This window comes from Barbus barbus, assembly GCF_936440315.1.
Source record: "Barbus barbus genome assembly, chromosome: 41".
Lineage (NCBI taxonomy): Eukaryota > Metazoa > Chordata > Actinopteri > Cypriniformes > Cyprinidae > Barbus > Barbus barbus.
The window spans coordinates 8,784,819-8,851,400 of NC_136719.1; the positions used below are offsets into that span (position 1 = coordinate 8,784,819).

General features: G+C 37.2%; 2 protein-coding genes across 2 annotated transcripts; one reads left to right on the forward strand and one right to left on the reverse strand.

Annotated features, from left to right (window-relative positions):
- The first annotated feature begins 14,244 nt into the window (after positions 1 to 14,244).
- On the forward strand, positions 14,245 to 19,093 carry krt5 (keratin 5). Its single transcript, XM_079402866.1, has 9 exons — positions 14,245 to 15,008; positions 16,325 to 16,533; positions 16,638 to 16,698; positions 16,808 to 16,903; positions 16,989 to 17,153; positions 17,244 to 17,369; positions 17,580 to 17,800; positions 17,879 to 17,940; positions 18,050 to 19,093. The coding sequence occupies exons 1-9, from the start codon at positions 14,472 to 14,474 to the stop codon at positions 18,307 to 18,309; spliced, it is 1,737 nt and encodes a 578-aa protein (XP_079258992.1). The 5' UTR covers positions 14,245 to 14,471; the 3' UTR covers positions 18,310 to 19,093.
- A 1,138-nt stretch (positions 19,094 to 20,231) lies between these two features.
- Positions 20,232 to 29,101, reverse strand: LOC306860195 (mitogen-activated protein kinase 14A). The gene is made up of 12 exons (XM_079401765.1): positions 28,744 to 29,101; positions 27,377 to 27,506; positions 26,545 to 26,603; positions 26,135 to 26,246; positions 25,962 to 25,991; positions 25,515 to 25,562; positions 25,237 to 25,351; positions 25,068 to 25,139; positions 24,912 to 24,991; positions 24,740 to 24,818; positions 20,796 to 20,969; positions 20,232 to 20,625 (listed from the first exon to the last, which is right to left on the reverse strand). Exons 1-12 carry the CDS (start codon positions 28,860 to 28,862, stop codon positions 20,564 to 20,566), a joined length of 1,080 nt encoding a protein of 359 aa, XP_079257891.1. The 5' UTR covers positions 28,863 to 29,101; the 3' UTR covers positions 20,232 to 20,563.
- Positions 29,102 to 66,582: the final 37,481 nt, after the last annotated feature.

A 66,582-nucleotide genomic window follows, 5' to 3' on the forward strand; every position in this document is an offset into this window, starting at 1 on the left:
GGCCTATTGTTCCAGCAAAAATCATTTATCTTCCTAAGTGAAGTCTTCATGGTTCAAACACCCAGAAAGTTTCAACAGAAAAAAAAAAGAAAAAGATTTTGCTTAGCTTTGCATGACCGATTGTGCACTGTGGCAGTTACTGAGGTGATTCGAATATTAACCAAAAGCATAACTTAAAGGGATAGTTCACCCAAAAATGAAAATTCTGTCATTAATTAAGCCTCATGTCGTTTCCGAACCCGTAAGACCTTGGTTCATCTTCGGAACAGAAATTAAGATATTTTTGATTAAATCTGAGAGCTCTCTGACCCTCCATAGACAGCAAGAATAATACCATGATCAATGCACAGAAACATAGCAAGGACATCACTAAAATAGTCCAAGTGACATCAGGGATTCAACCGTAATTTCACAAAACTACGAGAATCCTTTTTTTGCATATACACTGAAACAGTATGGATATTAACAGCATCTCAAACAAGGAAGTTACATTTTGTACAGTTACAATTTTATAGTGCATTTGTCTTTTTGGCTGTTGATCCTTAGAACAAACAAAATATGAATTATATGGTTAAGCAATGATCAAATGATAACAGAATTTGTATTTATTTTTAACATTTTAACCTTTCAGTAGTGATAATAAAATCTGATATACAATGTATAAAACTCAAAGGTGTAAATGAAACAAAGATTATTGCTGTTATTTTAAAAGAAAATATTTCTGCTTCCAAATTTCCTATTTCATTTAATGTGTTACTTGTTTCTTTGCAATTGTTTGTGAAATTTACTAGTAATTTCTGAAAATATTACTGAAGATTTTAAATATCTACACCAATTTTTTTCAGCAACAATCAGATCAAATGCGATACACTGATTTACAAATATATATATATATATGAACTGAAAAGGTAAACATTTGTACATTTGTTCATATGTCAAATGCTGGTGTTTTAGATGCTGCCGGTAATAATGTACATATCAGTATCTACACAAATGCATGAAAATGTGCATGTACTGTAAACCACTTTTTACATGGTTTTACCAATGAGATCATGTTGCTTTCTCACTTGCACCCATATGCTGAGATGTTTAACTGTGAAACTGCTGCTAGGGCAGCAAGCATCAGTGCTCATGTCACTGCATCGCAGAAGCTCGTGGGAAAAGTACAGCATTTATATAACAACCCAGCTGTTGCACATGTTCAGTCATGCACACCAACCTTAAGATGAAACTATTTCACTTCCTATCTTTTTTTTTAACATTTTTTTTTGTATTGAACATAGAGACATTTACAAAGTGATATGATTAATGTGAGATGCACAAAAAATATATACAAGATGTTAGCTTCATTTCTGTGGCGTTTTGCTGCAGTTTATGTGGTATTTTGATGAGTTTGTACATGCCTTTTGGAGATCTGCCTGTCACTTTTTTCTCCTTAGAAAAAATGACTTGTCAAGACTATCGAGAGTTACAGGTTTTTGTTTTTCCTTCATTACTTTTTATTGCATTTTAACAATACACATGTACATATAAATTTCCATGTAACAGAGAAAACACACCAAAGAAAGAAAAAGCTTCTCAGTATTTTACATTAATATACATTATCACCTTTTTTTTTTAGTCTTCTATCAACACATTTCCAACTCCACCCCATTTTAAAAACAATTTGAAAGGTCCCCAAACTCCATCAAAAATTATGTATCTCTTAATATGTAAGTTATCTTTCCCATTAACATATTTGTTACCATTTCTTTTAGCCATCGTCCTATATTTGGTGCATATATACTTTTCCAATTTAAAGAAATAAGTCGTTTCGCTTGAAGAATACATATATTTATAAATATATCTCCTTGGGATATAAATTAAATAAAAAGATTAAAGGTGACAGTGGTATGTTAACATCAAGGATCTATTTCTTTCACATCTTTCCAAAAATTCCTAGCTTCTTCACACTCCCATATACAGTGATATAGCGTTCCTTTAAAGACGCTGCATCTTAAGCAAGTATCTGGGATATTTTCATTATTTATGCAATATAACTGGAGTTATATAAATCCTCATCAACCATTTATATTGTAGCAGTTTCAGTCGCGTGTTCATTGTTAGGGATTGAGCTTCCTTGCATGCTTCCATGCAGTCCTCCATCTGAATATCGTCCTTAAGATCCGATCTCCAAGCTTCCAATTTACTGTTTGAAGAGTCCTTTGAACCTGACACCAGCATATTATACAATGAAGAAATTAAACCTTTACTAAAACAATTTCTTGTCACTTCTTTTTCCAAAATAGACAATGGTGGCATATCGAGGGAATTTTGTGATTTGAGGATAAAATTTCTTATTTGTAAATACTTAAAGAAATGTTTTGTAGGAATATTGTATGTATTAACTATTTCCTCAGATGACATAAGAGTATTGTTAACATAGATTTGCTATCTTTCGAACGCCCTTGTCATGTCACGGTCCTGCTGGTGTGCCCTGGTTGGCCACCAGATGTCACTGTGTGTTTGTTTGAGCACATGGCTTGTTGTTTGTGGTTTTTGCCATGTGCTCTCCTGTCTATTGTCTGACCCCGCCCTCCTTGTTATCTCATTATTGTTTCAGTAACTTCACCTGTGTCCTCCTCATTTGTCTCCCTATTTATTCTCCTGGTGTCTGCAGTCCTGTTCTGGTTCTTTGTTTAATATTAAGTGTTTTCGACATTATCATTGTACTGTTTGTTTCTAGTGTTTGCTCTGGGCTGGGATACACGCACCTCGTTGCCGCTTTTGTATCCCAGTCCTTTTCTGTTTAGTTTTTTGTGCCGTGTTGGCCTTTTTGTTTTTTGAAATTAAAGAGCAACTTCCCTGCACTTGGACCCTGACCTCATCTTTCCACGGTGCTTTTCAAGGCGTCCCGTGACAGAACGAACCAGCCCGACATGGGCCCAGCAGGGAGGTTGCTCAATATCCGCCAGGGAGACCGGAGCATGGAGGAGTACGCCAGGGATTTTATTGGAGTGGCTTGGCAGGTGGATATGGAGAAGACCTGCCTCATGGGGTTTTTTTTACGGAGGCCTGGCCGAGCCCTTCAAGTCCCTGGTGCCATATTGGGACCCCGAGGAGTCGCTGGAGGACTATATTGACCTGGCTCTGCAGGTGAGCGGCTCAGCCCTCAGGGTGGAGTTAGCTGCGGAGCCCGTTCACAGTTCTCCCGAGGCGACGATCCGGGGGGCGGCAGAGGCGTCGGCGGCCGCGCCCAGCGCTCACAAGACTCCAGATCCCTCTCCAGAACATTCCACAACAGTCCCGATTTCCCCAGTAGCGTCCATACTACTGCGTTTGACCCCCACCCCTTACACTCCGTATATGGCGCTAATTGGTCCACACACCCGTGAGGAACTATCATGTACTTCTGCGTCTATATTTATCATCACAACCCTATTTGTAACATTACTCTCACCAATTATATTAAATTATGAACCCATTTTTTCACACAATAATACCTGAACATTATTTTACAAATTGGTCTCGATACACTATCGAGTCCCCACAACAAAAGGGATAGTTTATGGTGTATAATCGGAGTTATTGTAACCCTACATTCAGGTTTTTAATAGTCCAGATGGACTGAGCCCACCTTTATTCTGTGTCTAATTCTTCAATGAAGCTTTCGACCGCCTCCGGTGTGTCAAACACCCTTGATTTCTCCTGGTAAGAAGTAGACGAGTGGGATATATGATCCTGTGTTTACCGATTCTTCTCTCTCGCAGCTTCTGTCTCACTCCATCATAAGCTCTTTGTTTCCTGTGAACTTCAGCCGAAACATCTGGATGAAAGCGAAGAGTGTGTTCCTTGTATGAAATCGCCCCCTTGAACCTGGCCACTCTAAGCACCTGCTTTTTTTGTTTGAAGTTTAAGAACTTAATTATTAGCGTTCTTGGTGTACTGGCATCTCGTCTTGTGTTCCGAACATCCTTGTTTCGTTGTGGGCCCACTCTATGTGCGCGCTCCAAAACTAATAATGTGCTCGAGTCCATTTCCAATATTTCTGGAATCCAGGCCTCTAAAAACGCACATGCATCGCTTCCATCTTTTTCCGGCAAACCCACCAGCCTCAGGTTGTTCCGTCTGTTTCTGTTTTCCATGTCGTCAACCTTTTCTGTCAGTTTTTGAACTTGGGATTCAAGGGAGATTGCACGATCACTAATTTGAACAATTTCATCTTCCGCTCCAGAAATGCGTTCCTCGGCCTCTTTCACGCGTTCTTTTACCTTTTTGATGGCTGACATCACATCGTCAATTTTACTCGTAACTCATTTGTCCATTTCTTTAATGGCTTGTAACACATCTGCATTGCAGGGGTTCAACTCTTTTCCTTTAGTAGATTCGCTGTCGTCATCTTCCTCTACCTCTTTTAGTTCGTCTGCATAGTCAGAATCCTGCGAATCTCTTGAGCCTCGTTATTCACTTTTTCTTGAGTTCTGTTCTTCTTTTTCGGTGCCATTTCGGTTGTTAGACTTTTGTGCATTAAATAAAAAAGAATATAAAAATTTTAAGTGAGCTTGAAGGATTTATATTCAAAATTATAGGAGGGTCGTTAACTCTCGTCTTCTCAGTACCACTCCATAACCGGAAGTCGAGAGTTACAGGTTTGAATGCTTTCTGAATCCTGATACCAGCACAGAAAAGATGCACGCCACCACGCCTCAGGGCCAATATGACCCAAGGGTTTTCAGGATCTCAGATGTCCATTCTCAGTCTTACCCAAAGGAATTAATAATGAAGAATTAGAACAATGTCACAGATCATCCTGACCACACCTATTGAGAAGCAATGCTGGTTCACAACAAGTTTCAAGCCCATCCACTCCAATTTATAATAATTCACACATTCTCTGAATTTGTTCAATGTAATTGGCTATTTAATTTGTACATCACTTTCCACAATACATATTGTTCAATGAGTAACTAGTGCCAGTGAACAACTAAAAAAAACACTCTTTAATAAAAGGTCCCAAAAAGTGGTTTTGTAGTGACGCCATAGAACAGTGATCCTCAAATCTGGCTCGCGAGTTTAGCTCCAAACCTGATCAAACTCACCTACCTGTGATTTTCTAATGATCCTGAAGACATTGAATAGCCATTGAATTGAAAAGACATTGAATTCTCGCGAGCCATATTTGAGTATCCCTGCCATAGAAAAAAACATTTTGGGTTTCCCAAAGAACCATTTAGTGAACAGTTAAAGTTTTTTCCCATTATTTTGCAAGGGAAAGATTCCACGGATGTAAAACATTCTTCATAGAACCAAAGATGCCAATAAAGTACCTTTATTTTTAAGAGTCTATGTTAGCACAGACATAGTGAACCAGAGAATAGTCAAGAATGATCTGTTGAGACATGACAAGATCCACAAGACGGTCTTTTGTAGCATTAACTACATCAACAACATTATTTATAGACTAAAGCTCTTTCTGTGAATAAAATATTTTAGTAGATTCTCTTACACTTACAATAAAAAGGCAACATGTTCACACAGTGCACCGACAGCAAACATACTCAAACGCCATGGTGGTAGAGGTGTGTCCAACATGTCTTCCTAATAAAGTCATTGTAGTACTATGAGTACTAAATGTGCTGCAGGGTGGAAAGCGTTTCACAGTCAAATGTGCAAAACACAGCAGTTTTACGACATTGCGCTACTGTGAAACTCAAACTAAACTAAACTGTAATACTTTACAATAAAGTTGTCAACATTAATTAAAACAATAGCTCACATGCACTAACAATGAATCATTTACAATGGAAATCCATTTTTGCCACAAAACAAAAAATAAAGGTAATTGCGACTTTTTTCCCCTCAGAATTGTGAGATATAAAATCAGAATTCCAAAATATAAACTCAGAATTCTGACTTTTTTTCTTGCAATCGTATTCAGAGTTTATATCTAGCAATTCAGAGTTTGTTAAATGTTAATTTCTACATAAACTAATACTCATTCATCCATCTGTCAATTTTCCAAACTGCTAAAGGTTGTGGGGGTGCTGTATTCTATCTCAGCAATTAACAAGTTTAATTAATTAATAAATATTAATTTAGGAGATAAATACTGTAATAATTACTGTTTTGTTTGTTCATGGTACCTAAAGCATAAAGCTAGCCCACTCATTAACTTAATAAATAATATATTAGCTAACTAGCAATTTTATGCATGCACTTATACTTTGTGAGTTATGTGGTGATGTCAGTGACACTTCATACACCAATAGCTAGAAGCAACAACAGATTTACAGTCAAAATAGATCATAATACAAACAATTCATTTATGACTCAGTGAAGGCAAGTCTGAACTGTGAGCTAATTGACACTCTCACTGTGGATGTTTTGTGAGTCGTACGGTGCTCTGGCCAAATGTATGATTCAGAAAAGTGAAAAGAGGCCTCCCTTGTTAGTTTAGCATTTTTCACTACAAGCTGGCTCATGCCAGTTCGATATGGTCTCAAGAGGCAAAAGGCATTGTTGGGACATTGCCCCTAAAAAAGTGTTTATGGTAATTATCAAAGGCAAGTTATGATCCGTGTCAAGATAACATGAGTTATCTTAGGTGCCATGCCACATATGTGTTGCAGTGGTCCCTTTTTTTAAGTTAAATACAGGTACATCTCAAAAAATTTGAATATCATGAAAAAGGGCAATATTTTTTGTCACTCATTTCAGAAAGTGAAACCCATATATTATATAGATTCATTACACATAGAGTGTAATATTTCAATCCTTTATTTCTTGAATTTTGATGATTGTCTTACAGATAATGAAAACCCAAAATTCAGTGTCTCAGAAAATTAGAATATTACATAAGATCAATAAAAAAAAGAATATTTTAAACAGAAATGTCAGGTTTCTGAAAAGTATGTTCATTTCTATGCACTCAATACTTAGTTGGGTTTCATTCTGCATGAATTACTGCATCAATGTGGCGTGGCGTGGAGGCAATCGGCCTGTGGCACTGCTCAGGTTTAATGGAAGCCCAGGTTGCTTTGATAGCAGCCTTAAGGTCATCTGCATTGTTGGGTCTGGTGTCTCTCATCTTCCTCTTGACAATACCATAGATTGAACCAGATTCTCTATGGGGTTCAGGTCAGGCGAGTTTGCTGGCCAATCAAGCACAGTAACACCATGGTCATTGAACCAGCTTTTGGTACCTTTGGCAGTGTGGGCAGGTGTCAAGTCCTGCTGGAAAATGAAATCAGCATCTCCATAAAGCTTGTCAGCAGAAGGAAGCATGAAGTGCTCTAAAATTTCCTTGTAGACGGCTGCATTGACTTTGGACTTCAGAAAACACAGTGGACCAACGCCAGCAGATGACATGGCAGCCCAAATCATCACTGACTGTGGAAACTGGACTTCAAGCAACATGTATTCTGTGCCTCTCCACTCTTCCTCCAGACTGTGGGACCTTGATTTCCAAATGAAATGCAAAACTTACTTTCATCTGAAAAGAGGACTTTGGACCACTGAGCAACAGTCCAGTTCTTTTTCTCCACAGCCCAGGTAAGACGCTTCTGACGTTGTCTCTGGTTCAGAAGTGGCTTGGTAGCCCTTTTCCTGAAGACGTCTGTGCGTGGTGACTCTTGATGCACTGACTCCAGCTTCAGTCCACTCCTTGTGAAGCTCTCACAAGTGTTTGAATCAGCTTTGCTTGACAGTATTCTCAAGCTTGCGGTCATCCCTGTTGCTTGTGCACCTTTTCCTACCCAAATTCTTCCTTCCAGTCAACTTTGCATTTAATATGCTTTGATACAGCACTCTGTGAACAGCCACACCTTTCAGTAAAGACCCTCTGTGACTTGCCCTCTTTGTGGAGGGTGTCAATGATAGTCTTCTGGACCATTGCCAAGTCAGCAGTGTTCCCCATTATTGTGGTTTCAAAGAACAAGAGATACCCGGAATTTATACTGTAGGGATGGTCATTAATTGAAACTCAAATGTAAATATTCAAATATTTTGAGATACAGATTTTGACTTTCATGAGCTGTAAGTTCTAATCATCAAAATTAAAACAAAAAAACTTTTGAAATGTTTTACTTTACATGTAATGAATCTAAAATATAGCACCGTTTATAAAAATGTTTTCAGTTTCAGGCCACATTTTCTAAGGACACAAGAGGATCCATTTAATCCACTGAGAAACCTCACTCAGGACCTTGTTCCTTTCTCCATATAGACAATACGTTTTGGAGCCAACTCTCACTGATAACTTTAAAGTCCTGTGGGTTCTCATTTGGAAAATGACGAGTTGGCTCAGGCTGTCAGAGCACAGATTGTTGTATTCAGAGGTTGTGGGTTTGAATCCCACCCGAGTTGGTGTGTTCAGAGCTGCTGTTCCTAAGACCATGAACAGAAATTTATATCACACCACAGACAATGCAGGAGTCCAGATGAGTGAAGGAAGAGAAAGATGTGTGTCCTTCATCAAATAACTCCTGACAGGTTTCCATGCTATGCTAAAAGATTTGCTTATGAGTAGTATATTTTTCCACTGTTTTTATTGACATGCCTACAGTATGTCTTCATTGTTCCTTTGCATTGGTCAATTCTGTTAAACTGTACAAATTATTTGAATAATAGTAGCAGATCTGTCAGTACACTAAACCAAGCATGCATTGCACACCCAAAGTATAATCTTTCTGAAGCCAAGGGTTATGCTAAATGCGTAGTATTAACAACAGTAAGCAAGATCTGTCAAAATATACAGGTAGTAATTGAGAGCAACTTGAAACTGGAGTTCACTAATTGAACAAAACTAAATATAAAACAAGTGAAATTTACACTTCAAAACAGAATGTGTTATATTTCTATTTAAACACAGATATCTTAAATGCCTTATAGCAGGTATGTGAAAGGGTATGCTTAAGTTCAATTGGAGCTTCCTGCATGTGCAGCTGTAGACTTTTGAAATGCAAAAGTCATGAATATCGCTTAACATCACAGAGAAATCAAATGAAACCCAAGCAATTCTAGACTTTGACAAGTCATTTACACCAATTCCCATGGGTATTCACATTTATTGTAGACGCCCATCACCACACCTGGTTGGTCCTGGTTAAGTCGGGTTTATGAAAGAAAAGGGGCCTCAATCACACCTTTTCTCAGAGCTTGTTGGCCCAGCCCTTTGACTCAGCCTGGAGACTCTATGATAGAACAGGACGTTTCAGTTATCATCCGAATAATTAAAGGCACTCCTTGGGGAAAACTCTTTCCAAACGAGTTGTATGTGAGGGGCTCCTTCAGTCAAAAGATGAGCAGCACACATAGCCACACCTACCCATTCAAACTTATGTGAACGCAGAGGCACACTTAGTTTGGTTATCTTATAGGAAAACATCAAAAATATTGCACATTAAACAGAAATGTCTAATTAATGGTGTTATCATGAACCTTTTACTGTGCAAGGATTTTTGCAGATATCTGAAGCATTCCTCAGCCTGTGCTGACAAGTATCGTTGAATGTTTCTGCAGAGTTTCAGTAATTAAAAGCTTGAAGGCAAAGCCAGAAGCAATTATAACAGTCAGTTAGAAGGTGAACGTTTCAAATAGTCGTTCTCAATATTGAAACACTCATGTATGTCAATATGATTATTTTTACATTTTAGGTGCATAAATAACAGTTAAACTGTGTCTCTACCCAATGATAACATGAAGTCAACAATAGTAAAGTTACATTAATGCACTGACATGCTTTTAATTCATAACTCATCCTTTGATTTGAAGGTTTAATCTTTTTTTCAAATTTGTTTAATTGTACTTGCACAAAGTTTTGTACTCTGGTGTGTTTTGACAGAAAAACAAATGTTCTTGCTGCTCTTTTCATGTACAGTATACACTTCTCTGAAACTTGAATAAGCACATACTGAAGCAGCTCTTCTTCTTCCTTTCATTATTATCTTCTTTCATTCATTCTTTTAAAATGCAAGTCAAGTCAAGTCTGCTTTATTGTCAATTCTTCCACATGTTAGGCGCATACATACAGAGAATTGAAATTGCGTTACTCTCAGACCCTTGGTGCATACAGTTAACATTAAACACGTTCAAATACAGATAATACAGTTTAAACATATGTACATCCAACTATACAGCTATACAAATGAGGACACTGTAGAAAAATAAAGAAATAGATAAAGTGGCATAAGGCGCATGGCAGAATAGATAGAGTGCAAACCAGTTAAATAAAAACAAAACTGTGCAGATATATTTGTAGTGCAAAAAGAGCTTATCAATCTGAGGACATTGTAGAAAAATAAAAAAAAGAGATAAAGTGGCATAAGGCACATGGCAGAATAGTGTGAGTGAATAATCAAAGGCACACCTATAAGAAAACTCCTTCCATAAGTGATTATTTAGCAACGATTAATGTAGCAAACGCTAATCTACACAAAAACAACTGATGGGTGCACAGTTCATTCTTCTTATGTACAAGATTGATATTAGTGCACATAGATTTGTACTGAAGTGTACAAAGTGTATGTTGATGCATTTTATAAACACAGGACATTTTCCTCTCAATTATTCCCATTATTTAATACAAACTGAGAAATTAAGAATCAATTGCAGAATCCGTTTAATGTAGGAGTTGAATCAATGCAGAAACTTCACTCCACCCAGTAGTAAATGTTATTTTATTTCATGAAGACAATGATTAGTTCATAAGGCCATGTTCTTGTGAATGGTTGTAACCATATTTGGAAATTAATCTCAAAGGCTTGGGTGTGGACAAGAAAAAGAGGTGTGGTCTGTAAAGGTGGGACCCATCTTACTCATTAATGATTGGTGGGCTTTCATGAAAAAGATAATATCCCTTGTTTCAGCATGACAAATACGACTGTCTGAGCAAGCACGCAACTCTCAGATTTCAGCCTAAGAGCTGTCTGCCTTTGAATGCCATCATAAACCATGAAAGAGATATTATAATAGATTAAAGCTGTGAAAAATGTGGCTTCCATTTTTCACTGTAGACAAATTTCACTGATTCTTTTGTAAAATGCACACAGTATAAAATGCTTCTTCAGTATATACTGGAAGTATGATGTAGAGAGTGTAATCCTGTTTAAGATTTTACAAGTTTGTTGCCATAAATGTCTCTTTTTACCATTGCCAACAAAAATTCTGTGAGAACAGAGATACATTTAGAACAGAACAGTCAAAAACTCAACACATGGAAGCTGTGTAATAAATCGCAGACAAATTATCATTTAAAAGTATGAAACAAGTTTACAATCCAGTGTACAAGACAAAAAGTCGCTCTAGTGGATATGTGCATAAATAAATCAGGATTTGGACCAATTTCAAGCATTGCGTTATTGGCAATGTTGGGCCCCACCTAATGTGTAGAACAAAGTAACAGCTTTCATGTCCAGACAATCTAAAACACAGTATGACTAACCAACCAACGATTCACTTTTCTTTGTTGCACTGTGGTAATGCCACTCAAAGCCTGAATTAAACAGAGTCCACATTGTGCCATTTCTATGATTCATCATGACTGTTGCTTGCTGGACTGTACAATATTATATCAATCAGATTTTGGGTAAAAACAAAAGGCACAAGCCATGAAAAGTGGCATAAAACAGTAACTACTCATTTAGAACTTGATCTTTAGAGAAATATCTTAAAATGTATAAAACAATGTCTATTGCTGGGATGAAGACAGTGGACAAAAAATAGTTGTGGCTAATAAGGTTGGGCTGACTTCATTGAGGCCTTACTAAGGTAGACGCTGCCAAATAAGCTTACCGCTAACTGAATGTCAACTGTCAATTCAATCAATAGAAACTCTTTTGATGATTTTATTCACCCCTTCTCTTTCCTACAGCAGGCAATGTGGATTAAAATCAGGTTTCATCCCTTTTCACCATCAATGAGTCCTTTGTTGCAATTGGGAGATCAAGGACGTGGATAAATTGGAAGCTAAACACCATTCAATAGGGTATGATACAACTGAAGCCCTATGTAATGTTACAAATGTGCCAATCTAGTTTTATGTACCATTTTCTTGGCTATTTGTAGGAAGGACTGTGGTTTGTTATTGTAAAAACATGGTGCAATATCCAAGACATTGTTGCTGCTGCACAATTTAAATTGTGTTTTGCCATGTTGACGTGTTTTTCCTATTGTTATAGGTCAGTAAAGTACAAATCAATACTATTTCATCTAAGGAGCTGGTGCAAATAAAAACAGAGAAAATTATTTTAAACGCTATCAAAAGAAATTAATCATAATAAAATTATAATGTTGTTCAGTATGAAAAATTCTCAAAATATTTATTGAGATTATATTTAACAGCGTTATTGTTTTTAAAGATGAACTGTAAGTAAGCGTTAGACAATCTTAATATAAAAATTGAGGAAATTAGCATTCATAATTAATACAAACTTATATGTTTATACATATAGATAGATAGATAGATAGATAGATAGATAGATAGATAGATAGATAGATAGATAGATAGATAGATAGATAGATAGATAGATAGATAGATAGATAGCATATTGAATGATACATATATAAGAAGAAATAGGTAAAAAAAAAACACTAATACTAGTTTTACTTCTTAACCCTAAACTGGAGTTGACCGTCTATACTTTTATATTTCAGTAATGAAGTCATTGGCATTACTGTATACTTACAATATGTATTGATAACACCAATTAGCTCCACATTAGATATTTCGACCATTATGGATACTGTTAATATGATTTATTATATTACTTTATATTATGCCTGCTGTACAGTATGCATATATGTATATATAACTGGCTGCTAGCTATATATTACTTTTTTCAGTTTAGTAGTTCAAATAACTAAACTGAATAACCAAAACTGTTTTGGTTATTAAACAAATGTTCTCATTCGTCGACATGGCCAAGCTAAATGCACATCTGTGGAAAATGTTAAATTCATGTGTTTTTCTCTAATCACATAAAAATGAAATTCACATGACTTCTATAGGGGATGCTTCAAGACATCTTTGATCTCACAATCCAATCTGCCACATTGTATAACTTGTATCACCTGACAGATTGCACTGTATGCATTCAAAAAAATGCTGGGGTGAAATTCCACCAAAACCCCCTCAACATCTGACAAAGACTTGACAGTATCACTGTTCAGATCAATGGATTGACAATAGGCTATACCATTTTAAGAAAAATGCACTGGGGATCAAATACCACGTAAAACTATGTTTGTTAATAAAGTGACACCTCCTGAATTTCTACAGACAAATATGCTTACTTTTCCTCTCAGTGACAAGCGGCTATGTTTATAGAGGTCCCTGTTAATGTGCTAGCGTTCTCATGTTAATAAACCTGACAGACTGACTCTTTTCCTGCTGTACACTTCACTTTATCTGATGAATACTTACAAGATTTCTAAATTAATCTTTCAGTCTTGTACACTTCACAAGTCTGCAGAACTACACTGACTGTTTGAACATGATAGGGGCGATACTGACATGCTAACAAAAGCAGCACACGTTGCTAAATAATGCCACCTAAGGACAGCTACAAAAATAACCACACTGCTCTTGCAGCCACCATGCACTGTTCTGAGTTCTGATACTCACCTGTAACTCTCCAAACTAAAGTAAAAATCTAGTACGCTAATGAAAACAAAGCTGTTAACATTCCCTAAAGTCTGTGCCATGTGTTTTAATATGAGGTAACATAAAAATCTACTTTGCATGCAACTGCGTCAACCCTCTGGGAACCACAGAACAAGGTGGTGAAGTAGTGTCCGTGACAGAGGCATTGAGGCGAGAGAACAGAAGCTTGATTGTTTGATTGGAAAGAGGAGCCAGCGGGTCACAATGGCTTCCAGGACAAGCGCCAAGCTTCAACATTTAAGCCCTTCATCAAATATTCCCCTATTTAATACTCCTGCATGGAACTGAAAGCAAACAGAGAGCCCTGAACCTCCCAAAATCATGAAATATTCATGGAGTTGTATAGTTTGCCGTGCATTAAGTTTATAGAATGCCATCTGGTTACTTAACTAAGGTGCATTGGGTTACAGAACACTACTAAAATATAAAGGTTTTGTAGTACATGCAAAAAGAGAAGGTGTGTTGAATTCTGGTAGTTTAACCTTGTTTTTCTACTCCCTGTTCCTCTCCTAATTTCTCCACTTTACGTGAGAGAGTGTGCATCAGGGTGTGGCCAGGCCTTCTCTGCTGAAAGTGCTCTCATACCAGCTCAGCAAGTTGGGTGTATGTATCACTTGGACAGAGGCGAAAGGCAGGACAGGAGCCTGAGGCCGAAAGGGGAGTGGTCAGGTGAGCCCCTCCCGTTGCATGAGAGGTATAAAAGCTGCTGCACTCCTTGAAGAAGGCACTTGAAGAGGGATTTAACTCTCCTCTTAGTGAGTCTCCTGCTCTGGATCTCTGTCTCATCCTCTTTCTCTCTCTGAACATCACCCTTTCATAGACGACAGCAGCCATGTCTTCGATCAAAACCACTACCTACAGCGTCAGCGGTGGAAGCTCGAGCGGCGGCTTTGGTGGAGGTATGAGGAAGGGCTTCTCTAGCATGTCTGCCAGTGCAGCACCCATTGGCAGCAGGATGAGCTCTGTGTCATTCCGTCGCTCCGGCGGTGGTGGCGGTGGCGGCTTTGGCGGAGGATCTGGAGGAAGCTACAGCTACAGCAGCGGTGGCGGTGGCGGTGGCTATGGAGGAGGTCTCGGAGGAGGTTACGGAGGAGGTGCAGGATTCGGAGGTGGTTCAGGATTCGGAGGTGGTGCAGGATTCGGAGGTGGTGCAGGATTCGGCGGTGGTTCAGGATTCGGTGGTGGTGCAGGATATGGTATGGGTGGAGGTTTCCCTGGTGGTATGGCACCCATCACAGCTGTCACATTCAACCAGAGCCTCCTTGCCCCACTGAACCTAGAAATCGACCCCAACATCCAAGTTGTCCGCACCCAGGAGAAAGATCAGATCAAAAACCTCAACAACCGCTTTGCTTCCTTCATTGACAAGGTTAGTCTTCTCTTTGCAAGCATACACAGTTGTACAACACAATCTCATTGGGCACCTCTAACATTTTGACTTTTCATCTGAATGTTGGGTTTTCATGCACTTATTTCAAGGGCCTTCATAAGAGCTGGTTTCTTCTCATTAAATATTTCACAGCCAGTCACTTGCACCAGGAAATCCACCTAGTGCTAGATTCTGTATAACGGTAAGCACACAGGAGACAGGCCATATTTTGCATCATTATCACTACATTTCAGTCAAGCAGTCAAAATCTTTATCTTAGCAGAGGCTTGAGTTTTTTGGGGTTTTTTTCTTGTATGTAATTGTTCTCATAGAGTGAGGGTGAGTTTGGAAACCCAAGCCAGGTGAGATCCAATGACTACGCCAATCCAAATAAGGGCATGGATCAAGTTTGCCATTTATCCCAATGGCAACAATGCAGATGTGTGTGTGTGTGTGTGTGTGTGTGTGTGTGTAACAGATGAGCATCATCTTTAACTCTTTCAATGTCATGCCTGCCATACCGGTCATAAAAATTGCCCTAAAATCTCATAAGGGTAACTTTATGTAGGTCCTAGTAATCATGTTAATTTATCCTAAAATACAAGTTTCCTGTTTTGATTCTCTAAAACCTTTGGGGAATTCAACATGTAACCACACCTTGAAAAGTTCACCCCCTTACCAAGGTGCTACGCCCATTTGTATGATTCTGGCAAGAGATATGATCAGCAATCATATAGCTCACATAACTCTACTGATGTCATTGATGCTTTGCTCTTTTTATGTGAATCCTGAAAGTTCAAAGTCATTGTGAGATTTTGCACTAAATTAATTGCAGGGCATAAATCTGCAGGAGGGTGGGAACAGTTAGTACCTGAGGGTAAGGTGTGCCATATCATCTCTGTTAAGACCTGCTGCTTGGCACAGATCTCCTAGGAGCCTCGCCTTAATGCCAGGAGGGAAATATTGTTTTGGGAGCATAAATTGGAGCATAGAGAGTCTGAACATGTTGTGGTGTCACTTGAGGTTAGCATTCCATTATCTCCAAAGGGGAGTGTGCATAGTAAGAGGACAGTTACTCCACACTGTGCTGGCCAACAAGGCATGACACATATGCTAATAAATTCCTCTAAAGGTGCCAAAGGTGTGTCACTGCAAGTCCTGATATGCAATAAGAGGTGTGCTTAATAATTACTGTAAAAGACATTTCTTGTGGCATGAGTAATGGCAGGTCAAAGATCCTTGATGTCATCCTTTCCTAATAAAGCCATTTTTTATTTAATTTCAAATAATTTACTATTGGTTTATCTCCAATACAGGTGCGCTTCCTGGAACAGCAGAACAAAGTACTTGAGACAAAATGGAGTTTACTGCAGGACCAGACTACCAGCCGCTCCAACATCGACGCCATGTTCGAGGCCTACATCGCCAACCTACGAAGACAGCTTGACGGACTTGGTAATGAGAAGATGAAGCTAGAAGGAGAGCTGAAGAACATGCAGAACTTGGTAGAGGACTTCAAGAACAAGTAAGTAGCTGTGCAATAGCAGGTTTATAGTCAATGAATTACACTTTGTGGGCATGGTAAAATTTGACAAGCAATGTGCTAAAGTGGAAAACTTATCTTTGCAGATATGAGGATGAAATCAACAAGCGTGCCTCAGTGGAAAATGAATTTGTCCTACTCAAGAAGGTAAAACACTTGGCAGCTGTCTTGATTCTCTAGTTATATTTTACATTTCTTTTCATTGTACATCTGTAAAGGCCACGTACTATATTGAGCTCTGTACATGTCTTCATAGGATGTTGATGCCGCCTACATGAACAAGGTTGAGCTTGAGGCCAAGGTTGATTCACTTCAAGATGAAATCAACTTCCTCAGGGCCATCTTTGAGGAGGTGAGAGTTTTATGAAACTATATTACCACTAAGACGCTAGTTTTCAATGTTAGGCGTATCTCAAACCTTCACCTTGCAATTTTAGGAGCTGCGTGAACTCCAGGGACAGATCAAAGACACATCAGTCATTGTGGAAATGGACAACAGTCGCAGCCTGGACATGGATTCCATCGTTGCTGAGGTCCGTGCACAGTATGAGGACATCGCCAACCGCAGCCGCGCTGAGGCTGAATCGTGGTACAAACAGAAGGTGAGAAAAGAGATTCAAGCATCAAACCAACACTATTTTGAAGCAACCAACTAACAGATCCTAATCACAATGACTCTTTTCACCTTCTAGTACGAGGAGATGCAGTCATCTGCTGGCAAATACGGAGATGACGTTCGCAACACCAAGGCTGAGATTGCTGAGCTCAATCGCATGATTAGCAGACTTCAGAATGAAATTGAATCTGTCAAGGGACAAGTAAGAATTTTGTTAGTTATTGGATTCGTTTGGATGAGGTTTACACCTGAATTAGATTGCCAACCAATTTGTACTTTCAATGATCAAAATTTGTGTTATGTTGAAAATAACGTGATGTAAAGGAGCCCCTGAGGAAAGAAAAGGACAGGAATCATGTAAAAGTGTTGCTAAAATAACCTAAAGTCATAATATCTTCTTTGAACTGCTCAGCGTGCCAACCTGGAAGCTCAGATCGCTGAGGCTGAAGAGCGTGGAGAAATGGCAGTGAAAGATGCCAAGCTTCGCATTAAGGAATTGGAAGAAGCCCTGCAAAGAGCAAAGCAGGATATGGCACGCCAGGTGCGTGAGTACCAGGAGCTTATGAATGTCAAACTGGCCTTGGACATTGAAATTGCCACCTACAGGAAACTTCTGGAAGGAGAGGAGAGCAGGTCAGTCTCTTTGCTATTTTTAAATTATAATTTTCTGTTAAAATTTGTCTATATATTGACGTTTATTTGCTTTGTCAGGATTAATTCTGGCGGTGGCTCTGCAACCATCCACATCCAGCAGTCAAGCAGCGGTGGCAGCAGTAAGCTTATTGTCTTTTACAATTTTTGTCTTGCTGTAAATGCTGTAAAGTGCTGTAAATACTGCATTGGTGTTCAGTAAAACTAATGTCTCTGTTTGATGGTTCACAGGTGGTGGCGGCGGCGGCGGCGGCTTCGGATACGGTGGTGGTTCTGGATTCAGTGGTGGCTCTGGATACGGCGGTGGTTCTGGATTCGGCGGTGGTTCTGGATTCGGCGGTGGTGCCGGATATGGTGGTGGCTTCAGCAGTGGCAGCGGCAGCGGCTTTGGATATGGCGGTGGCTCAGGGATGTCCATCGGTGGCGGTGGCGGCAGCAGCCAAGTCTCAGTTTCCCGCTCTGTGGTGCAGAGCCAGAAGCGCCGCTTGTAAACCAAAAACGTCCACCCAGTTCCCTTCTCCCAAATATCATCTACCACCTGGGCAACTCCTATCTTTTTCACTCCACATTTCAAAGCTTCATTCCTTTTTGATGAGTTTAACCCCCAAAAACCACTGTGACCCAAAGAGACTTTCATGTCAAAGTGTTATATCAGAATGGCTTTTCACACTCACTTTGTTGTCTTCAAGTTTATTTTTTCTCTTGTCATCGCTCCTCATCCAGAGTACAAATTGAGCTTAAGGGGATGCACAATGAGAAAGGAGCTAATGAGACACACAAAGCATGGAGCTCAAGTACTTCTTCAGGGTGAATAGCTTTTGTTGCTCTATGTCACAACATGCAAGTATTAAACACACAAAATGAATTTTTTTCAGCTTATTTAGAATTCTGTGTCACTACAACCAGCCTGGTTAATGCTTCTGCTGCATTCTCATGGTGCAACAAAATCTATTCATTTGAGATTGTACTGCCCCCAGAGAGGGGTAACTGTGAGACAAGTCTCAGTTATTACCCAACTTTTACTCTGATTTTGATTTTGGATGATGGGCTGATGAGCTGTTCTTATGTCAAAATTGTTGTATTCATCGAGCCATGTACCACTTGGAAACACCATTAAATCAGGGTTACACAAAATCATCTGTCTTCAGCTGTTATTTCTTCAACCTTTCTTTTTTTACACAACATAGAAATACACTGCTTTCATTAATGACCCTAAAAATGCAATGTAATAATATATTTGACTTACACCTTAAATATATGTGAGTGTACACATCTTAATCATTACCTTCAAAAGGATTTTAAAATATTTTGTATGGTATGTGCTGTTTTCCCCATCTCTTCCTGATAATTTTTAACCCATATTTTGAATTCATACTAGCAAACATAATATTCATATTGAAGAAATATTAGCTAGCATCCATTTTGAATGGATCACCACTAACAAAAAGTAAAACATTCAACATATCTACCATGGTAATACCACAGGACTCTTTTGGTTTCTGTAATTTACAAACCTGTAAGGCCAGTAATTATTAATCAAATTAATTAAGAATAAGCATAAAATAATATTACATTGGGAAACAAGGACATTTATCTTATAGCCTACCTAAGATCCATGTAAATGTTTGAGATTGTGGGAAACAAATGTAAAAAGGTTTAAAACTGAAAAATGAAAAACTCATATTGATCCACTACTGTTCCTAATATTGACTACACTGTTAGGACAGGAAGTTGGTGAGGAAAAACACTTATTGTGATGTTCACCTCAAGATTAGAAAGGCCAAAAGGCGCAGAACACTGGGTAAAACATGAGGGTAATAAAACTTCCAAACTCTTCAGAGACTTAAATAACGCTGTTAAATGTGCACTACACATTAAACATTTGTTGGCTAAACAGATAAAAAAAAACCTACCCAACCACTATTCAAACGCGTTCCCATAGGACCTTAAAACCACACCTGACCAGGCAGTGCCAAAATATCGGCTTACAACAGGCAAACTAAGCTTCCATTCAATAAGGATTTAGCTGGCAGGTCAGTTAGTTTTACTCATATACTCCTCAAAGGACAATTCTGTTGTTGTTTAAGTGGATGAACCTTATAGCAATTGTCCTGTGAGAGATAACACCCTCTGTCGAAAGCACTGCAGATGATGGATTTATCAGGTCAAATGTGACAAACCAATACAAAGTACCTGATACAGCTTTTTGGTACACTGTCATGAAGCAGATCCGAAATATATTCCTTTAACGGTGAAGGCAGGAAGCTTCAAAGCAGATTGGCATGTTTGAACAGAGGTTTGAGGTAACTTGTGTACTAACTTTACCTACGAAAATACCGCCCCCTAATGGTAAATTAATATTTTACGTCTAACTAACATCCAATTGTTTGCTATAAAATACTATAAATAATATAATAGTTAATATTAAACATCAATTTAATATAATTAAGAACAAAGGCATCCACAAATTTTTTTTTCACTTTTATCTTTCCTCACTTCATTATCTTAAAATACTTGAGTTCTTAAAAGTTCTGTAAATGTTGGTTTACACACTTAGACATAGTCAATATCTATTTAGTTAACATTGTTTGATAACAAAAAAGGATGATATCTATTGAACTGTGCTTGATAACATGTTTTAAAGATATCTAGCCAATGGCATTTGACAAAAAAACTAAAAAAACAATAGTTTATCAGTGTCTGTAATTCTTTTGAGGGCTGTTCTCTCGATGTGAATATGAGGTATTATGTTGCTGTCACTCTGGGGTTGTCTGGGTCAAATGTCATGATCTCCATGTGGATAAGACCTGTGAGACATGAAAAGGCAGAACAGCATTAAAAAATAGCAATGATGTCAATGCCAACATAAGAATTTAGAAATGTTCCAGAGCAGATTAAACAGAATGGCAGAGTACAGAAGGCATTTTAAATGTTAAATAAGATGGAGCTTTGTGTGGATTTATGTATATTCTCTCACTCTTCCATTCGCTGACAGCCAGATCCAGACTCTCAAAGGAATCATCATATGCTGGAGACACAGGCTCATTTTCAGGGTCATGGAACTCAGAAAGATATGGATGCAAAAGACCGTTTTTTGCTGTAAGTCTGACCTCCGGGTCTAAAACCAGCATGCCTTCCAACAGGTCGATAGCTGTAGATAGAACACTCATTAAATCAAGGTGAATAACAGTAAAAAATGCATCAGATGAGAAACCTTGTCAAGACAAACATTATTATCAGCTTTACAAAGCCTTGTTTGAGAGTTTAGAATATTATAAATGCTTAAAGGGTTACTCCACCCCAAAATGAAAATTTTGTCATTAATCACTTACCCCCATGTCGTTCCAAACCTGTAAAAGCTTCGCTCGTCTTTGGAACACAATTTAAGATATTTTAGATGAAAACACTTGAAAGTTCAAGTTGAGCTTTAATGTCATTCTGCTACATGTGGGGACATACAGTGGAATGAAATGCCGTGCCTCGCAGGACCACGGTGCTACATAAATACAGACGTACAACAATGAAGTAAAAAAAAACACTTTAAACCTATAAACCTATAAAAAACACTATAAACCTATACACAACTAACCTACTGACAGATTTTAACTATAAGTATACTATATATAAATATTTACCCCAACCTAAAAAAAATAAAAGATAAAAAATGCTTCACATAAATACTGTACATGTGCAAAGAGAATCATTTTGAGTCAAGCAGCTGGTTGGGGAACAGTGCAGGATGATTATAGTGCATGAGCATGTAAACATACATATATTGCTGAGTCTTTTGTGGGATTGTGTACACGCGTACCGTTGTGTACCGTCTTCCTGATGGTAGGAGCTGGAAGAGACTGTGGGAGGGATGGGTGGAGTCCTTCAGAATGCTGTTGGTTTTGCTGGAGCATCGTGTAAGGAAAATATCCAGGATGGAGGGGAGAGGGGCACCGATGATCTTTGCAGCTGTGTTCACTGTCCGCTGGAGGGTCTTGCGGTCAGCAGCACTGCAGTTCCCATCACCTGACAGTGATGCAGCTGGTCAGCACACTCTCAATGGTGACTCTGTAGAATGTGGTGAGGATGGGTGGAGGGACACTTGCTCTTTTCAGCCGGCGGAGAAAGTGTAGGCGCTGTTGTGCCTTTTTGGAGAGTGACATGGTGTGAATTGAGACATGTGGGGATGACTGCCTGGCTCAGCGAGGTGTTGAAGATATCTGTAAGCACATCTGTCAGCTGTGCAGCACAGTCTCTCAGAACACAGCCAGGTATGTTGTCAGGACCCGCAGCCTTGCATGGGTTAATCCTAGATAGGATCTTCCTTACGTCGGCTGGAGACAGACAGAGCGCCTGGTCGTTGGGAGGTGTGGGCAGTTTTTGTGCAGGTGTATCATTCTGCATTTCAAACCGTGAATAAAAGTGGTTGAGTGCATCGGGGAGGGATGTGTCATCATCACAGGCCTGTGGCGGGGGCTTGTAGTCAGGCTTGCCACAGGCTCTGTGTGTCTCTGCTGTTTGTGAAGTGATTGTTGATTTTTTGAGCATATGACCGTTTTGCATTTTTAATGCCACAGGACAGATTGTCTCTTCCTGTTTTGAGGGCTGCTTTATCTCCTGATCTGAATGCTTCATCTCTGGTCTTTAGCAGCCCACGAACCTCTGCTGTCATCCATGGCTTCTGGTTTGCACGTGTGGTGATGGTCTTGGTGACTGTCACATCATCAGTGCACTTTTTGATGTAAGCATTCACAGTTTCAGTGTACTCATGCAGGTCTGTATGGTTGTTGTAGGTGGCTGCCTCTTTAAACATGTTCCAGTCTGAGCACTGAAAGCAGTCCTGTAGTGTTGAGGCAGCATTATCTGGCCATACTGTGAACCGGTTTGGCGAGTTTGAGAAGTGGTCTGTATGCTGGGATTAGCATAACAGTGATGTGGTCCGAGAACCCGAGGTGGGGGCGGGGTACAGCTTTGTAAGAGTTCTTTACTGTTGTGTAAACAAAGTCCAGTGTGTTGTTTCCCCTTGTTGCAAAGTTCACATGTTGGTAGAACTTTGGCAAAACTCTCTTTAAGTTTGCATGGTTGAAGTCACCGGCTATGATGAAAAAGCCATCGGGGTTATTTGTTTGTTGTTTACTGGTGGCGCTATACAGTTCACCTTAGCGTTTGCACACGGGGTATGTAAAGTGATGAATCTCTATCCGCTCGGTAGCTGGTTAGCCCGTGCTGCTGAATGGCGGAGTCCGGGATGTTGTCATTTAGCCATGTTTCGGTGAAAACAAGCACACAACAATCCCTTGCCTCATGCTGTGTAGACCGACTGAGTTGAATTAAGTCCAGTTTGTTTTCCAGAGAGCGAACGTTTGAGAGCATGAGTGTTGGAAAAGCAGGTCTTGTGGGCATAGCTCTTAGCCTAGCTCGTATACCACCGCTTGCGACGGTGCCTTGTGCGGGTAGCATCAGTAGGCGAGGCTGTGGTCTCAAGGTCCGGCTCCAGCAGTAAACAAAGGCCTTGTAGCTTCTCAGTAGCCACCGGCGAGAGTTGTTGTTTGTACGCGTTGCCGATATCCAAAAGGCTTTGGCGATCATATATGTGTTTTGGATTGATTTCCTTGTGAGTAATTTTATACTACTTGGAGACGAGCAGACGACATTAAAAGACATAAAAGCACCATCTTTGGGACCCGGAGCAGCCGCTGCGTCTGACCGCGCCGCCATCTTGGATCAGTATCCCTGGACCAGACATTACATTGTCAAGGTCCAGAAAAGTATGAAAAACATTGTCAGAATACTCCATCTGCCATCAATGGTTCAACCGTAACGTTATACACGAGAACACGGATAAGCATACGCATTTTGTGTCCAGCGATACGCTCCAAAATGGCACTACGGTGATGATACAGTGACCTTACGGTGCCGAATTGTTGAATAAAGTCGTTATTTTTGTTTAATTTCCGTACAAAAAGTATTCTCGTCGCTTCATAACGTTACGGTTGAACCACTGATGGCAGATGGAGTATTCTGACGATGCTTTTCATACTTTTCTGGGCCTTGACAGTGTCTATTACTTGGCAGTCAATGGGACAGTCACAAGCCCCCCGGTTTTCATCGAAAATATCTTAAATTGTGTTCCGAAGACGAACGAAGCTTTTACAGGTTTGGAACGATATGGGGGTAAGTGATTAATGACAAAATTGTCATCCCTTTAAAGCTTTGTCAAGCTATAATAATGACGACTATCATAGTAATATAGTAGCTAATGTAGTAGTCTACCACTAGAGGGTGACATTTCCTCATTCAAAATCAATGCAATATCACACAAATTTGTGACAAAGGGGAACAGTTCACCTAAAATAAATGAAAATGACCTCTGCACTAAATGGGTGCCATCAGAATGAGAGACCGAACAGCTGATAAACACATCACAGTAATCCACAAGTAATCCACACGACTCCAATAGATCAGTTAATGTCTTGTGAAGTGAAAAGCTCTGTGTTTGTAAAAAAACAAACAAACATTTAAGTTTCAAATGGACTGTACTGTTTTCGCTTGTAAATGGCTCTTAATCTGTACATATTTCTCCTTTTTTACTGGAGAAAGCAATGGTAGAGCACTCGTATTTTAAACTAAAGCAATGGTTTGAAGTTAAAAATGTCTTAATAATGGATTTGTTCATTAAAAACATGCAGCATTTGCCATCACAAGATGTTAATTAATGGACTGGAGTGGTGTGGATTACTTGTGGATAACTGTGATGTTTTTATCAGCGGTTTGGACTCTCATTCTGACGGCACCCATTCACTGCAGATGATCCATTGGTGAGCAAGTGATGCAATGCTAAATTTGTCCAAATCTGTTCCAATGAAGAAACAAAATATCTACTTCTTGGATGGCCTAAGGGTGAAATTGATCTGGGAGTTGTGGACATACCATTAGGATCCATACAAGAAAAGACCTCTTTGAAGGCCTTTTTCTTTTGTACTGGAAGTGAGCGGACATATGATTGTGCCTGCAAACACATCAAAACAATATTGAAAAACAGATTTAAGAATCACATGTTCTTAAAATAGGCAGTAAGAGTTGTCTGATGGTATTTTCCTACATCTTTGCTTTGCATTTTCTGAACAAGCGTTGAGCTTGGTGTGCCTGTCATGTTGAGGATCTTCTTCAGCTGGTCAATACCTTAACATGGCGTTAAAGAATAAGCACTCCTTTGGTCGACAGATTTTTTTTAAAAGCCAGGAAAGAGAAAGGATACTGTCACTGCCTGGGAAAAGCACCTCTCCTGTTATCATCTCAGCCAGGATGCAGCCAGCAGACCAAACATCAACTAAGAACAGAAGAACAGAACTGAGTGACAAAAGACTAGATACAACAGAACAGAATATGACCCGTCCACAAAAGTTACAATATAAAAAAAAGGTCACCTGTTTGAGTATAATGCATCCAGTTGAAAATGACTTCAGGGGCTCTGTACCAACGTGTCACCACATATCCCGTCATCTCAGTTTCAGTATGTCTCGCCAGTCCAAAGTCCAGGATCTAACAAAGCGTGTCAGAAAGCAGGCCACATAGAAAATGACAAAAGGTTTCAAGAGTGAAACAACTGATCATTTATTCATAGTAGGCTATTATTTGTAATGTTGTAAAATTATTTTGCTGGTCATTAATTCTATCATCATTTACTTTAACTTTTCTATGTTACCTTTAATTCACAGTTTTCATCCACTGCAAGGTTACTAGGCTTAAGATCCTGAAACAAGACATCAGTGATCTCCGTCATTTCATCATGTACAGTATATCATCAAATGTGTTTACATGCACAGGAATATTCCAATAGGGATATTAATCAGATTTTGGCCATATTGTGAAGTAAATACATGAAATTAACATTTTATTTACATTTTTAAAAATATAAAAAGAAACATCATGGCCTGCGTTTGTAGTAATCTCATATTAAAAGTGACAGTAAAGACAGTAAAGTTTAAATGAGGGTGCAAAAAAATCTAAATATTGAGAAAATCGAGGCTCCAGGGTCACATATTATTGATCTTAGTTTTGAACATGATAGACATTTTTCATAAACATTAAAAAATCTTACAGACCCCAAACATTTGAACACTAGTACTTAAATTAGATTTATTCTACATACCCGATGTATGATCCCAGCAGAATGGATATACTAAGGAAAAAAGTATCAGTTACTAATTAGATGCAAAATCATTCGATATTCAATATCATCAACAGGTGGTATTCAAGGAACTTGGTGTATGACATCCATCAAAAAGAAGAATGAAAGTTGCAATGAATAGAATGAAGGCAGACCTTGAGTCCTCGCAGTAGCTGATAGAACAGGTATGTGATGACTTTGCTGGTTAACTGTTTCCTTTTCATTATGTGCCCAAGATCCTGAGCGACAAATGGCATCACCATATAGCTGGGCAAAAGCATTAGAAAATGTAAGCATTTCAATATTGCTAATGTTTGTATTTTTCACTGTTTTTCTATTCTGTTTAGTGAAACTGGGATTTAAAAAAAATATCTTAACATTGAAAAATCACTCACATCAACAAAATAGTACAAAAAAAAAAAAAAAACTCTGCATAGAGCACATAGTCTCAATCACACACAAATACATCCACACATATATGCATGCATGCTCTGCATCCTTCAGCCTGTCATGACAAGCGTACGATTTTTGCACAGGAATGCATTCTCTTCATCTTGACACTCACAAAGTATCAAATTTCTCCATTGTGGAATCAGGGGTGAAGACATTAAGGAGGCAGATCACCTACAGCAAGAAGAATATATTTGCGTTCAGGGTTGGTCTCTGCATTGCAAAGATTTGTTCATTTCACAATTATTCAGTTTTTCACAATTATTCAGTTTATGCCAAAAAATGCAAGAATGGCACATATAGGCACATTTGTGGAAGTAAATGGTAGTCCATAGAACTTCAGGTTTAGAGTTGTCAGTAGCAGATTGACTAGGTGACAGTGTCACTGGCCAAAGCGCAAAAAAGTAACTTTGGAATATCTTACCCTGATGTCATATTTATTTGCTGCTTGCAGCAATATGTTTATTTGTTGTTGCTTAAAAATCATCAAAGCAAACTTTGCCCTGGAAAACTCAATGCCTCTAAAAAGTAATTATGAATTTGAAATGCCAGTGACTTAACTGGGCTTGGATTTGAAAAGAGGATAAATTATTGCATTAATTATTCTTGATCCTCTTGCTATAACCTGAAGTCCATATTAAACAAGCAGCAGCGTGAGGTCAGGTATAAAGTTTACTAAGCACAGAAACCGGTTTGAGAAGATCAAGGGGGGCTTTCACAACAATAGTATCCTGAAATCTTTTCATTTTCTTTCAGATTGACAGAAGGATTATGAAACAACGTGCATACATAAAGCTCTGGTCTAAATGATAAATGAAAGTTCATAAATATAAGTCTGTCAAGAAGACAGTAAGAAAGTAACAATGTAAATAATACAGAAACATACAATATTCAGAGAAAAGTCTACTCTATGTTTATTTTCTTCCTCTTGGGAATTTGAGACTTACATTGTCGTGCTGGATGTGACGGAGCAGCCGGAGTTCTCTGTAAGCACGTTTAGCATGGATCAGAGACTGGAATGGTCTGTACAGCTTTTTAATGGCCACCTTTTCCTTTGTCTTCTTGTCAGTTGCAGAACTGCACACAAGTTATCATTAGAAACCTCATCACAATTTTGATATAAAGAAATGTTACAGAACTTATAGTTAAACTTCCCTTTTTCTGGAAATTTTTTTCCCCCTGGTGTTATCACATGAGAAATTATGTATAATGTTCTTGTAAATTATGTGCATTTTATAGGTACATTTTAGATCATGCATACTGAAATAATAATAAAAATAATATAGTACCATTTTTTTGCAATGTAGCATTTTAGAAGAAAATTACATGCAAGAGGACTTTTATACTGAACTGCATTTAGCTCTACTGTACCCCATTACAGAGAACAGTATGTGGGAACTGAAAATCTTAGAGCATGTCTTATATTTTGGGTCAAATTTTTTTATAAGATAAAGATCTATTTAACACTGTATAACATGCTTAAAAGATCAAGGCCATGGTTTGTTCAAATGTGGGTCAAATCTGACCTGTAGAGTCGGGAAAACACGTTTTATATTAAAACATCTGCTCTTATTGTGTTTAAACGTATTATAATATAATTCCAATACCAAAACAAATGTAGCATCTTCCTTACATACAAAGGGTAAAATATAAAATAAAAATAATACATAACCATATAACAAACAACACATAACCCTTTTCATTTTATTTGTATAATTCATTATCAGCTGTGACAAATGGCATATATCTAAAAGACTTTGCCCATGACAGAAGAAAGCTATTGATCGAGATAGTATTTTGGGGAAATTTCTGTGTTATCAGCAAACGTGCTGAAACCTGTCCCTCAGGTATGTGAGTTCACATCTGTTTATTTCACCCAAGCCTCACTGAGTCTCAGATCTATGCATATAGCATATCATGTTGCTAATATTACATGTGCATAATAAACATAAGCAACAGTAAAGGGTAGCACTGGATTTTTAGTAAAAAACTAATACAATTAAGCATATTCAATACATAGAATAAATACATCTATACCACTGTTTAAAGTAGGTATCACAAATAAATATGCATTATTCAGCCACTGCATTTTCCAAATCAGTTCCATAATCTGGCAAATAACATATAAATCCCATTTATTATAGCCTATAAACCTCAACATATAGATAGACCTATATATAGGCTATTTTTCAGTCTCTCAACAAATTTGCCTATACCATATATAAACCCCCCCTTAGATGTACAGCATAAACCTCCATTAACATATGTGATTCTCTTTCTACATAATAATAATTCACCGTAACAGCCCCCTTACCACACTGTCCCATAGGCTCCAGAGCCAACGGGCTTGAGTGAGGTGTATCGGTCAGGAACATCCCATGTAGTTTTCTGGATTTCCAGTCTGTGGAATCCCGCTTTCAGAGGTGAAGCCATGAATACCTCCACCTTGTTCTGCGTGTCCACGTCCGTCAAAGCGCTCTGCTCGACCACTCGGATTGTTCACAGTGACCCAGGTGAGCGCCAGTCAGTCTCGCGAGGACACGCCCACCTCCACGCACCTTCACCGTCACGTGATTAAGGTGAGGGTCCTTGTTCTCTGCTCATCCAAAACAACAACAATTATGATTTTTAATAGTTGCTATTTGTCTTTTGCGCACAGCTGATTGCTGTCTGTCTTTGCTCCTCAACAGAAACGATAAGTTTTGTTGAACTTCCAGGAAGTTGAGGATTTTATTGACTACTACCATAAAAATTAATAAACTAACAGGAAGAATCGTAAAGCTCTTTGAGAGAGATCCAGTTTCATTCTTTAAGGTTTTATAATAACCATATTAACCATTATTTTTGGTAAAAACAATGATATCAAATATTAGAAAGATATTAGAAAATAAAGATATTGAACTATAATATAGACCTAATATGCTGCATTTTCTGGTATAATCTTATGTTTCTGATATAATATGTCACGAATCTGGTCCGTGCAATTCCATTCATTCACCACCTGAGGTCACTCGTTCACCATAATGACTTTTACACCACAGTACTGTTACCATTCTCTGTCGAACTGCATTTCCCATCAGCCACTGTCATGACACAGCTGTTCACACTGATCACGCCCACACCTGAGAACCATTTCACAATCACCATCACCCAATCACACACTATGGCTGTGTCCAAATTCAGGGTCTGCATCCTCCTTAGGATCCTTCCTACCCGGTTGAAGGAGGAGGGATCCTCCGACGTCCGCAAAACCCGGAAGTCGGTGTTTGTGAATTTGGACAGCCTACCCTTCTTTCAGTTCCCTCCCTTACCCATTGCTCATATCCTGTCGCCTAGCAACCGTGACAGCGCCAAGCAAGAAGCGGGAAAATGGACAAACAAAGAGTTATTCTCCTCATTTTAATTCTTTTGGAAGAAATAAAGCAATTAAATAAATTAAATACTTTCTTTGCTCGTTGTCGGAAAGTTTTTTATATCAGACTACAAGACAGTCACATCCAGGTAAGCCATTATAGCCTATTTTTATTTGTTTTTAAGTATTCTACTAATTTCTCCTACAAATTCATTGAGCCGAAGCATAAACTTTAGCTTGTTTTGTCAGAGAAACTCCTCTCCCACTCCGCTACCGCTCGCTTCGTCCGCCATTACGCTCTGCCGAAAAGAATTATGGGATAGGTAGGACGGGAAAGGATCCACCACACCCATCCTTCCAATTCGGGGAAAAGGAGGACGTATTTGTGGGCCGCATTTGAAGGATCCTACGAATTTGGAAAGCCTTCGTCGCGGCGCTGTGACGTAACATCCTTCAAATGAGTACTCCGAAGGATGCAGACCCTGAATTTGGACACAGCTTATATAAACCTGGGACTTCCATTCAGATAACGCCGAGTATTGTTTAGCCTTGCTACCTTACAGAGCGGTCACAGTATATCTAGTTTGATTTCCTGTGTTTTGATTCCTGCCCGTGTTCCTGGATTATTCTCTCTGCCTTGCCCTGTTTGGATACTGTTCGACCCACGCTTGCTCTAGGATTGCTCTTGTGTCTCGCCTATGCCATACCTGTTTGCTCCTATTGACCCTGCCTGTATTACGACCATGTTTTCTAATAAAGCCTTGCAAATGGATCCGCACGTCTCATGTCTCATCGACATAATAATTATCTTATTAATATATTTATAATGTATAAAAACATCTACTTCAGCCCATAAGTGCAGTGGGGCATGTTGTCACACTGTCACATGTGGGAAGTTGTCAGAATGCAACCTCCTTTTAAACATTTTATAGACAAAATGCATAGTTTAATGCAAATCTACACTACCATTCAAATGTTAGAGGTCAAATTTTTTAAATATCTTTTTTTGAAAGGAATGAATAAAGAAATGAATACTTAATTCAGCATAAGTATGCAGACTTTTACGTTGTAACAAATGATGAATCCTGAATTCTACAAAAAAAAATATGGCAAAGTTTCTACAAAAATGCTGTTTTCAGCTTTGATAATACTAAACGTGTCTTCATCTTAAAATCAGTATATTATAAGGATTTCTGAAGGATCATGTGACACTGAAGCCTGGAGTAATGATGCTGAAAATTCAGCTTTGCATCATATGAATAAATTACATTTGAAAACATGTTTAAATAGAAAAAGTTGTTATAGATTTTAATAATATTTTACATTATTACTGCTTTTACTATATTTTTATTACAGTCTCAAACCAAACTGAATGTAGATTTGATGTCACTAACCTTGCAAAACTTTGATCTTCAAAAACGATTATTTCATCTTCAACAGTGCATGCTGTATTAGGAAACACATCTTTATTTCCAGACGGACTGATAAAAAATGCCTTGTGCTTTTACTCTCTGATAACAATCAGATCGCTCATAACATCAAGAAGTGTTTTCCAGTTTTGTGTGCATTGTTATGGATCAGATGGTTTGTACATGGACTTTGGGTGGGCTGTGTGACATTTGAGGCTGAGTAATGTATGACATCCAGTATAACCATAGAGCAAAGTGTGAGCAAATGAGCAGAAGAAAAGACATGAAGAGATGACACTGATTGCTGTCATAGTTTGCCATGATGATTCCAGATAATTCACATAGGCCTACGTTGACATTGCCGCGGATAATATGACTCATTATTATTTGTCACAGGGTCATGAGGCTCTGGGAAACACTAGTATGAGTTGCATGTACAAAAAATGGTGAATTAAATGGATAGTTCACTCAAAAAAATGTAATTATATTGTCAATTACATACCTATATATCATTCCAAACCTGCAAAACACAAATGTCCAGACAACATTGGACCTACTGTAACTGACTTTCATTGTATGGGCACTAAATAAATAAATACATACATACACATTTGACAAGATCTAATGTTTGTCAGACAGCATTTGTCAAGGAAGGATTGGTCAGAAATGTTTTAAGGCGGTGTTTAGTAAAGGGTCAATTCAGAGGTGGCTCAGTTACATGTGTTTTCCACATACAGGGGTTACATCAAATAGAAGCAGTGTTTGCAGATTCCACTTCTTTTGGCTTCGGTGTGTAAGAAAACACTGGATTGCAGAGGAATAAATAGACGCTCTCACAGAAGGTCAGAGGTCAGTCAGTTCCTCAAGGCAGAGAACTTTCTACACATTCAAACAGCAAAAAAAAAACATATTTTTCTAGTAGCTGGAATTTTTATTTATTTATCTTAACGTGTTTTAAATGTATTGTTTTTAATTTTTAATTTTATGTATGTACTGTATTAATGTGAGTGAGTGTTTGTGTGTGTATAAACATATTTTGATATTATATATAAACATATTTTGATATTTCCGTGTGTCACCTTTTTCAGTTTTTACTGCTTTACTGACTGTTTTGTGCTTCAAAAAGGTATTTACAATACACTGTAGGTTTCCATTATCATAACTTACATATGCCGTAAATTATTATAATAATGTAATGTAACTACATTGTGTAGTCAACATCTGTGGCAAATTTCCCCATTAATGTAAAATGTCTTTTTTTCCTAGCCAAAACTGAGGAAAATTTAAACTTAATATAGGGTTATAACATTTAAATTCAAATCTAAAATTTTAGAATTGAAATTTTCTACTTAATTTAATGCACCTACCCTAAATGTTCACTGCAGTAAAAAGAGGCAACTATCCAAGTCTTCCCTATGCAGTCTATGTAGACAAAGAAATAGTGAATACCCTTTCTTTTACCCTACCTCTTTTTTAAAAATCATAAATTTAATATTTTGTCAACAGCGGCCTCTTCGGTTAGTAGGCAGCATTACAAGTCTTAGGTGAAATTAATCTCTTTTTTCTCTCTCTCTCTCTCTTTATGCGTTTTGACTGTGCTCTTGACCATTTAATTTATCTCAGTTCGGTTATGCTTAAATAAATGCCATCTTAAGGAGGTTTGTAAAGAGTATATTGGTGTGCTTGTGTGTGTGTGTATAAGAAAATTAATCTTGGCTTCGGGTCTCTTTGTCACCTTTGATTATGTACTCAGAAAGAGTCCATAACTGCAACACACGTATTCAAAATATACTCCTTTACACTGTGATTTTCAAAGCAATGAAACCGTTCTTTTAAGGTCAAATAAACATGATGTGTTTGTGGAAAAGAGTAAGGCCTTGATGTCGGTTTACTTTGAAGGTGTGGAGGAGACTGCCCATGGGACATACACAGAGGTGACAGGAGATTGGTTGTATTTTTATGATGCCCACTGTGAGGTGAAGAGGGATTGGTCACATGACGGTCATGCTGGATGAGAGGTGTGGCAACATTGGGTGTGTTTTCATGAATGTGTTTGTGTGTTCTTTCTTTGGCACACTGTGAAATCCCACCGCACAGACACACCCACTCAAACAAACACCTACTCAACACACCCACCATCTGTGTGACCATGAGCATATACTCTCTCTCTGTCTGTCACACACATAGAAATACGGCCAAAGTAGAATATTTAAAACTATATTAAATCAGAGGAGAAAAATTATTAAATTTCCCAAATAAATCAACTGATTTAAAATATCCTGCCATTTTTGTTTCATATTCTGCATTTCTTCACAGTTTCGCGATTTGTTTGGATAGATCGCCCAAACAAGACCTTTGACCCTACATTTATGCATTTAGCAGACGCGACTTACATTGCATTCAAGTTACAGTTTTTACATTCTTATCAGCTCTTGCTTTCGCTGGGAATCGAACCCATGACCTTGGCGTTGCTAGCGCCATGCTCTACTATTTGAGCTACAGGAAAGCTACCTTATCATGCCCTCTATAAAGCTGAAACTGAATGAGGCGTCCATTTTACATTGTGTTAAGTTCTAAATTAGCAATGATTTATGGTTTAAGTGAATGTGAAATAAACAAAAATAATTAGATAGACAGACAGACAGACAGACAGACAGACAGATATATAGATAGATGGATGGATGGATGGATGGATGGATGGATGGATAGACGGATAGACAGGCAGACAGATAGATATATGGATGTATGGATGGATGGATGGATGGACGGACAGACGGACAGATATATAGATATATGCATGGATGGATGGATGGATGGATGGATAGATGGATAGACGGATAGACGGACAGACATATAGATATAGATGGATGGATGGATGGATGGATAGATGGACAGACAGGCAGACAGGCAGACAGATAGATAGATGATAGATAGATAGATAGATAGATAGATAGATAGATAGATAGATAGATAGATATTCACAAAAACACAGTCTTTATTTATTTATAGGCTATGAATTATGATTTATTTACAGTCCATATTTATTTATATATATTTAGCCTATTTATTTATTCATTCATTCGTTCATACATTCTTTTTTTTTCAAAGGTCTTTCAAAAGAAAATCATGATCATCTGTCTTTTAGGGTTTAATGGTTTTTGTTTCTTTGTTTTTCTCTCTTAGAACCAAAATTTACTGAAAGAAGACGAACAAACAAACAAACAAACAAATGCAGGCTACACTGTTTTAACAAACAAGTTACAAAATAATGTTTTCTTTTAACAAACAAATAAATAGTTTACATTTTTCTTATTATGACAAACAAAAACGTTTTTGTTTAGATGTTATGCTTACAAACAAATGTTTGTTTTTGTTGTTTTTAACAAACAAACCGCAGGCAGTGAATCTCTGAAAGCGTTCAGATGAATAAGCATGGCTGTTTTTGTCTCTTGTGCATGGACTAGGCGATGTCTGAAGCCCAGCCCTTTTCCATCAGCGGCCGCCGGGTCGCACTCGCTACTGTGACCCGACGCTCGCCTCCCGTTATTCCTCACCAAATACACACGGAGCCGCGGATCACAGACAAGAGACGGGCTTCCCGGAGTCTGCGCGGCTAAAAATACACAGGCACACATTTCCCTCACTAGTTTTTAGGAAATCCTTCTTTGCGCGGAGACAGACAGCAGCGCTCCCGGTGAAGTTCACAGACAGAGTCCCTCTCTCCTGCGGATTAATCGGATTCAAATCACTGCGAGTTACTCTGCGGGAGGCGAAGCGTCGCGGGTTTGCTCCAAAGAAGAGTTCAACGCTTTAAATGCAGGTAAGGAAATAACAACAACTCTTGATTTTAAAAACTGCTATGGGTTTCATATACTTTCTGTTGTTGCGTGCTAGGTTTAACCTGTTATTTATTGCGAACGCCGGAGTTAGCAGCAGTGCACTTTAAACTCTGTGGAAGCTAGTTGCTGATGAATTACCCCAATAAAATGGGCACAGATTAAAAAAAAAAAAGTTTAGAAGCCAAATGCCTAGGTGTCTTTTGTAGTAAAATTGTGGATTTCACGTAAATGTTCACATTTGTGTGTATTCTATATATATATATGATTATAACAACAACAACTGTCTCAAAATTAGGCAGAATTATCATCAGTCACTGTTAATTGTGTCATTGCTCTGTATTGTCATGTTGATGTATAGTTGCTTTATTTAGCTCATTCAGTCTCTGAGGTTGCAGCTGGAAAGCGATTGTTTGGGCTGCCATGTTTGAATTCTGTTTATATATAGGCTATATATATATATATATATATATATATATATATATATATATATATATATACTGGTATATATATATATATACTGGTATATATCGAATTACATTAAATTTGTGATCCAGTGTTTCAGGTTAAATATCATTTTTTTGTAGATTAAAATGTTTTACACACACTCAAACATACAAAAGTCAATAAAATAAATAAATCAAATAAAGACACTTATTAAAAACAATTTTAATGATTTATAAGAAGATGATGTTTTATTTTACATGTTGCGGGCCACCCATTCATTCAATAGGTGCCGGTGTTGTGCCTATTTTCGACTTCCTGCCAAATTATTACCCCCCTCGTTGAAATCGCTACCTGATTGCCTATTCCCCCACCCCTAATCATAACCCCTCCCCCACACCTAACCCTAAACCTAACAATACTAGGGGGGTAATAATCTGGCGGGGGTCAGAATTCGGCACTACACCGGTGTTCTGAAATATTCGGTGACGCTGGGCGGAGCTTACATGAATATTCATGAGTCTCCTGTTTCACGTTAAAGCCCACTGAAAATATTGACTGTTTTCAGAAAAAGAAATGCTTCAAAGTGTGATGAAGTTCAGCAGGTATTCAGGCTACTCTTAATTTAGGCACACTAGTTTGTAGATGTATGTTATGTTTAATTATTACAGCTATTAATTTGTTGATGTGCCTGAGGATACACTTACTGAGCCAACAACCATTTTTGTTTATGCACCTAATTTATTTTGACAATCTTTAAAACGGTTAATAACTGATATAAATTTATCTTTGCTGTTGTTGACATAATAAAGTTTCAGTTGTGATCATTCTGTGGTGTTTGCTCAGTTGGTAGCTTATATAATAACATCGACACCACTTTAGTAATAAATTCATGTTTTTGTAATATATTTAAATTGTAATATAAACAGTGTTCCAAATGGTTAGTGTGATGATAAATCATTATGTGGCTATTTAGCATTTATGAATACAATAAAGACAGCAGGTTATTTTGCTTATTATTATTTATATTATTATATAGAAACACTACAGTGTATTTTAAAGTTGCACTACCATATTCATTCATGTGTTGTAAATCGTATATTGTTTAGATTGCATGTGACTCTTGCTACGGCTGGTACCACTGGGACTGCATAAACAGGCCAAGTTTGGAGGTTTTGTCAAGGCCCTATTTAAAGTGTTTAACTTTATATGTCTTGTCCACATACACATTTGTACATAAAACTTAACACCAAATCATTTGATGTCTTTAATGTATTCAGCATTATAACTTCATTTCTTTATAGTAGTAACTGTGCAAATTAATACGTGGTATGTTACTTTAGCTACTTAAATCATGTGAAATGATACTACAATCTGTTATTTACCAGCTGAACAAGCAAAACTAAATATTGTATCAGATCTTTATGCTACCTTAGATATTTGTATACAAGTTATCAAACTAAATTTCAAAAGATCCTGGAAAGGGTTTATAACACATGTTAAAGGCATCACCTAATGACAGGCAGGCAAATTAATTGCTGAAATCAAACATAACATATGCAATCTACAAACTATTGTGCTCATATGAACAAAACTTCAAAAGCTAAAAAAGGCTAAATGAGCTAGATTGACACTGTCGCTGAAACATAATTACATTACGTAAAACTTTATGTGCGGTGATGATCCTAGAGTGCACTGATATTTTCAGCGGCGCTTTAACGCGAAACAGGAAACTCATGAATATTCATGTATGCTCCGCCCAGCGTCACCGAAAATCTCAGACACTGAATATTTCAGAAAACCGCCATGCTGACTTCACCTCAGCAGCCATGCTTAATACTACTATTACTACTACGTTTACTTTATATAGAGCTTTTGGCTAGTACTTTACAAATCCTCTAAGTGACAGTGACTAAATAAGTGTTTCAATGTAAAGCGGCAGCAGTTAGTAAATCTTAATACATCCAGGCCAGTTGATGACAGTAAACAAAAAGTTACTGAGTGCACTTTTAACAGTAAAAGCTTTTAAACAGTTCTCTGATACATAACCTCCGTGTGCATAACTGGATTAGTTGTCTTTTACGTGCACTTTAAAGTGGTCATGACATGGATTTTTTATTATTTTAATATGTTCTTTGAGGTTTACTTAAAGTTTTTTTGTGCAAAAAACAAAAACACAAAAAACAAACAAATGTGGAAAAATGATTATTTTTAACCCTCATTCTGAACCTCTCTCTCAAATGGCCTGTTTTTAAGGGGCGTGTCTTTTAAGGCGTCTCCATTATCGGCCACTGTTATGATTGGCTAACGTCCTTACATAGGAAACAGTATCAACGCCCCCTCGCTATTGCATATGTGTTTTGACAACATTATCAAAATAAAATGGTAATTTCCAGACAAAGCATTATTAAATAATTTACTTACGGTTTGTGGTGCAGCTGCAGTTATATATATCTTTCAAAAGCTATTCGAAGTATAGACAAGATAGCGGCAGTGATTGTAATTTCTATTTGCTTTTTGCCAATATGCTAAAAGATCAAGGCAAATTTGATTTGTCATGTCATGACCCCTTTAAATGTTTGATTTCAGTTGGATTAAAGTAAGAATCCATCTTTTTAAAATATATAAATGCTTTATTCTGACTGAAATCGGACCAGTCTGGTTTTCGTTAAGTCACACTAACAGACCGTGATATTGCAATTCTAGCTCGGCTTCATCCAGCATGTATCCAACTGTAGCATAAATACACAAAAACCTGCTGTAGCTTGGTTAAAAGGTGATCAGAGAAGAAGGCGTGAGGTACAAGCGTTGTTAATGAGCGTGTATTTTAGGAGGTCATGAATCTGCCTCCCAGCATCTGTTGCCTCATGGTGCATTCTTTGGCTATGTATACGTTTCGTTGTGGCAGATCTTTAGATGCCTTTCAACCATAATGCACTGAACTTGACATTTTAGTGATCTGCACTGTTTCATGCTTTAGCCAAGAAACACAAAGCAGCCTCATATTTATTGTGGAGTGTTGTGATATCATAATATTTTCATATTGGAATGAGTTTAGATTATGCAGGGGAATTTTAAATAAGAGAACAAGATTTACTCTAATTCTTTTAATAATTATCTAATCTAATTCTAATTCCCGTTTACCACAATTGATCAATTTGATGATGTTGGATCTGACTGAAATCAGTCTGGTTTTGTGCAGTCAAACAGATCTTCACTGTAAGTTTTTTTTTTTTTTTGCCCAAAAATTAACAATAACAAATACAGTGGCAAAGTATGAGGTTTTACTGGGTGGCATATTGATTCCTTTATATTTTACAACTTACAATTATTTCATCAAGTGATATAAAGCTAATTTACCAACCTACTTGAAGTAGCTTAAAAATGTACTAATAACCACCAAAATAATGTAGGAGATAAAATAGAAACCACATGATTAAACCGGTATGATGGTCTGTCCAAAAGTGGTCTGTCCAAAAAATGCCCAGTACTTGTATATAGACAGTTTACAGGGGTTATACAAAGGAAAAAGACCATCATGGTTTTTGTTTTTGTAAAAATTGCAAACAGCTTGGCTGTAAACTGTAGCTTGGTTGAGTCTTGATTTGTAGTTTTAGAAAACACATTGTAGCATGATTATAACTGACTCTGCATGTACATATTTAATGTGTGGCTGATGGCATCACCCTTCCCCCCCATTCGGAAAAAAAAATGTAATGAGGAAGTTCAAATACTCCCACACTCTCACATCCAGCAAATGTTATTTTGTTGCCGGATCTCACAGATGGATACGTTGTGGGAAAGACCATGATGGACTTTCATCTGACTGTCTATTGCGCTTTTCATACTCTGTAAAGGCTTTCTATCTTCATCTGTATTTGGCCAACAAAGTAAACATTAGTGTATATTTTTTCCAGGTCATAATGACGAAACGTTGCATATTATTCAATAATATCTCATAAATTTGATAAAATGGTTCAGTTTACCTTGCATGTGCATTTGCACTGTTTTATCTTCTTCATTATCTGCACAAAGATGCGAGCGTCAAGCCAAAAATGTTGCGGTCTAAGTCAAAAATGCTTCTCTTGTTTCCATCTCTGGCTTTCTTGTATTAGCAGAAACCTTGCTCAAAGATGGCCATCTGCTCACCGCTTTGTAGTTTCCTTCAGCACAATATCAGATTAACCCCTCACCTCATGTTCTATGGGAGTGTGTTGTGGAGCAGAACGGGACGGTTGTAGCGTGAAACCACTGGTCTGGAGGGTGTTGGCAAGGGTTAACAGGTGGTAGCAGACATAGATCCTGAAGGGTTGGCCCTCTCATTTAAATGCATAACCTTAAATACTAGTCTCTGTGTTCTTGGTATGTAATTTAAAGGTGTTTTGTGATATTATGTCAGTTTTGTTTTAGCGATTTGATCAGCACTGTGTCATCAACTTATTTGTGTCACTGAGCAAAAACTTGCATAGTGCATTCTAGTTTTTGGTCTGTTGCTTCAGCTTTGTTAATGCTCAGTTAAATAGTGTTCAGAGAGGAAAGTGTGAGGTACAATTTTTAATGACCGTGTGTATTTTAGGAGGTCATGAATCTGCCTCTCAGCATCTGTTGCTTTGTGGCAGAAGAGCTTCAGATGACTTTTAACCATAAGGCACTGAACTTGACATTTTAGTGATCCTTTACATCGGCACTATTTTTATACATCCAAGAAACACAAAGAAACCTCATAGTTATTGTACAGTGTTGTGAAATCATAATATTTTCACCTTAAAATTAGTTTAAATTATGCAGTGGATATGTGGATTTATTCTACTTCAGTTCGTACATGTTAACGGTTGCATCAATTTGTTTGCGAAAGTCGTTTGGTTTGAACTAGATGACGTCAGGCTTTTCTTTACACGCACAGACTTGTGTTTCTATACAAATACCAGGGATCATGAAACCTTGACATATTAGGTCATTAAAAATAGTTGTTTCCAGGCCAGGACAAGCCATAGAAATGAATGAATTCTTATAAAGGCATGTAAAAGAGTGAACATGAATTTTGCGAGTTTTGTTCAGCTCTCAAATATTTCAAGCAATGAAATCCCTATAACATTATTAAAAAAAAAAACTGGGAAGTTATGGAAAGTATGTGTAAAACCTTAAACAGGCATTCTCCTTTTCCAATATTCTGTTTTATTTCCTTACATTTTTAACGTTTTTGGTCATTGTTTTTCTTAACCAGAGTTATGATTTACAAGCCCACGCACAGAAGGTTACACACCCCAGAACTTAGATAAATAATATTTAGTGTTTACAAGGATGTGTGGAAATGTGGAAAGAGCCTTGAGGAATGAAATGAAAGAACATGATAAATCTTTATGGATTCTAATGTCATGCCAGTGCTGCCAAGGCAAGGTCAGTTTCCTCTAAGCGGTGGGTCTTACCACAAGTAATCTGAGGATGGGTTAGAAGATCAGATGCTCACTAATAAGTCTGGCAAACAGATGAAAGCTTTAAAAGAGTTTTGAAATTGACTTGCTCTTTTTATTGTTGTAGTTCAGGTCAGCATGACCCACTGTATACCAGAATAGAGCAGCTCTTAAAACCTTTAAAAGTATATTATGACCACCATTATTATTTTAAAAGCGAAGCTGCTATATGGCTTAGTGTGATAATCAAATTGCAAAGAATGTGTTTTAATTAAATATATGTGCTGCGTGTTTCAGAATGTTTTCATTTACACGCGCACAGCTCATGATCCAGTGTTTTCAGTGTCTCGTTTCAAAGTAAATGCTGTTTAACGTGAACTCATCTCTGCATGTGTTCTGAGTTTGGGACATTTGGAAATGCAACATGCCCCAAACATCTTCTCAAGCTTTTAATGAGAACTTTTAAATCACCTCTTGTCAATAAAAAAATTTGGGAAAATTACAAAACAAATATTTACATCGTAATTTCTTAAAGGGATAGTTCACCCAAAAAAGGAAAATTCTGTCATTAATTACTCACCCTCATGTTGTTCTTAACCTGTGAGCTTCGTTCATCTTTGGAACATGAATATATTTTTGATAATCTGTGACCTTGCATAGACAGCAATGGAACTGAAATGTTTCCAGACCCAGAAATGTAGTAAGAACATCATTAAAATATTCCATGTCGTAAAATATTATATGTCGTGGTACTCTCGTGAACGGCGGTGAACGTGAGAGAGAAGAATTGTTGAACTAAGTCGTTATTTTTGTTTTCTGTGCACACAGAAAGTAGAGAAGGATTGTTGGATTGAAAAATATTCTCGTAGCTTCGTAAAATTACGGCTGAACCACTAATGTCACATGGACTGTTTTAATAATGTCCTTACTACATTTCTGTGCGTTGCTGTCAATGGAGGGTCAGAAAGTTCTCGGATTTCATGAAAAATATAAAAATTTGTGTTCTGAAGATGAACGAAGCTCTTACAGGTTTGTAACGACATGAGGGTAATTAATGAATTTTCATTTTTGGATTAACTTTCCCTTTCATTTTCTGCTACAATCAAAGCATAATGGTCGGAAATGTTTTGAAAAAGAAATGACCATATAAATATTTGTTTTGTAATTTTACAGGTGTGCAACAAAATAAAATTTTACAATATTGTTTATTATCATTTTTTATTTTATAGTGAACTATTAAAATATTATAGTTCATTATATTATCTAATATTTAATATTAATCAATATTATAGTATTGTTTCTGCAAATTGTTCAGCCATACAACAAGTACAGCAAACCTGGGGAAATGACCCAGAATGCCCTAGCATTGTGACATAGAGTTTTGCACTAGAAAATGTACTTTAGAATTCACTACCTTTCACATATTTCCCCCAGTTAGAATTGTATATTGAAGACTGAAATAATGTTGTTGCCTTTGTGAAACCATGCCAGTGTTGTCTTTGTGTATGTGTAATAACAGAAAGCCCACCCGGGACTTCTCATTAGTTCTGGTCACATGTTTAAAAGCCTTGCATTCCTCTCCTTTCTTCCTATTGGGTACACTTTTGGCGCTTTTCCATTGCTTGGTACTACTCTGCACAGCACGGCTCAGTTTGGCTCAGTTTGTGTTTCCGCTGCAGTTTAGTACAGCTTTAGAGTGTGTGGGATTATTCAAGTCGTTATAGTTGCGCCGCCTCTACTGCCGTGACTCCTGAAAAACGTTTTCATTCTGCGTCGCTCTATCAAGCTCTCGCTGGATCCGCTCCTCAGGTATCAACGAGAGGTACTACTGTACTTCTGTACTTCCTCAACCAACAACGAAACAGCCGTTTTTTGGTTGTTAAAAGAAAGGTGTGCTCATTCAAAACAGTTGCGTTCGATCCTTCGCTGGCTGTGCTGATTTAAATCTAGCGGGTCTGTTGTGTCTTGTGCCACAAGTTCAATGACGCAGGCAGTGACGATTTTCTCCGGCCAATCAGTGATCAGCAGAGTTTACACGTCACGTTTTGGTAACGGTACAGTTCGCTTGGAGCCTCGGCCGAGGTGGTACTAAAAAAAGTACCAGGTACTGTACCCAGTGGAAAACCCCCCAAAAGTGAACCGTACCAGGCCGTACCATGCAGTGGAAAAGCGCCATTTTACACTTAACAACCCTCAGATTAGCTTCCATACACCAGCTTTCTCCAATTTCCTCTACTATTTTAAGCCAATAAAACCACACTCGTTGTAATATTTACTATAATTATAAATTTGTACTTCTTTCTTTAAGAGAGATGATCTTGTGAATATATATTTTGTGACTGTATACACGTCTGTAATCAATGCCCTGCTGAGAAGCTAAACCTCAAATGCTAGGCTAGTGTGCCAACATCCATCCTAGCTGTGCCCTGACCATAAATAACCCTTTTTATTAGTGCACGGTTGTGTGTTTACTTTGCCAGAGTGAGCTTTTCCTGTATTTTTAATCTAGACTGGGGCCAGACAGAGGCCCTTACAGGGCCAGAGATTAAGAAGCGTGTGGAGGTGTTGCCTGTGCTAACAGGCGAGGACAGTTGTGGCTAGCATGATCTCTTTGGGGTGGGTGATTGCTTATTCTCAGTTTATTTGAGTAAGTGTTGAATGTGTGAGAACACTTTCGCTGTCTCCCACTCACACATACTTGTCAGTTTGTCTCCCACCGACCCACACACACACACACTGAGGTTCCTCTCCATGATAGCAAGTGTGGCAAGTTGTTGAGCTAAAAATATTCAGTGGTGCATATGTGCCGTGACATATGCACGCTTTCTTGTGGAGGCCATGTATGGAGATTTTACGTGAGGTTTTGGTGAATCTGGAGAGCACAACTTCTAAAAAAAATAATTTCTCTGTTCTAACACCAGACTAAACTTTTCATTCTGTTTATATTTTTTTTCTTGTGTCTACTATCAAGTTGTCCAGGTTCTTTGCCTGTAATATATTTCATCTTTTGTTTTATTTATCTTTTCCTGCAACATTTTACTCTGTAAAAGAATAGTTTATCTTATTTCCTCACCCTCATGCTGTTCCAAACTTCTTTTTTTTTATTTTATTTTTTACGTGGAACAGAAATTTATGTTTTGAAGAATCTTTTGAAGAGTTGGTGAATTTCATAAGCAAACCATACTAATTCGTAAGCACATAAATCATTTAGACTGTTTTTTGAGCCAATTCAACCAGTTCATTTTAAAAGAACTTGTTCAAAAGAATAAAAATAACTGTTTATTCAGTTCTTAGGTTCAACTCACGGACTCATTTACATTTTTTAAGTAACAGCTCACTGGAAGGGAATATTATCACTGAGTAATGACTTGAATTTAGCTTTTTCTATCAAATATTTTAGAACATAGTGTATAAATTATATAGATGATTTTTAAGTTAAAGGGGTCATGAACTGCCTTTTTTATTATTTTGTACTGTTCTCTGAGGTCTAGCTACTCAGTGTTGTCAAGTGTAATGTTATCAATATAATAATGTGATTTTTACATCAAAAAACATCACCATTTAGAAATAACAGGCTATTTTCTGTCCTGTTTTGACCCCCCCCTAATCAGAACGCCCCAAATAGGTGTGGAGGATTTGTAGATTTGGAAGTAAACGTCCACTGCTATGATTGGCTAACAGTTGTGTATTTTTGACAGCCTATGTCCTTCACAGATGGACGCAGCTAGGATTTAGGTTAAAACACACACAAATACTCAGTATCATATGATCTAAAAACAGACAAAGCAATAGTGACCATGTAATATTGTGTGGTGCAACATTATTAGTCGGCACAGCATCGTCTTTTAGCTTCAATCTTTCTGAAAATCCCACGTCGGAATTGTGCCTTGTTTGTAAATGAATCCGGGGTAAAATTAAGTGAACAAAGGAACAAGTTCTTACTGACGTGGTCTGGAAGTTCATTAAAAATAAAGTTTGTCCAATAAAGTTTATCGTGGCAGCGATGTAGAAGCAGGTGTTGATCTTCGTCATAAAGTGGCACATTCCACAAGCTGTCATTTTGGCAGATTGGCTTCAGTATAAGCTGTTTTTAGACTTATGAGAAAGATTTGATTTATGAAAATTACAGGATGTTTTTATACACGCTAAAAACACTGGGATAAAAACAACCTAATTTGGGTTGTTATTAACCCAAGGGCTGGGTAAATGTAGGACAGAACCCATCTTGGGTTAAATTTACCTAGCAAATTGGGTTGTTTATTTAACCCAGCATAATGGGTTGATTTAACCCAGCTAATAGATTTATACATTTTTACTATATTACTAGCTTATTTTTTACGCATTAAATAATGTTTACAGATTAACTTAAAATTTAAAACTTTTACTTAATGTACTCCACACAACCACTGGTTTGCATGACAACTTCCTTTATTTTCCTTTATTTATCATTTACAGCATTGTTTATATCGTTATCCTATATTTAAACTCATTTAACAAACATTAGAAGAAAAATTCAACATTAAACAGAAGTAATTCACGTGTAATCGACCAGTCTGTTATTCGGTTTCCACCGTAACCGCGCTGGTTCTCGTGCCCGAGCTGGAGTCGTGTTCAGCGGGGAGCTGCTAACGGACCGCCGCCCTGCGTTTCACTCATAGCCGAAACATGCTGTGACTCCATAACCTGCCCATAAACAAACAGTAAACAGCTCTGAGGACATTTTTTAACATCCAAAGTATTATATTCTGTATCTTTATGAATAAACATTTTTATTTTATGCAAAGCATCAGGCTTTTCCATCACGCGAAAAGGCTGCGACACTCGTTAAATGTGATTGACACCACGCGCTTGTATGTTGCTCTGCATAAAATTCAACGATATACAGCACATTAATGATTTTATAGATAAAATAAAATGTACACAAACCTGTATTTTATCGAAAAATGCATCAATTCGCTTAGAACTGCTCACTCTTGAAGAGAAGATGCAAAATCCCCACGATAAATAACTCAACTGCTGGGTTACGTCTGACCCAGGATCTGAGTAACACAAAATCTACCCAAACATTGGGTTGTTATGTCTGACCCAGGAGCTGCAAAACAACCTAAACACTGGGTTGTTACATTTGACCCAGGAGCTGGGTAACACAAAAACTACCCAAACACTGAAATAATTACCCCAAAAAATGGCTCAACCCAGCATTTGGGTTAAAAAAATAACCCAGGATTTTTTAGAGTGTAGTACGGTGAAGAAAAAAATAAACTATGTGGCTTTTGTCATAAGCTTGAAGAAAATAATGACAGAATTCTCATTTTTGGATGAACTATGTGGCGATTTGACATATGCCACTTGCCTTTGTCCTCTGCAAAGCTTTGCCAGCCATACGAAATATGGCACCTGATAAGTACAGTAAGCCGGGGTTGTGTCACAGACAGGCAGCCTGACATGACAGCTGCATGTGCTCTCATTTTGCCTAATCCATTAGCTGAAATGTTACAAGCCACTGGAGGGGGTTTGACCTGGGGTCCTTTTGACAATATATTGGCTTTATCTGTGGACATCCGCACAGTGACTCACATATTTGTTTGGGTGAGAGGATATTAGCTGTGACTACTGAAGCAAAGCAATTGCACCAGAGATGGACAACGACCTTTTGCTGGGCAGCAGCCTGAAGGGGGAGAAGAGGCAGTTATTGGGACAGTTGCAAATAATGTATTATTATGTATATTTGTATGTACATCTCTTGCTGAAATATACTGTAATTTGATTATTAGAGTTTAGTTTTGAGTCAGTGAAAATCATGCAAAAAAGTTGTTGTTACGACTATGTCATGGATCAGCGGTATAGTTCATTATCTGTTTACCTCTGCTAGTTAGTTAATTGCTCACAGACCCCAGTGCAGATGGTAACAGCTAGCCCATCTGTGCAGCTAGCTTCACCCTATTATTGTAATTGCATGTCTTACTGAAAGTAAAGGTTTTGAAGCATTAAAGTTGAAGTGACATGCATTAAGCAGGATAATATAGCATAGTATATCCACAACAATTTAGATTTTTGAAAAAGGTGACTGCATATGCTTTGTATAGGCCTCCTGCTGTTTCAACAACAAAAACTCTATATTGTATTTTATCAGTGCATTATCCGAAACACTCCCCTGTCTTCCCTTGTTCAACCAAACAGATAGGTAGTCCCACCTCAAATGCATGCAGTTGGTTGAGCCTGAAGATGATATGTCAGACTGCTCAAACATACAACGTTGAAAGCGCCACAGTGCACTTTTAGAAAAAAGACTGCCACTGAAAAGCTACATCTTTGTGCCTTATTTACTGCTAAAAGGTGCATTTTAGTACCTTAAAGGTACAGATTTCCGCCACAGCGACAGCTTTTCTTAATTTTTTCAGAGAGTATTATGAATAATTTTTCATTACACATTTATTCAAAAGTACGTTAAGTTAAAATCTAATAAATTTGTAGGGCTCTGGACCGGTTCAAGGAACGAAAACGAAAACTGGAAACGAACGAAATTTTGACTGGAACAGAACCGGAAACAGAAACTAAATCAAGTTTTATAGTTCCGAACAGAATCGAAAATTTGAAATGGCCATTAACCGGCTAATAACGTTATTTTATCGTTCCATTTAATATTTGAAATTGGCTGTCAACCAATCAGGAATTCAAGTAGTACAGACTATGCAAATGTGATGCTGACGCATCCAGCGAGTGAAATGCCCGCTCGCGCTCAGCTGTGAACTCTAGTCGCAATGGCAATGAATACCATCTGTTTTAATGGGAGGTAGCACAATCTGACAGGGTAGCACAGATCGTCAGAACACTGGCGTTAGTTTATCCGACGACAGTGTAAGATGGATTCAACAGATCTTACGCACCTGCGGCGCTTCTGTGAAAGGAGAAAACACAATAAAACTATAGGCTTACATACAAAGGAATATATATGCCTATACACTAAATATATTTCACGTAAATCATTGACAGATTAACAAAACAAAAGAAAAAAAATATATGCTGAGTTAGGCCTACGGTTCATTGTGACGCATTCCAACGTTCTCGGAAAGGAAAACGAGACGGCAGAAAGCAGTTTTATTTATTTTGCAATAGCTTGACAGTTTTGAATGATGTCTTGCATCGGTATAACCAACCAGTGTTGGTATGACCATATCGCGCTGGCGCCTCACGCGCACAAAGACACATATTTTTGCGACATTGCAGCCAGTTTATTATCAAAATAAAATACAGTTAAAGGAACGTGTAAAAAGTTACAGTTCTCCGTTGTCCGATCTGTTACGTTCAGCGTGACCACCGCCTCACTGCTGTTATTGCCGAAGTGAAGGATGATGGTTTACATCGATGAAAGTAATAAATAAATATTTTAGTATACGTCGAGAATATGGAAACATTTGGATTCGTGCCGAGTGAGAGAGGTAGGCATCAGTTTCACCTTTAATTTATTTTTGGATTGACGTTTTTATAGCAGCCTTAAGTTTAGAGGATTTGTTGTGGAGAGAAACTAATAACTGTGTTTATAATGTTTGTAAACATTTTTGATTTACCGGCATTTTAGCCTACATCATTTCTGAATAATAGCCTAATAAAATGCGACGCGGCTTAGCCTTTGTTTTTTGTTTGTCCTCAAAACGCAATTTTATACAAGTAGCGTTTTTTTTTTACAATTTGCAGCAAACATTTTTAAATATCTTAAAGAAATACTTTAATGTCTTTAAAGCATTAATAGATTTTTTCTTTTGTTTAGTAGCCTACATTTAGAAGTTTTAAAATCTAGAAAAGATGATGCTGTATTTGCTGTGACTAAGCGCAGCAGGTTAAGATACCAACTCTTTCGGTATTTTTTAAATTTTTATTTTTGTGTAAAGAAAACACTGTACTTTATTATTATTATTATTATTATTATTATTATAGGCAAAGACAATTTAAAAAATAACGGTATTAACCGTTATTGTTTCTACTCGAATCGGTTTCGGAACGGTAATAATACAGAGGAACGCAGGAACGGAAACGTTAAAATATCGATTCTGCTCGGAGTGAACCGATTGACTTTTTTTCCGTTTTCAAGCCCTGTATGTAACACAGTGCATATTTAAAGGTGCCATAGAATGGAAAACTGTATTTACCTTGGCATAGTTGAATAATAAGTGTTCTGTACATACCGTGAGCCTCAAACACCATTGTTTCCTCCTCCTTATGTAAATTTCGTGCAAGCAAACCACTGAAAAATAGGCGAATCAGATCATAACACAGACTGTGACATTACAGTCAGGATCACTAATCGTTACGCCCCCAACATTTGCATATACCCGCCCATGTTCTAGGCCAGCCGCCAGCCGAACATCAGAAGTTGTGAAGAAACAAGCGAGGAAATGACGAAAATGGCAGATCATGGAAAAAATGTTATGTTCCAGGCTGTGCAGGGGATGTGAAGTGCAGGGATGGGTTACAAATAACGCCTTCTAAAAAAATAATGCGAGCCACTAAAGGGACATGGTTAGCTCCTTGCTAGTGGTAGCCTGTTACATTACAGTACATAAGATTTCACTTACCACATAAACAGAGTTAGGAAAGATGACTGAGGATGATGGCGAATGATTTACAGATCCTGAGCACCACAGACAAGCATCTGATCTTGTAAAATGTGTGATAAGTACTGCCGCTGTAGTTTACATAGAGCACATGCGATCACAAATCTCGAAAATGAAAGTAAGTGATCGTGCATTCGAAAGTAGTTTCAATGCCCCGCATTAATAACATTAATATTAATAGCGGCTCCCTGATGCCCACATTTTATATACAGTATAATTACCCAACGATATAACAGCGAGAGAAAGTATTGAAATATATATTTCCCTGATTCTGCTATGTGAGCAACTGAAATGAGCCGCACTGTGAAACAGCCAATCAGAGCAGAGCTCAACATTATTATTCATGACCCTTCCAAATAAGGTGATAACAAACCATTGCATTCTACGTTTGTAAATGGACATGCAAAACCATTTCTGGAGAATTTTTGCCCTTACCTAAGCCACATACCTTCTATGTAGATATCAGAGAACAATTAAAAATATTGTATTAATGCATTCTGTGGCACCTTTAATAAAATGCTCCTCTCTTGAGGGAATTTTTTTCTAGATACCTAATCAACAATGAACATTGAATGGCTTTCCTGAGGTAAATGTATGTTGTTGTGAACAAAAAATCAATAATGTCAGTATTGTTGTAGCCTATACACTAATTAAACATCACCATATTGGTCAATTACTTCAGACCTCCAAATAATTTTTGCAAATATTTTCAGTTGCTGAAATTTCGTTGCATCACTAGTGACTATTGACTCATGAGATGTATGTATTGACTCATGAGATGTAAGCTTTTAATGTATTTTTAAATAAATGAATAGACCTGAGCAAAAAAAAGAAAAAAGTGTCATGTCATTTGATCCTTACACTTTGGTGCTTTCAAAATTGCTGTGTATTAGAGGGGTCAAATGTCAACTTCTGACTCAACCAGTAGAGTTCAGGGTGTTTGAAACCCTAATGGCAAACACTTCATCTTCCAATGCATAAACTCAAAATGCATGCAAAAGTGCAAATTGTCATTATTCCACATGCATGAGTGAATTACTCGTAAGGAAATAGCAGTGCTATTTAACACAGTCTTCCTCGCCTATAATGGCTTTAAATGTGGTTAGTTTGCTCTCAGTTCCACTTGCAGGCACCGCTGTACAGTAATACAAGCTGGCTGAGTTAACCTTATTTGGCAGGAAGCTGTAAAAGATCTATGCCATGGCTAAAATCAATGAGGCCAAACCATAGCATGGGTAACAAGCCTCTTTCAAGTGTCCATCCCGAGCATCTGCCTCTCACTTCAATCACACCCTCAGAGAGAAAGGAGGATTACACCTCTCAATGCATCACCCCCTTCTTTCCCCAAATCTCAAATGATCGGGATAATGAAGAGAGAGGGGGGAAGAAAGAGATGGTGGGAAGCCAGGCTGACTCAACACGCCCCTCCCCTCTGGTTATGCCTGCTCAATAATCCCTTAATCCGATTGGATCTGGGAATAATTCTGTTTGATCAACCAACCAATTTATAACTGCCACTTCATCCGTGTTTCACATAGCTGAGGACAGAGCATTTAAGGAATGTGAATACTGCTGGAGCTCGCCAATAGTGACAGACACCGTTACCTAGTCATCAAAAAGCTAGTTACTAGGCCTTATTATGCCATTTTTAAGGTTCCTAATATTATTTTGGGAGTCTCCTACATTAGGTTTAAAGCATGCAAGGTCAAACAACGCTTTAGTTTTCTCAAAATATGCATTTAATATCACCTCATTTTCCAACAATTCGTTCAAAACAGTTCTAATATTCAGTCTCTCTAAACCCCTCCTTTCTATGAGCCTACTCTGCTCTGATTGGTCAGATGGGCCAGTCTGTTATGATTGGTCTATCACACAAAGCGCATGTCGGAAACGACACATCTATTGCTATAGTTCCATATTTTGAATGCTCGATAGAAAATATGAACATCTATTATTTATCACACTTACAGGTTGTGATTTAGTGGAGCCAGCTTTGGAGTCGTCTTTTAAGATCAAGCGTTTTGTAAATTTTGCATTAAACTCCCCGGGATTAGAGAAGCAGTTGATAGTAAAATGACAGGAACACAAAAAAAAGATTGGGGTTGTAGTTTGCAGCCTCATCATTTGGAAGTGAAAATAAAATGAATTTACTTTCACAGCGTAGGACGCAGCATCTTTACAACTTTGCAGATTGTTTATATTTACATACATCTCCATTACACACTGTATGAAAGGCAATATTCGAAATGGCATAATAGGGGAACTTTAAAAGCATTTCAAAACTTCTATCCAAGTTTAATGTGCAGAGACAGTTTAATGGTATTTGATGAACCGATAATTCTAGATTGTCTAGATTGTTGTTTTAAAAATGTAATTTAGTTTAATAATGTATTTTAAAACTTTTATTTAATATAATGTGTAAGATCTGTGATGTGTAAGATCTGTACTTTACTTTTTGGACTGCATTAGTTTTCTTTCTTACAGTAGCACTATATGACATTTTCATGTGTCAATAAAGTGATACTACAACCAATCATTTTAATTCTCACTCTCATAATTTTAATGCTATTCAAGATGTATATAACTTTCTTACTTTGAATGACCACAAATGGATTTTTTTTTGTTTAATCCACCTCTGTGAGTCCATAATGCATGTCCTAGACACTGCCAAAACCACACTAAACAATGATGATGATAATCCATACAAATTAATTCATTCTTCTGAAGCAAAATGATTGGCGTGTGTAAGAAAAATACTAATATTTAAAAGTTTTTTTCTTGAAACTCACACAAGAAGTGGTGGTCCTGATATCACTTCTTCCTTGAGTTTCAGTTGAGTTTTGTGTGGTTCAAAAGCATCAAAGTTGAGGGATATTTGAGGGAAGCTGATGCTTCAAAAACCATGCAAAACAAACACAACGGTGAACCATACAACCCCAACAGCATTGTGAAACTCAAACGAGAATTGATGCAGAAGCATAGAGGACCGACACTTCTCGTGGGAGTTTCACACAAACTGGTTTTGCTTCAGAAGAATGGACAGATTTGTATGGATTATTGCCATGTTTTTTGTGATTTTGCAGTCACAGCTTTGAGGGACCTATCCACTTGCATTATGTGAGCTCACAGAGATCATTCTTAAATATTTGTTTTCATATGAAGAAAGTGAGTGAATGATGACAGAAAAATTATTATTTTTGGGTGGAACATCCCTTTAAATTTAAATCTTAAATTGTAAAATGGTTTGTTTTTTAAAACCATATGAATCAAACTTGAATACAAAGAACGTGTTAGAAGAACTAGTATAAGGACTAGTATAAGGCTAAACAAAACAAAAAAAAAAATGTTTTTGTTCTTTATCATGGACACTCTTTATTTGTCACTTTTCTCAGTCTCTGCGCATTGAATGTATAAAAGAAAATATTTTAGCGTCAAATTGCCTACTTCACTTGAGTATAAAAAAATAAAAGTATGTTAAGCTTGATGGAGGCCATGGGTTTGCTTATGTAACAAGTTTCATTAAGTATACAGTTGAATTTAGTGCTGAATGAAGGGAATGTGTTCTTGGATTTGGAGTTGGTTCAAAGGCATTTTTTGCTGAGAGGATGTTCCAGCACTTGTCTTATCTCTAATGCTGTGCTCAAAGTCACATCATGGGGTAAAATACTTTCACAAAGCCTCCAGCATATATCTGATTTGATTCTGTTTTCATTGAAAAATTCTTAGACTAATCTCTGCCTGCCTGAGTTTCAAAGTAAGCAAAGTAACAGTTCAGCTGGTTGTAAAACAAATCATTTGTTTAATTGTTTTGTTCAGGATCCTCCAAAAATTCATAAAAAGGAGATAAAAGAACATATGATGAAGAAGATCTTGCAATCATGTCGCTAATGTTTGGCTTGTGTCAGCCTTGGCTAAAGATTCATTCCTTGTCTTGAGAGTGTTACTGTTTCTACTTTATTGCAGAATTAGCTGACTCCCACACAGACGGGTGAAAAAGTTAATGGATTTCCTGACAAGAAATTAAACTAAACATACTCATAAATGAAGAAATGATGCGTTCCTACGCCAGGCCTGTGCCTTCAGGGCAAATGGCATGACGTGGTTTTGTAAGCATCTCCCATGGTCCTCATGAATCTGCTGGGTGTCATTATTATGGGATAGTAACAGCAGTGTTCAGCTGATAGAATTAGAGTGAATTTCTGCTGTCTGTCATCATGGCTGTATACTCTTTCATTTGATTTTGCCGCAGTCACATTTTCTTGAATGTCTGCTCATGAAAATGGAAAAATGGTTGTGCGATTATCTCTTCTAAATAAACCTCATAAAAATCTTCTAATCTAATTCAGCTTCTGTGTTTCGTGTTCTGCTAACCATAACAGTAGAGCAAGGCCATGCACACACTGCTTCTCACTTATCTTCTCAGTGCCGAATCCTTGTTATAAAGTTTGTTTTTAGGGGACTTTTACTATTTAAATAATGATGAACTTGATAATAAAAAGTAATGTTGTATATTGTTACCATATCAATTGTTGGCTGGTAATGAATTTTTATTTAAATTTTACTTTTAATTAAAAAATTAATTTTGAATGCATTTGAATGTTTTTTTTAATATTCAATGAGTATTATTAACAATTTAAAGCTGCTTCCGTAAGTTTTGCCTCTTTGTCGCCATCTCTGTTTGAAACCTGCAATTGCAGTTACTTGTGGAATTATCTTCCGTGCGTGGGTTGTGCTTCGGCACGGTTCCAGCGCGGATGAATCTAATGTTTTGAGGATTATGTGTGGCTGTCAGTCACCGCATCTGTGCGGATACCGTACTTAGGAATCCCAGATTCTAGCCTATGTCTTGGAATATATGACCCAAATAAGAATTTTCACTGATATTGTCAACAAAACACGTAAAGAACAAGTCTGACACGTTTGTTCTGTCCAGCTGAGGAAAAAAAGCATTACAATAAATTGCGCTACCAATAATGATTATTATTATTATTATTATTTAATCTTATGATTATTATTATTGTTATACTTTGTTCTCAAATTATTAATGTTAACAACATTAGCATTGCGTGACTATATGTATGTAGTGTATATTACTGTGTAGATTTCAATTTCTGTACAGTCTCATCTCTAATTGTCATACCATTTGAATTTCATATTAAGAAATTCTTTTAACCCAAAAGGCTAATTATTCTTCCTTCAAACTGGTTTTCTTTAAAATACAAATCCTGTGTAATCCCAGGCTATCTGTAATCAGATGCACATTTAAAATGGGAATAATTGAATTTCAGTCACTTGTTTCATAAACACAGAAGCTGGGACAACTTCTTTGTTTACAGACGTGATGTAATGACGCAGCAGCATGCTCGAATTTCCCACGAAAACCTACCCGTACCACTCAAATTAGAAAACATTATTATAAGCTTACCGTTGTGAATCGGGCTAAAGTAAGGCGATAGTTTTGAACAACATCTGGTTATGTACTTGCTCAAATATTGATTATGGATAATTTTTAACCAGAAAAAATTATGAACTTCAGCTTTAATTGTGAATGCTCATTTCCCCTATTTTTACATTTAGAATATTTTTGCAGTTATCTATCAAATTAAATCTAAAACGGTGAACAATTCAATAATAATAATTTAATGTTAAATGTAATCTTTTGTAACTCTCAAAATGGATATCCATTTTTCATACTGTACAATACAATGTTGTGATGTTTAAATTCAGCATTTAAAATGATTGATTTTAGTTGGGCTGCAACAACTAATCAATAATTTTGATAATAATTGATCAACAGCAAATTTGATTGATTATTCACATCTACACACTATCATTTTTAAATTATTGATTGTAACTTCTACTTTAAAAATGCAAGTAGTTTATAATTTTAATCTTTTTTTGCACATAAAAAGATTATATTATGCTTTCACTGTGGTTACATTGCTAAATTAATATTTTATAATATAATAATGAATTAATAGATAATAATATGTAAGTTAATACAATTTATATTTTTTATTATATTGTTAATAAAAAAACGTATTCAATTCATTGATAACAAATGAAAGATTAAAGGGGTCATATGATGCGATTTCAAGTTGTCCTTTCTCTTTGGAGTGTTACAAGCTGATTGTGCATAGATAAGATCCCTGAAGTTGCAAAGACTGAAGTCTCAAAACCAAAGAGATATTCTTTATAAAAGTTAAGACTCTGCCACGCCTCCCTAAAATGGCTCATTCAAACACACCCCCACATGTCTACGTCACGGTGTGGGAAGATTTGCAAAACACCGCCCAAATGTATATGCAAAGAAAGAAGGTATAGTATTCTGGCTGTAGTATTGTTGCTGCCGCCGGCGCCATGTCCTGGAGACACTGTGTTTCGTTGTGAAAGTGAAAGTACTTTGTTTGGTCTTCCAAAAGAGGACACAACTAGAAATCAGTGGTTAAGTTGTATTTACAACACTGTTCCAGAACAGTTCAACCCAAATATCAATATATTGTGTGTGCACTGTGCAGCGCATTATACGGAGGATTATTTCCTAAACCTAGAAGAGTAACGTTAGCCTACAATGCTGGCTTGCACAAAGGATGTTTCTATAAAGTGGGGCAATTTCAACTTTGCAAGGACAGTCTGACGCTTCTGACTCACAGCCTGTAAGTACGTTTCTGCTACTGACTATTCATATGCGAGTTTTGAGCTGTGTAGAGTAGTGCTTGTTGTTTGTCGTTTCTCCGATCACAAATGCAGACATGGTAATGTTTACGCGGCGCGATTAGGGTTGGGTACCGAACTCTGTACTTTTAAGAGTATGGACCAAATTGCGTCGGTACTACCGAGTACCGATTCACATTAAATAATTCGGTACCAAATTTCGGTACTTGAGAACGCATTTGGGCGCATGCGAGAGAGAGAGAGAGAGACCCTGTGACATAATGTCACCCCTGCAACTCTTTAAAACACAACACACAGGGCAAACCGAAATTTTCTGAAGTGTGCTTACATTTCTAGGGTCGTATGGTTTCCGCGAAAACACGGACAGGATGGCGGAGTCCATTTATAAAAACAGAATTTACTCTATAGCGCGGAATGCAATGGAATTCGTCAATTTTTGGATGAATAGAAGAAGGTCTGTCACTTAATTCGAATCACGATATAAACTAGTGTATGTGAATATTAAAACGCAAAAAGACGATTTAAATATGAATCCTGCATCTTCCGGTGGCCTCGGTATGTATGAATGGCGGAGACGTGGTTTTGTTTACTTCACAAATACTGAAGCACACGTGAACTCGTGGTGATTTTCAGCCTCTGCATCGCACTACATGAACACATGGGCCGTTTCTCAAACGGAAGACTGCATCCTCCGGGGGTCACATTTGTAGGCTGCATATGCCATCAAGCCTGGTTTATTTCAGTTAACTGAGCATTACATTCGCGAGTCATAAGCATATTACAACGATTTACACTTAACTAAGAATAATGGTCAAATTTAGCATTTTTAATATTCTAAAATAAGATCTTCTTTATGACGTATGCAGCCTACAAATGCGACCTCCAGAGGATGCAGTCTTCCGTTTGAGAAGCGGCCATGAACTTACAGGCTGTGAGAGTCACTTCATGAGAATTTTACAGTTTTATTTGAGAAAACTAGCATCATATCATACTGTATACACACAGAAAAGGAATATTCACACAAGTTTTCTACCATATATTAATTTTAACAGTAGACCTCTGTTTGTTTGCCAAAAAATAAAAGGGTTTAATTTTCATTTGATTAAAAATAAATAAATGTTTCATGCCTTCATTTGATTATCAGAAAAAATAAAACACAAAAGAATTTCTGGAAGAAAAAAAATAAAAATTGTAGGGCCCTATTGTTCAAAATGTTGAAATTTAGAGTTTTGGACTGATTTTTTCACTGAAATAAATGTATTTGTTGTTACACAGAGAGTAAAGTACCAAAAAAAGGTACCGTTAGGTACCGGTACCGAATTACAGGTACCAATACCAGTACCGTACCGGTTCAAATGTGAACGGTACCCAACCCTAGGCGCGATGCAATGCATAAAAATACAGTATAAGTCATTATAATCAGTAATTATGTCCCCACTGGATGGAACAAATACCTAGTTTATAATGGGTTTTATTGTTTTTGTGTCGTTGTGCTGGGACACGGCATCACAATACGGTAAGGGGGCGTAACATTTCCGTCTCACGCTTGAGGTATTCGGCCAATCACAACACACTGGATAGCTGGCCAATCAGAGCAAGCCTCGCTTCTCAGAACGATGAGCTTTGTAAAAATCGATGCGTTTCAGAAAGGAGCAACAATAATGTACAGTATGTGGAAAATAATGTGTTTTTTTTTTTTTTACCTTAAACTGCATAAACACATTGCATACACCAAATACACAAAATAATGTTCTTTTTCGCAATGCCGTATGACCCCTTTAATCAGTTATCAAAACAATTGGTAATTGCAGCCTTAGATTTTAGTTTTTAGTATTTTATTTTTCAGTTATTTAGACAAAGGAGGTTAGATGTTTAACATAACATGAAAATAATAATCCAGCCAGATTGTTTGTCAAAGTTTTTTATATCGGTGCATCCCTATGTTGTACAACTTTAGTAAGCTACTTCAGTGGCTCTACAATAATCAATAGTAGGCTAGCTATTTAGCACACAGTTTCAGAGTGATGTCATTAATCAGTAATCAACCCAGTGTGTTCCTACCAGAATTAATTAAATTGCTCGAGCCCTTTACCACGGCGTGCTGCATGTCATTATGTGGATGCAAAGAGTTGTTGTTTTCCTCCTCCACAGATGGTCCAGGCCAAGGCCTCCTCAGCAATCCTGATGATTACACTGAACCAGGAGAGTGGCTTCAAATTACTGTGTTTACTGGCTGGGTTTTGCTCCATGGACCATGAGAACCCTCCTCTGAAAGATCCACTCACTGAGTTTAGTGTTATGGTGGAAGAGGGAAAAATAAAGATGGTGGAAAGGCGAAAAAAAGAGAGAGAGATTTTCATAGCCTAGCTGCTGAGGCTTGTAATTAAATGGAGAAGTTGGCTGAGGACTCGGGATGTTGTTTGTTCCGGCTTTGGTCAGTAAAGAGGAAATCGCTGCAAGCCATGTTATGACCACTGAGAAGCATGTTAACTTTAGCTGCTTCTTGGCCAGCAACGTTGCATGCCGCGATATCTCTGCACTGTTTATATGTTAGAATTACATTTGAGTAAAACTACCTTTTCCTTGTTGATTTAATATGTTTAAAAAAGTATGTCATCCTATTCGGAGACCTATGACATTGCTAGACGTTGAAACCATACAGAGACCGGTTTCACTTCATGCGCACAACCTCTGTTGGATATTCATATTCTCTGTCCGTGTGTATTGTTGCGTAGACAGATCAGTATATATTTTAAAGACTGCACATATTTAATATATGTGCACACATGACCTGTATGCTTACAAGGGAGTAGCTTTATGATTAGACAGATAACTCCTTTCTTCTGGGATAGTAAACTAAAACGTACTTCTGTGCGCACAATACATTTCAAAAGTTTGGGCTCAAAGTGTGTGTGTGTGTTTTTTAAAGAAATTAATACTTTAATTCAGCAAAGACAGTGTTACAAAAAACATGTTATTTCAAATAAATGGTGGTATTTTGGACTTTCTATTAATCAAAGAATCTTGCAGTATTGTGGTTTTCACAAAAATATTAAGCACAACAGTTTTCAATATTGATCAAAAGAAATGTTTCTTGAGCAGCAAATCAGCATATGAAAATGATTTCTGAAGGATCATGTGACACTGAAGACTGGAGTAATGATGCTGAAAATAATAAATAAATTACATTTTAAAATATATTACAATAGAAAGCAGTTATTTTAAATTGTAAAAATATTTCACAATATTACTGTGTTTACTGTATTTTATATCAAATAAATAAAGCTTTAGGAGCATTAAAACAAATCTTACTTTTGAATGTTTTTGTATGTCTACTAAAAGTGTTAAAAGTTGGCATTTTCAAAGTTTTTAAAATTAAGGCAGCTGAATATTTTCATGTATAAATACCTGTTTATACCATGTACCATGTAAATTAAGCAATTTGAGTAATTTTATTATTATTATTACTTTTTATTGCATGAAGTCAAAACTAGTTAAAAGTAAATATTTTCTAAATAATATTTTATCTTCACTGTGCGTCTTTTTTCATCATCCAAAGTACTGTTGAATATATAAACGTTCATAATAAAAAACTAGATTTGATTCCCATTATACCTCTTACTGTTAAAATGTCTAGGAAAATTTAAAATTTAAAATATTGAAGTAGTTCATACTTTGTCATGTACTGTTTGTGTTTGCATAAAAGCCTTAGCACTGAGCTAAATTTTCAGCTTCATCCTAGCTTTCTTTGCCAGTTTCAACGACAAAAGTCAAACTGGAACCATTACATCCATGTGGGCCTGTGACTGATATTAGCAAATTTTAGCTCAAAAAGCCTACACGAAATATAGACGTGTAGTACTATAAACATTTTGAAAATCCCTCGGGTATAGTATGCAATGCTGACAACCTTTGACTTTCTATTTTCAACATACTATCAATTGGGACATAGAAATATATAATTCAGAAAGAAGGCACTGGTTGGTGTATTGCTGAAGCAATGCTGACCAGGCCATATTTTTCCACATATAATTCATAAAGTGACAGCCACAGGAAGTCTTAATGGACTTAATTGTTTGTCCATATGTCATAAACTAAAGCATGTATGCAGTGTTTTTCACTTTCTGGTGTTAAAGCACAAAAATGATGTTTAAAGGCATGCATAATTGCCTGTGTTAAGTGCATAAGCTAATGGTAAAGTGCCTAGCTAAGGTGCTACAACAGCCAGTTGTGACTGCACTGACACCATGCAAAACAGCTAGACCTCCTCAGAAGGAGCCATTCATGTCAGCCCAAGGTAAACGTTCACTCCGAACACCACAAATCTCTCTTTATTTCACTGTAGTTAGACCAACTGATGGAAAAAGACCACAGTGTCCCAGCCTGAGCTTGTTAAACATTACACACGGAGGCTCTGAGGGAACAAACAGGCCTTCTGGAGATGAGGGGTTGTTGGAAAACTGCTATGAATCGTATGCATTTATTTTTAGCTCTGTTTCCAATATGCTTAAATGCTGTCATTACAGCATCAGGGTCCTCATGTGGTGAAAATGTAAAAACAACCATGCAGCTCATATATGTTCTCTGTTCTTAAAGGGATAGTTCACCCTAAAATGAAAATTCTGTCATTGTTCTAGAGGTGGACGATATGACCAAAATCTTATATAACGATATGAGTAATTTTATTTTATGGTAACAATATATATATATATATATATATATATATATATATATATATATATATATATATATATATATATGGGTCAATGACTTGACACCTAAATTTTCTGTCCGATTGCATTTTTTCAGTTAAGAAATTGGTTTAAATGCATAAAAAAGATGGCATATATAAGACGTACCTCTCCCACATATGTACCAACTTTAACTTTTCAAAAAAACATTAGTTATTTGTAATTTGTATGTTATTCAAAGTGTCAAAACATCATGTGGTGCGACCGTCCGGCCATAAATGTTGTTTTGGAAACATCTTTGAAATTACCCTAAATTTATTCCGATTAATTTTCTGCACTATTTGACATGATTTCCAAAGTGTTTTGTAATCCTGTATAAAATTGCAAAGCATTTGTGTTTATATTTCCATCATAATATTCAAACAAACTTTTTCCGATAATCTCCATTTTGACTTTATGAAATATCATGTGATGTGGCCATCAAGAAACTACCATACTTTTATGTTGAAATCCATTCAAAGATAGGAAACTGCATCATATAACAATTTGCCAAAGACCCATAGAAGCATCCAGCAGGTTTGTAACTCTCTTTCAAATTTTGAAAAAAATAACCTTTGGCTGATGTGTAGTTACCACATTTGGATATCATGTGGTATGACCTCAAAAAACAATGAATATTAAAAGTTATTTCTACTAGCATTTATTTGTATTATAAATTTCATAGTGCCCTTTCATGGGAAGCTAGCTTGTTTTGTTTAGGTGGCTAATTCTGTGCTTGTAAATTTTGACTGAATTTGAAAATATCATGTGGTGCGACCACTGCAGAGTGTTTTCCATTATAGATATATGTCCCAGATTGTGCTTTTATATTCAATTAATGGTTTATATGCACAAAATACTTTATTTTAATATAATTTGAAATAGATTTTTATGCAATTTGGGTCATTTTGAGGGGTTTATGTTTAATCTTTGTACAATATGAGAAAAAACGCAAACAATAATAATTTAGAGCATCTAATTTTAGTTTGGCAATTATGTATTTATTAGCAATTTTATTATATATTTATTAATAACTATTTGAATCTATTTTACCAGATTCCACTGCCTAGCAAAGTAAAATAAATGCTCGCCATAGGCAGCATGTTAATTCTGACCCTGCAGTCAAGCACAAACTCCAGATGTAATTTTCTGCTGTAAGAAAGATGTTTATGATTTCATCTCAGAACCTGAGCCAGCAACCTTCTGCTGCTCTTAAGTGACCCTTCGCAAAGACCCGCCCTTAGTTACTTTTGCTACGTCCAACTAACCATCTTACAAAGCAAGTCACTTTTATGCCACACATCATCTCTTACTAGTTATAGCACAAAATAAACATGAATGAACATCATAAGGTATCTTGTTTCAACTGTGAAAAGATGTCAAAAAACACAATTTGTCAAGTTCAAGTCCACCAACGTTAATTTACTCTCCTGTCTGGTTTGTCACAAAAATGGCAGATTTGCCATTATGATTGCTCAGATTGGCTGTTAATTAGACTCCTGGCGAAGGGTCAATTAAGCAGCCAAGGTTGGGCAAAGTTTAGAAATAAATGGGTCTAAAAAAATGACTGCAGTTAATGCCATATGCTTTGTGTCATTTGGAGCGATCACTCATCATGTGGTGCGACCAATAATATTGTATTAACTATAATAACTGTATTAAATTAAAATGAATTATCTAATTTCTGTGGCTGAAATATGAATCACTGCTATAGTATGCTCAAGTGAATGGTATTTTTTTTTTAAAAATTTAATAAATCAGTTTTATGCAGTTTACAGAAAAAACGTCTGCTAACAACAATTAAGATGGCAACTCTGAAATTATAGAACAAAAATATGAGATCGTTATTTACAAAAACTCAAAATAAATGCAAATACTTGGTTTCTAAACACTTTAATTACTAAGAACATCTAAAAAAATGTTAAGAAAATTAATACATTTTAATATAAATCATGGTCGCACCACATGACATTATTTAAGGCTACGGCAGATTTATCTAGATGAAAAAACACTGAAATCGCTTAACTTAAAATTTTTATTTGAATTTGTGTACACAACCTCATGGTTTTTCAGTCCTCACTCATTGTAATGGCATGAAATAGGCTTAATTTGTCTCACTTGAGTAAAAATCATACAGTTTCAGTTTTGGGTGAACTATTCCTTGGCGTATGTTTGAGTATATGAGGTCAACCCTTGTCATGGTGAAGTTTTTTCACTGGCTGTCGCCCAGTTTATTGCCTCTAAAGGTCTGTGGTGTGTAGAAAAATTTTGATATCCCCACATCACTTCATCATTTTTCTTTTCATGCTTTCATACGTCAGTTGGATTTATTGGCTAGCGTTCTCTCTTAAACCACAGTACGTCTATAAGAGCTAAAGCAGCACTTAGGCCTCACACTATTCAACCATCCCTCCATGGAGATACAGTGAGCTAGATGAGGGGAGACACAGGTAGGTTTTATGTGTAGCTTTCTTAAAACAGCAGAATTCTGTAGTCTGTGAGGAACAGTGTTGGGGGTAACGCTGTACAAGTAACGCGAGTTATGTAATCAGATTACTTTTTTCAAGTAACTAGTAAAGTAACACATTACTTTAAAATTAACAAGAAAATATCTGAGTTACTTTTTCAAATAAGTAACACAAGTTACTTTGTTTTCCTATTTATTCACTGACACCTTTCCTGTCCCCGTGTTCAGATAAATTGAGAGTAAGTGTAGAGGCAGAGGCATTTTCTTCAGCCTGAGGTGTATTAATTTCACTCTTTGTGTGAAAGGGCCTTTACAGTTGCCAAAAATATAACTTTTGGCTTTTCTGTTGTTAAAAATAAATAAGCGAGCCCAGCCCAGGTGACAAAAAGTAACGCAAAAGTAACGCAATGCATTACTTTCCATTAAAAGTAACTAAGTTACGCAGTTAGTTACGTTTTTATATAGAGTAACGCAATATTGTAATGCATTACTTTTAAAAGTAACTTTCCCCAACACTGGTGAGGAAACCCAAATCGTGTTTACAAAGTAATGAGCTGATCTATTTAGCACAAAATATTTATAAACTAACTTTCAAAAGTCTGGGGTCAGTATTTTTTTAAATACTTTTATTCAGCAAGGATGCACTCAGTTGTTCAATAGTGATAGTAAAGACATAAATAATGATACAGAAGATTGCTAATAAATAGCATTCTTCAATTCAACTATCCTAAAAGCATGAAACCCTAAAATGTATCACAGTTTCCACAGAAATATTAAACACCACAACTGTTTTCAACATTGATGATAATAAGAAATGTTTCTTAAGCATTAAATTAGCATATTAGAATGATTTCTGAAGGATCATGTGACGCTGAAGACTGGAGTTATGTTGATCAAAATTAAACTGCTAATTAAATTATATTCAAATACAAGAAAAGCCAGTTGAAATTGTAATAATTGTTCACAATATTACAGCTTTTTTTTCATAATAAACTTTTGTGTACAAAATTGGAAAGCACTTTTTCGATCGGGCAAGTTCTAATCTGATTGACTGATCTTTCGCAGCTTCAGAAAATTATTGCTGTATTTTATTTTTCAGTCCACTGGGAAACAAGTTCATTACAGTTTGTCTCCGACTAATACAATGAGCACTTCTGAAAATGAAATAATTGCTACATTTAGCAAGAATAGTGGCTTTTAGCATATTCAATGTTTTGTTTGAGGAACAAGTTAAGTAGATATTTTCTTTAATTTTCCAAGCACAATACAACCGTTCACATTTTTCCCACACCAGTCTATTTTTAAGATAAAATCTTTTCAAGCAGATTGAAAGAAAACAAACTGGTTGATCACTTTACATGTTGGTCAGATGGTCTTAGTTCCTGTCCAAGTAGGCGTTTCTTGGCTGGAATTAGCTGCAATGTGGACCAGATTGTATGCCATTTAATTAAATCGCTTGCTAAACAAGACTATATGTGACTTAACTGCTGACAGCTTAGTAGTGCCTTTTTCACATTTTATGTAGTTCTCTTGTGAATATAGCAGCCGTTCTTCTCTAAACCCCTCTGAAATCCATTTAAATCAGGGATCTCGTCCATTTGCTCTGCTCTGCAGGAGTCTGCTACTATAGATTGGGCCGTTGTTGATTTTGCTGTTGCTTTTGGCTCCCGGTGCAGTTACACTGTTTTTGCCAGCTGTGTGCCGTCTTTTGTTTTTGCTCCTAGCATCACGTGCTGGAGATTCAAGGAGGTGTTTTCTCAATGTGCCAGCAGTTGCTACAATCTGACTCGCATCAAAGAACTGAGCCATATTTCAGAAGAAAGACATTTGATTAGCATCCATTAACTGCGTGTGAAATTCAGTCTTAATGCGTGAAAGTGTAAAATGATATGCTCGTTTTACAGTTACTGTTGCAATCTAAACCAGCTCTGAGTCAGAAACTGGCTTAATATGAGGAAAATCTTAAACTGAAGCATCAAAAGAAGCGTATGTATCCATAAAGGCATCAGAGCAGGAGGTTGTTTGCAGATCTTTGTAAAATGTTTGAATAGTAAGCGGTTTTTGGACTTTGAACTTCACTTTGGTCTTCACAGAGAGCATTGAGCACATACATTAGCAGACACCACACTGCCTTTGTAGCTTCAGCTGTTTACACAGTTGAGTCACTGTGTGTACATTAAAAGGAATCGCAACCTGAGACTGTTACACTCTGCCATTTGTCCTGCTCATGTTATAGCTGCATAGTCTGTCTGCCCTGTTATCTTCACTTTCCTCTAATCTTGATTGAATTATTTTTATTCTTCATTTCTTCCTTTCCATCTTTTCCTTTCCTTTCCTTTCCTTTCCTCATTTAATCCATTTAATTTCTTTCTCTTAATGTTTCCTCTTCCTTCCTTCGCTCCTTCCTTCCTTCCTTCCTTCCTTCCTTCCTTCCTTCCTTCCTTCCTTTCTTTCTTGCTTGCTTGCTTTCGATCTTTCCTTCATTTCTTAATTTCAGTCCTGTATTTGTTTCTTTCTTTTGTTCCTTCCTTCCATTTATTTCCTATGTTCTCCTGGATTTCCTTTGTTTCCTTTCTCCAATCTTTCCTTTCCTCCACTTTCATTTCCTTTCCCCTCCTCATTTCATCCTTTCCTTCCTTCTTTGATTTTTCTTTTCTTTCTGTTGTTGTTGATTCTCATTTACTTCCTTCTTTCACCCTTCCTTTCCTCACTTTATATGTAAAGTGTACTTGCCCCCAGTGCTGTGTTAGAAGGCAACTTTTGAGGCCAACATTCAGGTTAATGTTCATCGGAGTGTTCAATTTAAAGGCTACACCAAATGGCTCATGTCCGTTTGACTGAGGAGGAGTGAGGAATTAGAAATCTGACAGGCCGCCTCCCTCGTTAAGGTATCCGGTCGTTTCCATGCAGAGCACATCCAAGAATTCACTTCCTCTCTGTCTTTCACTGCGGTCTCGGTTGGGGACGGGAGGAAAGGAGGGGGATCGTGGGATGACTAGCGGCTGAAGCGAGTGTGGGAGCGTCCGCTCTCTGTCTCCGACCTCACAGAGCGCTGCGCACTGAATATTAAACTTCTCCCTCCATTGTACCGATAGCTGTTTATACTACTGTCAGGGAAATGCCAATTTCAGTTATTTTTATGCATTTCATTTTATTCCATACTGACAGATGGAATTTTTAGATTTTTAGTGCCCGTGGCTAGAAGATGTTGTTCAAG

Excerpts from the sequence above, each read along its gene's own strand:
- krt5 (XM_079402866.1), top strand. The coding sequence starts at position 14,472 with ATGTCTTCGATCAAAACCACTACCTACAGCGTCAGCGGTGGAAGCTCG. Across the intron at positions 16,904-16,988 it reads TCAGGGCCATCTTTGAGGAG|GAGCTGCGTGAACTCCAGGG; the intron begins GTGAGAGTTTTA and ends TTGCAATTTTAG. Across the intron at positions 17,370-17,579 it reads TTGAATCTGTCAAGGGACAA|CGTGCCAACCTGGAAGCTCA; the intron begins GTAAGAATTTTG and ends TGAACTGCTCAG.
- LOC306860195 (XM_079401765.1), bottom strand. The coding sequence starts at position 28,862 with ATGGCTTCACCTCTGAAAGCGGGATTCCACAGACTGGAAATCCAGAAA. Across the intron at positions 27,507-28,743 it reads GGAGCCTATGGGACAGTGTG|TTCTGCAACTGACAAGAAGA; the intron begins GTAAGGGGGCTG and ends ACTTGTGTGCAG. Across the intron at positions 26,247-26,544 it reads ATGGAGAAATTTGATACTTT|CTATATGGTGATGCCATTTG; the intron begins GTGAGTGTCAAG and ends GCTTTTGCCCAG.